Genomic DNA, 71,061 nt, shown 5'->3' with positions numbered 1-71,061 from the left:
AACCGGTTCAGGCTGGCTCAGCAACAATCTACTGCAAGGGACAAAGTGACTTCAGGGTGTGACTCCAGCCAAACCGGAGGACTCAAATAAGCCACACAAGCAGGTGGCTCAGGCCGCGGTGCCTTCCACGCAGGTGCTGCGGGCATCTCTCTCTCGGCTCCCACTTACTCCACCTCTTTCCCTACGGGCCTTCTGGTCACCAGGTACCAGTGGCGTAGTGTGTGAGCAGAGACCCACAAGTGACTTTGCAATACTGCAGCTCCTCTCCTCAGGGGGTGGAACAGGAAGAGCCACAGGGGGTAACCCTTCCCGCAGGCAGCATCTCAAGCCATCCGCTTGCCTGCCTGGCATTAACCGGAAACAGAAGCTGTCTGAGCGATGAGCAGATGGCGCGTTGGTCAGAGGTTGCAAGAAAGCAGCTTGGAGATTGGGACCAGGAAGAAGGCAGAGGAGGCCAGCGGGCTGACCGGCGGGGTGGGCCACCATATGCAGGTTTTCATATCGTATGTCAACGCTCTCCAGGGAACACTGGCAGCAGAAGAGGCACTAAAGAAACACAGTCATCCTCTGTATCCATTGAAGATCAGTCCCAGGGTCCCCCACCACCAGGGACACCAAAAGCCGCAGTGCCCAAGGCCCTCGTATAGCAAGGGGTAGTATTTACACCTAACCTACTCGCTCCTCCCCTGGGCTCCAAGTCATCTCCAGATTGCTTTGCAACGCCTACCACAGTCCCCATGCTGTGGAGACAGTTGTTTAAGGAACAGCGGTGAGAAAAGGAAGTGTTGCAGGTGCAGTCGCCATCACGGTGTGAGTGGGTGTGCTGCAGGAACTCGGCAGCCCAGACCTGCCCTGACCCAGGCTGATCTGACTTCAGTCTACCAACGCCGTGCCTGAGAGGTTCCCAGGCTGACCCTTGGGAACGGGGAGTTACAAAGAGCTTCTTCCGCTTTGGAGGGAGCAGAGGTTCAACCTGATGGCGTTCACACCTATTCCAGGAATGGGTTTTCCTTTCCTGCCCATGGGCCCCCAGCCAGCACGCCGATGGAAGTCTGAGCCAATGTTTCACCAGCCAACACAGGGTCCTACCTCGCACCCCATCAGACAGGGAGACCCTAATGATAGCAAAGGAGAGAAGGCAGGTGCACATGACCACGTCTTATTACTTTTCTTGCTACTTAATACATCTCCCAGCCTCTGCCAGCCTAACAGAGCAATAGGGAAGCCTTTAGAGACAGAGGTGAGATGGACGCCAGTTTGGATCTGATTCTGGCAGAGTGAGGAGTATCCCTACTCTGCCCGAATCAAGGACCATGGTCACACACCGTCACTATCCATATGAACTGCAGGTGGCAGTCGGGGTGGCCCTGCTCACCGTGCCTCCCAGGGACCCTTTGTGCTTCTCCCCACGTGGAAGTCCCCATGGGCAGCAAGCCACAGGTGTCATTCAAACTGATGTCACAGCACCAGGGAAAGAAGTATGTTAATTAACCCCGATGACCAGAAGGCACTAGAGCTGTTGTTTTTCTTTCTTTTCTTTTTAACAAGATGTGGGCAGAGAGAAATATATTTGTAACCCCAGTGATCCAATGCCGTCTTGATAAGGACCTTTTTCCACCCCACAATGTTGGCAGTCAATGGACACGTCCAGCAGCAGCTACGGCTCAAGAAGCTGTGGGTGACCGAGGGTCTGTGCCCCTCCGGAATAAGAATAGGACTCATTCCACTAGGCATGGCCCGCACTCAGCTCACAGCAGGGAAATCTGAAACAGACACCAAGGACGGGGACTCCTCGGGAAATGAGACCAGCCAGAATCGTGGAGAAGCTGTTGACAGGCGGGGGAACTCTAAGAAGACAGAGGTGTGAAGCCGTGCACTCCAGTGGTTGGTTCTGCACCCGGAAACCCTGGCTATGGGAAAGCTGCCTGATGATGGCTCCAAGATGGACACCTTCCCAGGAACTGTCCACGGCTGAAAGCGCAGGGTATCTACTCCCCTCCCTCGAGGCAGCCACTCCCACGCCCACGCCCAAGGACTAACAGCTGTGGGGGGATGAAGACCCCACCCCCTTGCCTTTATCCAGGAGCCTCTTGGGAGGCTGGCCCAGGCCCCTTGCGACCAAGGCGTGGTCTGAATTCTCCCTCTGTCCACTGCTCCAGTCCTCCTCATCTTAGTGTTCATCCAGAGACAGTCCTCCAAGTATCTCCCTTGCACAAACCGTCTCAACATCAGTTTCCAGGAAACTTGACCTAGGACATAGTGTGTTGTTTTGCAGTTGTAACAATCTATCCACTCCTGTGAATATTTTCCTACTGTGCTCACCGCTCAGGTGTAGTAGGCACAGAGAAAGAAGGGGGGCTTCATCATACAAGATTCGAGTTTCCCAAGGTAAATGGGATGGAAAAAAAGTAAGCAGAAGTTGACTTGAAGTGATTTGAAAACGACCAGCTGAAGTGATGTCTTGAGAAAGCGGAGCTGGATAGAATGGAGAGAGAAAACAGGAGGTGAGTGGGGGATGGAAATGGGACTCAGCGAACGGAATGTCTGCAGCTCAGTGTCTGTGCCATGGAGGTGTTTCTGCAATTGAGATAGGACACAGGGCTTTAAGACACGAGTAGATGGTCTTGACTTTGGAGGGGGAGAAGTTCCTGGAGACGACGTGGTCCAGCGTCTCCTCCCAGAGTGAACAGCTCAGCTGCACTGAGGAATGTCATTGCACCCAAGGGCCAGGGGGTCAGGCATCTGAGGGTGTTTTCTGTGCCTAGACAAGGGCCGGAGTTGAAAAGTAGGAACCATGAATTAAGTGCTAAGTGTTAATGAAGGGCGGAAGGCAAGGAGCTCCTCCAGTGACACTTGGAAGAGAGAGATCATGGTTTGGTCATTTGCTTTGAGCCCTAAAGACTGCAGTCACTTACAAAAAGGGGGAGAAATGCTCTGAAAATAGCAATGGAGGGACCAGCGTGGTGGCACAGTGGGTTAAGCTGCTGCGTGCAAAACCCACACCACGTACTGGTGCCAGTTTGAGTCCTGGCAGCTCCGCTTCCAGTCCAGCTCCCTGCTAATGCACCTGGGAAGGCGGCAGAAGATGCCTCTGGCATCCATGTGGTAGTTCCAGGTTCCTGGCTTTGGCCTGGCCCACCCCAGGAGCCAGGAGCTTTGCAGTGTCTCCCATGAAGGTGCAGGGGCCCAAGCACTTGGCCATCTTCTGCTGCTTTCCCAGGCCACAAGCAGAGAGCTGGATTGGAAGTGGAGCAACCAAGACTAGAACTGGCACCCAAATGGGATGCTGGTGCCACAGGCAGAGGCTTAGCCTACTACACCACAGCGCCATCCCCAACACCTGTTTCTTTACATGAGGGAAAGGCTACATTGCATGTAATTTATGTGACAGTTGTACAACATATGATTTAAAAGTCTTTAATGTATATAAAGAATATTTTCTAGTTGAGAAATAAAATGCATTTAACAAATCTGATCTGTTCTTTTTAAACTTAAAACTTTTTAAGATTTCTTAACATTAAAAATTACGATGTATATGTTACGGGCTGGTGCTGTGACAAAGTAGGCTAAGACTCTGCCTGTGGCATCAGCATCCCATGTGGACACCCGTTCATGTCCTGGCTGCTCCTTAGATCCAGCTCTCTGCTATGGCCTGGGAAAGCAGTAGAAGATGGCCCAAACCCTTGGGGCCCTGCACCTGAGTGGGAGACCTGGAAGAAACTCCTGGCTCCTGGCTTTGGATCACTGCAGCTCCCACCACTGCGGCCATTTGGGGAGTGAACCAGCGGATGGAAGACCTCTCTCCTCTCTCTCTCCCCTCTCTCTCTCTCCCTCTCTTTCTCTCTCTGTCTCTCCCTCTGTCTATAATTATACCTTTCAAATAAATAAACAAATAAAAATCTTTTTAAAAATTATTATGTATATGTAAAAAAATGCTGTGGATATTAAGCGATGTTATGAACTAATAAAAGACTAGGAAAAAAATAGAGAGAGAGAGAGGATTGTTTACGTGAGTTCAGGTGTCATCTCATCCAGAGGGACTCGGACAGAGACCACCTGTCTCCTGGCGACAGTGGGGATTTTAGTCCCCACTTAAGAAGAGAGGATTTACGCCTGAGCGGATGAGACATTCCCCGCTGCCTTGGAATCTGGAACATCTCCATCTGCATCTGAGCCCCGCCCTGCCTGTGGCCTCCCCTTGCTGTCACCTCTGTCCCTTAAGATGACAAAAGAGGCCGCCGAGGGCTGCAGGAGTCAGCTTCCAGGTGGAGGCACTTTTGTTGTGTGTTTATTTATGCTCGCGACACAGGCAGAGCCAGGCCCTGTCACGGGGGGAAGCAACCCAAGGTCTGAGCATTCTTACTGCTCTGCCAACCCTTTTGAAGAGCAAAAATGGCCCCAGCACTTCTCAGCGTGTGTCTCCAGCACAGCCAGCCACAGCCTCCACTCAGGGCCAGCGCAGCTGCGGGAGCAGGGCTGTGCAGGGCTGCTGGGGGAATGGATGGGTTGTTAATGCAATGAGACAGATACATTGTTTCCTCCTGACAACGCTGCCATTTGAACATCTTCCTGGGCGGGCACTGTGACCCAGCCAAGCCGCTAATGAGGCCTGGCCCGCCCCGGCTCCGTCTTGCCCTCTGAGTATCAGCTACCTCCAACATCTGCAGGCAGACAAACTCCGCCAGCCCATGGTGCTGGGAGATGGAGGGAACGTGGTGGCTGTTTACAGGTAGAAGTGGGTTCCCCCAGACCCTTTGACCTTGGGGACAGAAATGTGTGCCAGGCATGGGGACAAGGAGGGAGCAGAGAGATGAGGAAGGGACTTGGAAGGGCAATTGTCTTTGCTGCAGAAAGACCATGAAGTCTGGGGGTGTGGAGGTGACCCGGCGTACAAACCGACATTCCCCACTTTGGTTCACCCCAAAGCCCCACTGTGCCCTGGTCCCTGCCTTGGGCGCCCCCACCCTTGCCTGGTTTTTCCCATCTTCACGTTGGTGAGATGCCCAGGCCCACCTGCGGGGTCGCACATGGCTTTGCCTCCCCCTCCAGCGGCTCCAGCGCTTTCTCTGCCAACCACTTGTAGGTTCTGTTTCTGAGAACTTGTGGCCTGCTGGGGTGGGGAGGGTGGGGCTGGTGGTGGCATTTGACACAATGCTTAAGACACCACTTCGGCTGCCCACGTCCCATAGCAGAAGGTCTGAGTTCAAGGTCTGGTTCTGGTTCTGAGTCCACCGAACTCTGCGCTCACCCTGGGAGGCAGCAGCTGACGGCCCAAGTGCTTGGATCTCTGCCACCACATGGGGAGACCCAGATGGAGTTCCCAGCTCCTGGCTTTGGCCTGGCCCAGACCTGGCCTAGCCCTGGCCACTGCGAGTGTTTGGGTTCCCTCTCAATCTGTGTTGCCCCAACACGCCCTCTGCTCTGTGGCTCACTCTCTGATCTCTGCCCTCCGACCTCCAACCTCCGTAGCTCTCATCATCTCCACTGCTCACTTGAGCTTTGCGTGGCTGGGTGTGTGTGTGTGTGTGTGTGTGCAGCTGAATCCTGGGTCTTTTCAAGCAATCTGTAAAATACTTAATGGAAAGAGAGTGTGTCTTTGCTTGGGTCTCCCATAAGGAGGGCTGGGCCGCAGCGGCTGCATACTGGATCCCCACTCAATCAAGTCGTAATTGATTTTGGCTCTGGGCGCTCTTGAAAAGTGGTCCCAACTCCGCAGAAGCACATTTCTAACTCCCAGGGCCGATGATGGGAACCAGGTCCCAATTACCCACAACACAATCCAAAACCCACTTATTTCAAACGATGCGATGGGCGATCAACATGCAAAGAAGAAACCAGACCATCGGGTAGGATTTATCGTAATGGGATTTGATGCATGTGCGGAAAACACCGTGGGTTCAATCTGGGATCCGGTGTCATCAACCTTACATCAATTAGAGCCCAGCCTTGTGTTACATGATGAGCCTCTCTGGCCTTCGGTTTCCTTATCTCCAGGATGTAACAGCAGCTGGCGTTTCAGCAGAGGGCGCGGTGAAGCCCGCCCGCCCGTGTGAAAGGGCTTGGCGGGGACGCCCAGGCTGCAGGAGGTGTTGTCTGCAAGGCTGGCGTTTTCCCTGGTGACTTCGGTCACACAGCAGGAAGCACCAAGGAACAGCCCCGTGTACCTACAGCGGCAGCCGCTGCATATTGTATAGTGGGGACAGGTCTGTCCCTGTGTGGGTGCAGGGGGATACAGAGTTCACTGGACCGGAACCATCTCCACCATCTCCCCTGCGTCTCCCCCTGGCCCCAGCTTTCTAGCCAGCCGCCAGCACCTGCCCCTCAGCTGCAGAGGCTTGGGAGGCAGGGGGGTAGGGGCAGGAGCAGCAGGGCGGGGGGCAGAGGGCAGAGCACTTGACCTTTCTCTGCACCTGTGTTTCTTTGCAATCCAGATTCCATGCCGTCGCTGGATGGGCCCTGGACGCAACGTTCTGTTAATTCACAGAATGGCTTATTACACATTACGCTGGGTGGAGGCAGCTTGGAGCTTCCAGGAAAAAGACCAAACAGGAGCAGCCAGGGATCCTCGTGGGGACCCCTGGGCCCCAGGGTGGAGCCCGCTGCTGGGGCGCTTTCTGAAACAGCGTTTCCCATCCACTCTGTGCCACCGAGGCAGGTATGGCCCGAGCCACACACGTCCAGACCGTTCATGGCCGCCACCCGTGGCACCTTGCACAGATCTCCTTCTTCTTGCAAGTAAGACAGCATTTCCGGGTTGACAGTTTCTCTCTCCAGCTCTGCGCTCACTTTGATAAGTGAGAAAGTCAGGACTCCCCAAGGATAAGCAGCAGCTGCTTGGGATAAATCAGGGAGCTGGAGGGGGGAAGGGATGAGATTAGGGAACCCCTCGACCAGACAAGGAGAGTTACAGGGAACAGGTCCATGTGAGGTCACAGCTTACACCCTGTTTGTCCCCCTATGCCTTCCATGTGAGGTGAGCCCCACGTGGGGAGGGCTGTTCCCTCCTCTGCCTCCCCCCCACAGAGACTGCTGGGGACAGATCACCCACTGTTCTCGAAAGCCCGACTGCCACAGCAGGTGCACGGGCATTGCAACAGCTCCTAGGTATGGGACGACAGGATGCAGACTTCAGCAACACAGAAGGCAAAAATCCTAATGCCACAGAGCTGCCTGGTCACAGAACCGGCTGCCCTGTGAGGCCCTCACCCGGGGCGGATTGCAGCCAAGTGGTTTTTGGGCGTTCTCCAGTGGGCAGAGACCAGTCTCATTCCAGGCATCTGAGCCTTGTCTCCTGGTGGGTGGGTGGGTGGGTGTGTGTGCTGGGGGCAGGGAGCTGGAATAGACTCTGCTCAGTTGCCACACTGCACTCAGTTGTGCCCACAGCGGGCACCGGGCTCTGTCGCCGACGTTCTATGTGGCGCTCCCTCCACGTGGCCTGTCTCCTTCTCTGATCTCCGTTCCAGACCCGATCCTATGTCTCCTATTCTTGGACAGCTACGTTAAATTTTAACATCCCGGCTTCCCCCACTGCCAGCCATGGTGTAACTTGGGCACGTTGTGTCCACTCTCCCAGCTTCTGTTTCCTCATTGTGAGCAGTCAAAGGGGTGTAGGTAGGGATACACCCCGTGGTGGGGGGGCTTTTGTGATTCTCTCGCATCTGTTAAGTGCCCAGCGCATCCTGTGTGTGATCCCAGGGGGGTGTCTCTGTGCTGCGACCTTCCACCCCCTACGTCTGTCTGTCTCCCCACCTTCCCCCATTCTGCCCACTTCCAAGGTCCCAGCCCCAGAAAAGCCGGAATCTGCCCTCGTTTGCGCATTCCAGGCCATTAGTTCCGCCTCTGCCCCTGTGGCATCCCCAGCCCCTCTCATGTTCTACTGAAAGTTCCATCAGCGCTCAAAAATATTGCCGTACTGCTCTCGCTCGCTCTCTCTGCTAAAGAAAATTCTTGTGCTTCTCCACTTCCCTGCCGGCTCCTAACCTAATTCTTTGCTGCCAAACCCTTGGAAGAGTTGTCTCTCCTTGCTGTCCTCAATTTGCTTTTTCCCTTCCTCTCCTAAACTCATGGCAATCAATCCTTGGCCACAGCAGTCGGACGAAACTGCTCTTATCAGGGTCCCCCGGCGACCCGTGCGTTGCTGGATCAATTCTCCGCCCGCCTCCAGATTGGCTCTGGGCGTGGACTCTGACCCGGGAAACGACTCCCAGCTCATCCCTACTTTTTCTCTACTGGAGTCTCAGACATGGTTCTCTCTCTGGCTGCGCCTCCTGGGGCCGTCCCTGCAGCTCTGCCTGCTCGGGGTGGCAGGTTGCAGGCCGCCTCTTCTGTCCCCTGCTCTCACCTCCTGCGACCACACCTACATCCCAAGGGTTCCTGAGGTCACACAGCCGTGCCGCTGGCGGGCTGTCACATCCACCATCACTGGGCTATCAATAGGACTGTAGAAAGGATCGTGTCCAAAACCAAACCCTCATCTTGCCTGCCGAACCTGCTCCACCCAACGCCACCCTTGCTTTTATTCAGCCTGCAAACCTTGGAGGCATCCGAGACCCCCTATCTTCAAACCCTCCACAAATACTGTGCCTTCCCCTTTAAGATTCTTTCCAGAACTGGCCACTCACCATTCCTTACAGCACCTGCTGGGGCTGAGCCCCCTGCTCCTCTCACCTCCAGGCTTGCCCTCAACTCCCAGCTGGCCGCTCCCTCCTGACTCATCCTGACAGAGTGACAGAAGGATCCTTAGAAAGCAGACTGGATCACAGCCCTCCCTGCTCAGCCACCAGCGTCTTACCCAAAGCCCTGTGCTGCCCTACACAGCTGTAGGTGAGCTGGGCCCCTGAGCACACTGTCCTCTCCCTTCCTCCTGCCATGCAATCACCTTGACCTTTCTGTTCCTATACGTGCATTTCTGCCTCAGGACCTTTGCATCTGCTCTGGCTGGAACAGATACACATGTGTCTCAATTCCTTGGCTCCTTTGGGTCTCTGCTCAAATGTCCCTTTTTAGTGAATCTACCTCAACCCTGGTGTTTACAATTGCAGCCCACTTCCGAGCCTCCTTCCTCATGTCCACAATCTCATATTTCTACAGCACTCATGCCTCCCTCACATGCTACACCCTGGAGCTATTTTTACACCTGTTGCTATCCAAACTCCCCTACCTGCTGGTAAACTCCATCAGGGGCCAGCGCTGTGGCGTAGTAAGTAAAGCCTCTGCCTGCAGTGCCAGAATCCCATATGGTTGTTAGTTCGAGTCCTGGCTCTTCCTCTTCCAATTCAGCTCTCTGCTATGGCCTGGGATAGCAGTGGAAGATGACCCAAGTCCTTGGGCCCCTGCACCCGCGTGGGAGACCTGGAAGAAGCTCCTGGCTCCTGGCTTCAGATCGGCGCAGTTCCGGCCATTGCAGTGAACCAGGGAATGAAAGACCTCTCTCTCTCTCTCTCTCTCTCTCTCTCTCTCTCTCTCTCTGCCTCTCAAATAAATAAATAAATCTTAAAAAAAAAAAGACCATTGCTTTCTTTGTGTCTTCCCTAACTTCTTTCCAAAAGGGATTTGGAGTGGCTTCTAGAAATATCAAATACTAGAGAAATAAATGCGCTTTAAAAGACAGGGACAAAGAAACAGCAAAAAGCCGAAGAAAGGCAGAGACAGAATGCGCCACGGCAGAGTTGGTGTCCGCTGTTGAAGAGACGGTTGGAAAAGGAAGGCCTGGCTGGTGGTGCCCTCTACAATGGTCCGGCATCAAACTCAGATCAGGGCCAGTGCTGCAGGTGGAGGATTAGCCTAGTGAGCCGCGGTGCCAGCACCCTGGGTTCTAGTCCCGGTCGGGGCGCTAGATTCTGTCCCGGTTGCCCCTCTTCCAATCCAGCTCTCTGCTGTGGCCTGGGAGTGCAGTGGAGGATGGCTCAGGTCCTTGGGCCCTGCACCCGCATGGGAGACCAGGAGAAGCACCTGGCTCCTGCCTTCGGATCTGCGCAGCGCTGGCCATAGCTGCCATTTGGGGGGTGAACCAATGGAAGGAAGACCTTTCTCTCTGTCTCTCTCTCTCACTGTCTAACTCTGCCTATATAAAAAAAAAAAAAAAAAAAAAAACCCTCAGATCAGCAGGGCTGCGGATTGCGGATTCACTCCCTCACACCCTCCACGCCCTCCCTCCATGCATTCCTGCCCCAGGCCTCAGCGGGCTGGGGGTCCTCTGGCTGCAAGTGCTCCCCTATTTTGTTACTCTTTTTTTAAGATGAATTATTTGAAAGGCAGAGTTACAGAGAGAGAGGAAGTGGGAGAGAGAGAGAGAGAGAGAGAGAGAGAGAGAGAGAGAGAGGATCCTATCTGTCGGTTCTCTCCCCAAATAGAAGCAATGGCCAGGGCTGGACCAGGCAGAAGCCGGGGCCTGGAACGAATTAATGAATTAATGAATTAATGATTCCCATTAGGTACTGGGCCCCTTTCAGCAATGAACAAAGCAGATAGAACATCTTGACTCTCAGCAGAATTCACAATCCGGGCAGAGATGGAAACGAGACAGCGAGATGGCCACAGGTAAGCGACGTGTTCAGTATCTGAGAAGGTACGGCTTGGTATAGAAAACCATGAACACAGGAGGATCGGGGGCGTGTGTGTGTGAGTGTGTAGGCTCACCAGGAAAGTCAGCGTGGAACGTGTGGAGCAGGTGACACTTGCGCAAAGAGTTACAGCAGATGGTGGCGTTAGCCAAGCAGGGATCTGGAGAAGGAATCCTTTAAAAGCCCAGAAGTCAGCTAAGGCTGGAAGGCGGGAGATCATATTTGAGCATTCGCTGATCCAAATAATAATTTACTGGGCCTAGGGCCAGAGACAGCAATGTAGACGTAGGCACAAAGCATTCAAAAAATCCAATGTAGGGGGCCAGCACTGTGGCGTAGTGGGTAAAGCCACCACTTGCAATGCCAGCATCCCATATGGGTGCCGGTTCTAGTCCCGGCTGCTGCACTTCCAATCCAGTCTCTGTTATGGCCTGGGAAAGCAGGAGAAGATGGCCCAAGTCCTTGGGCCCCTGCACCCACGTGGGAGACCCAGAAGAAGCTCCTGGCTCCTGGCTTTGGATCAGTGTAGCTCCAGCCATCTGGGGAGTGAACCAGCAGATGGAAGACCTCTCTCTCTCTCTTTCTCTCTCTCTCTCTCTCTCTCTCTCTCTCTCTCCGCTTCTCCTTCTCTCTATGTGTAACTCTGACTTTCAAATAAATAAATAAGTCTTTAAAAATGTAGGATAATGAAGATTCCTAGACTTGGGGCAGGAATTCCACACGGTGGTTCCAGCCCCACCTGGGATACCTGCATCCCGTATCAGAGGGCCTGAGTTGGAGTTTAGTCCCAGCTTCCTACTAACTTGCTCCTGGGGAGGCGACAGGTGATGGCCTGAGTAGCTGGACCCGGACCACCCACGTGGGCGACCTGGGGAGGGTGTGGGGCTTTCTGATGTGGCCTGGCCCAGCCCTGGCTGTTGCAGGCATTTGGAGAGTGAACCACCAGATGGAAGATCTTTGTCTCTTTGTGTTTTCCAAATGACAAAAATTAAATAAAGAATAAAATATCTACATTCTCAGTAGAAGAAGGGACTGTTTAAAATGTAGAACCGTTCAGGCTGGCGTTGTGGTTTAGGGAGCTAAGTTGCCACGCGCAGTGCCGGCATTCTATATGGGAGCACCAGTTTGAGTTCTGGCTGCTCCACTGCTGATCCACACCCTTGCTAACGTGCCTACGAAGGCAGCAAAACACGGCTCAGTACTTCAGTCCCTGACACCCACATGGGAGACCCAGATGGCTCTCCAGGCTCCTGGCTTCAGATTGGTCCAGCTCCAGGCATTGTGGCCATTTGTCGAGCAAACCATCAAAGGAAGATCTCTCTCTCTCTCTCTCTCTCTCTCTCTGTCTCTCTCTCTCCCCTTTCCCCCGGTCACTGTACTTTCAAATAAACAGATGTAAAATAAATAAATAAAATATAAATTTATATATTTTCTTTTGTTAATGGATTTATTTATTTATTTGAAAGTCAGTTACACAGAAAGAGGAGAGGCAGAGAGGCGGGGGGTGGGTCTTCCATCTGCTGGTTCACCCCCTAATTGGCCACAACGGCCAGAGTTGAACTGATCCATAGCCAGGAGCCAGGAGCTTCTTCTGGGTCTCCCACGTGGGTGCAGGGGCCCAATCCCTTGGGTCATCTTCTGCTGCTTTCCCAGGCGCATCAGCAGGGAGCTGGATTGGAAGTGGAGCAGCCAAGACTTGAACCAGCATTCAAATGGGATGCCGGCTGTAGGCAGGGCTGACCCCACTGCATCAAAACGCTGGCCCAGGAAAAAGCTCTCTACCAGAACGTGGTGGGTAAGGTTGCAGGAGCAGACAGGTCCAGAAACATCAGGGGCTCGCACACAGCGTCTGGGGAGACGCCTCCTTCTCGCAGGGCCAGCGCTCAGCCCACAGCGGCTCGGGCAGCAGGACCTGCCGTGGCACTGTGCCACCTCGAGCGTCACTTTGGGTTGGGTAGAGAGTAAGTCAGATTCTGAGCTTGTGGCACCGTCAGTCTTGCATTCAGATTCCTCTCTGACATGTGTTATGACTGCAATTCTTAGTCAAGATCACCATCACTAACAGTGTCTGGAAAGTTCTATTTTATGCCCCGGATCTTTACAAGTTAATAAAGTGCTGATTAGAGGAAGATTGAGCCCATACTTTGCAACAAGATCTTTGCATACATAACCCTACCATTTATTTAACAGAGTGACGTGAGCCAAGCCAAAATCACTCTACAGGAGATCTCTATGTATCCTGATGTTGGAGGTGTTATGATACAGATGTTTAAATTATTCACCTCTAAGGAACCATAAAAATTTTTCTCAATATGTACCTGAGAGCGAAATTCTACCCTGTAAACTCTTCCCTTCGCTTCTTCTGATGTTTCTGTGTTGTTGTCTTTCGCTGTTTATACCATCTATATTTAATTCTTTTTTATTTTTTGTTTATTTATTTACTTATTTGAAAGGCAGAGTTACAGAGAGGCAGTGGCAGAAAGAGAGAGAGACAGGCAGACAGAGAGAGAGAGAGAGACAGAGAGAGAGAGAGTTCTTCCTTCCGCTGGCTCACTCCCCAGATGGCCGCAACAGCCGGAGCTGGCTGCAGTCTGGCGTAGGTCTGGCCATTGTGCCCATTTGGGGAGTGAACCAGCGGATGGAAGACTGTGTGTGTGTGTGTGTGTGTGTATAACTTTGCCTTTCAAATAAATAAATCTTAAAAAGAGAGAGAGAGAGACAGAGAGAGAGAGAGAAAGAGAGAGAGAAAGGAAGGAGGGAAGGAGGGAAGGAGGGAAGGAGGGAAGGAGGGAAGGAGGGAAGGAGGGAAGGAGGGAAGGAAGGAAGGAAGGAAGGAAGGAAGGAAGGAAGGAAGGAAGGAAAGAAGGAAGGAAGGAAGGAAATGATGGGGCCGGCGCTGTGGCGCAGTGGGTAAAGCCACTGCATACAGCCCTAACATCCCATACAGGCACCAGTTCAAGTCCCGGCTGCTCCACTTCTGATCCAGCTCCCTGCTAATGTGCCTGGGAAAGCAGCAGAAGATGGCCTCATTGCGTGGGTCCCTGCACCCATGTGGGTGATCTGGATGGAGCTCCTGGCTCCTGGCTTCAGCCTGACCCAGCCCTGGCTGTTGCAGCCAACTGAGGAGTGAACCAGCCAATGGAAGCTGTCTCTCCCGCTTTGTGTCACTCCCCCTCTCTCTGTCACTCTGACTTTCAAAATAAATAAATAGATATTTTTAAGAAGAACATGATCTCAATAAGAAGAATCAGGCAGTGGAAGAACGTGGCTCTAGTATACTGAAACAGTCTTTGAAAGTGATTGGAGTTTCTTGCATCTCCTGTCGCTGGGTTGTCTTTCTTTTCTGAGTTGACTTCAGCCAGGGCAGTTTCCTCAGAAGTCGTCCACTTATTGAGACTTTGTAGTTAAATAATATAGATTTGAAGATCCTGTCATTTTTTGAGTCTCAAGACGTAGTCCCAGAAGTTCTTGGTACATGTATCTGGAGGTGCGTTTCCATTTAATCCATTTCTTCCTTGTTCATTATACTTGCCCAATATCTAGCAGGTATTTTTAAAATGGCTCTTGGATTTTTATTTCCAATTTCTGCAGCCTTTTCATTTTATAATGCATTCATTCCTGTCCTATCATTATTATTTCCAACTTCTGGTATTTCTATTGATTCTTTTTTTCTTCTTTTTCTAATTTCTTAACTCTTGAAGCCCTGATTTTTTATTTTTGAATCTGCATTTTTTACAACGGCAATCACGACTTGAATTTTTGAATTTGCTCTCAAGATTTGGCAATTAGAACATAACGCTCGTAAAAAACACCCTTTTGGTAATTCACTATTTTCTTGGTGACCTTGGGTATAATTCATGTTTTATGAACGTAACGTGATTATTTGAAAAAAAAAAAAAAAAACGCATTCCCTCAGGTTACCCGCTGGTGCACGTATGTAAAATTAACCTTGCTTGTTATGTTATTCAATCATCACCGTTTCCATTCATCTGAGTCAATTTGACCTCGCCAAGACGGCGGGTGCTATGCTAATACTCCACTCTCCGTGCAACGCGATTATTCATGTTCTGCAAAGTCATTTTTATGATATTTACAACAGAATCAGTAATGACCATTATAGCTTTATGCTGAGGAACGACCTCATTAAGCTGTTAACTGCTTTTGGTCTTCAATTCTCCTCTGCCCGTTATTAATAACAACTTTCCCCTCATTCATATTCACCTGCAGAAGCCCTGGCCACTTCTCCCTTAAGTTTTATGTGTCGTGGAGTCGTGGTTATATCTCATAAATGCTGTGGAGTCTGCCGCTGCTGTTTGGTGTTTTGGAATGTTTTAAGACACTCAAGAATCTTTGCATTTTGGCACGGATGCTGCTGTGTTGGGAGATATTTTCAGGTTTGCAAACAGTTGCACAGGTGCATTGAGGTCACCTCCCTTCTGCTGTTTTCTCTGCCCCTGGCATCCTCCGTGGTATGTGTGTTACAGGGACTGAACTGACCCTGACGGACCGCTGGCATCGGAAGTCAGGGCTTCGGCTTTGCCTCGTACCCCTTTCTCTGCTGCAGGTCGCACAGAGGGCAACACAGAGTCTGGAGCACTCACGGCTTCTCCGGGCAACTCTTGGCTGGGGCAGGGTCTCACGCTGTCCTGGTTCGCGATGACCTGGACAGTTTTGAGACGGGCATGCTGGCGGGGTGTTCTAGGTAGTGTTCCTCAACTAGGATCTGTTTGCTGGGTTCCGGGAGGAAGCCCACAGCTCCAAGGGGTAATCTCATGACCTCTATCAAGGATGTTGGCCGTCAGGATGTCTCACTGACATTAAACCAGAGCCCCTGGCTCAGCCACTGTTTGCAGTCCTCTCCACGCTTAAGTTTCTTCCTCCCTCCCTCCCTCTCTCCCTCCTCTCTCTCTTTCTCTCTCTTCCTTTTCCTTCCTTCCTTTCTTGATTTCTTTTTTTATGTATTTATTTATCCCAAAGGCAGAGGGAGAGAGAGAAAGATCTCCAACCACTGGTTCACGTCTCAAACGCCTTCAGCAGCAGGAACTGAGCCAGACCCAAACCCAAACCAGGAGCCCAGAACTCCACCCAGGGCTCCCATGTGCGTGGCAGGGACGCAAGCATCTGGGATAATAGCTACAGCTTTCCCAGGCACATTAGGAGGGAATTGGATGGGAAGTGGAGCAGCCGGGACTCAAACCCCGGGCTCTGGTACAAGACTCCACCTTCTTACCCACACTGTGCCTCAACCCCGGCCCCCGGAAGTGCCTCTCCCACCCGTCCATCCACACTGCACTCCTGGGAAGTAACTCTGTCCCTGCAGTGCCCACCTGGGGACTCAGGGGCGGGTGTCGCCTCCTGGAGGGCGGAGCCTCCACATCCTTCGCATGGAATTCTGCTGCACCTGCTCACACCAGTAGAGACACACAGGTGGTTTTACGATCTGTGTCCAGTGCCATATGATCTGGTCCATTTAATTGCGCTAAGGTTTGCAGCTTTTGGTGCACGCCTCTGTCCCGTATCCTATTCATCTGCTAGCTGGCATGCCCTTACGGTCTGACATTAGAAGATGCTCCAACCCCTCTCACATAGTTCCTGCCCCAGTCCTAAACCCAGTCATTTCCTCCCAGGAGCCTGGTTCCTTTGGAAGCTGCTGTTGGAACCCAAGGTCTGAGCACTGGCCACAGTCATTGCTACCAGACTGCCGTGGCTCCTGGATCCCTCAGCTAAAAGAGTAGGGAAACACATGCCATGTGTTTTATCTTTAATTTCAAAAGCTCTGAAGCAATTATAGACTTATAGGAAGTCCCTTGAATTTTTTTAAACCGAATTTGCCCCAGCGGCCACTATTTCTACAGCTGCAGGACACAACCAAACCCAGGAAGTTGGCATTGGTGCAGTACTATCGGTTCAATTACAAACCTTGTCCAAATCGTGCTGGTATTTAGATGCACTGATTTGTGTGTGTGTGTGTGTGTGCTGCACACTGTACACAGTTCAATGCAGTTTGGTGCTATGTAGACTTCTGGGGGCCTGCTCGAGTCCCGGCTGCTCCACTTCTGATCCAGCTCCCTGCTAACACACCTGGGAAAGTAGCAGAAGATGGGCCAGGTCCTTGGGCCCTGCACCCATGTAGGAGACCCAGAGGAAGCTCCTGGCTCCTGGCTTTGGCCTCTCCCAGCCCTGCCTGTTGTGGCCATTTAGGGAGTGAACCAAAGGATGGAAGATCTCTCTCTCGCTGCCTTTGCCTCTCCTCTCTGTAATTCTGACTTTCAAATAAAACAAATAAATCTTAAAAAAAAAAAAAAAAGACTTCCGATGCCACCTCCACAATCAGGACTAGGACAGTCTGGTCACTACTGAGGAATTCTATTATGGTGACACCACGCCCACAGGATGTTACAGTGACAGAAGCATAGACCGCATGACCTTTGGGGGTTGGCTTTTGCACTAAGCAAGATCCCTTTACGATCTGTTCAAGCTGGTGCCTGTGTCACGGCTGTTCCTTTGATGGCCATAGTCACAAGGTACCAGAACTTGTGTTCAGTGGTCCCCCCATTGATGTCTACTCGGGTTATCTCCCATGAGTGGCTATTATAAATAAGGCTGCTACGCACGCTCAGGCACACAGCTTGGTTTCTCTGGGATAAAGAGGGTCGTGGCTGGGTTGTATCCTATGTGCGTGCTTGGTTTTGCAGGAAGCAGCCAAGCTCTGCTGCAGCGTGGCAGCCCCAGCTGATGATCCCACCACACTCACCTGCTTGGCTTTCCTTCCAGTGTTTGCTTTGTATGTATATTTGTCAACTGCAGCCATTCTAATAGGTGGGCAGTGGTGCCTTGCTGTAGTGTCAGCTGGATTTCCCTGGCGACTCATGATGCCAAGGTTTTTGTTACTTATTTATTTGCCATCATTATCCCCTCTTTAGTGATCATGGTTTTACTCCTGAATTTTGAGTCTTTGTGTGTGTTCTACGTATAAGTGCATTTATTGAAGAAAAGTGGTTTGGTGAAATTCCTCTCAGTCCAGAACTTATTTCATCCTTTTTTTTTTTTTTTGACAGGCAGAGTGGACAGTGAGAGAGAGAGACAGAGAGAAAGGTCTTCCTTTTGCCGTTGGTTCACCCTCCAATGGCCGCCATGGCTGGCGCGCTGCAGCCGGTGCACCACGCTGATCCGATGGTAGGAGCCAGGTGCTTCTCCTGGTCTCCCATGGGGTGCAGGGCCCAAGCACCTGGGCCATCCTCCACTGCACTCCCTGGCCACAGCAGAGAGCTGGCCTGGAAGAGGGGCAACCGGGACAGAATCCAGCGCGCTGACCGGGACTAGAACCCGGTGTGCCGGCGCCGCAAGGCAGAGGATTAGCCTAGTGAGCCGCGGCGACGGCCCTATTTCATCCTTTTCATGGGGCATTTCATGGAGCAGAAGTGTTTGATCTGAAAGAATCAGAGCTATCGATTTCTCTGGGTTATTCTTTTGCCATCATATCTACCAACAATGCCATCTCCAAGGACTACTAGGTCCTGACAATTTTCTGCTTTGTTTTATTCTGATGGTTTTTCAGCTTTATGTTCTATATATAAATTCATGTAGCTACAATTATTTTGAAGACACGAATTTCACCCATGCACGGCTACCTTGCTTTACATTTTATTGAATTTATTTCTTTCAAGTTCCCTTGGGTTTTTTTTCTTTTCTTCTCTCTTAATTTGGGCTATATAATTACAACATTTAAGACAACCAAATGAATTTTCCTAATTACCAATATTAGTAATAATAAATCTATTCACTTTGTTCTAGATAAAATTAGTTCAGTCTTTTTTTCTCCCCACTAAACTATTATTCACAGGATGTAGCATCCTTTAAGTGAAAGAATTTTTGATTTTTTATATTTTATAATGGTAGCCATTAATTAGATATTTCTGAATTTACTTAGTTTTGTCTCTCATTGATAATTCTATTTTAATACAACTTTGTTTAATCAATTCAATTATTTTTATTTATTATTAATTTATTTCTCAGTTTTCAAATAACCTTAATTCATAAGAGATAAATTAATGGTAAAGTTTCTCTTGTAAAAAGTTTTGTTTAGGCCGGTGCTGCAGCTCACTAGGCTAATCCTCCACCTAGCGGCACTGGCACGCCGGGTTCTAGTCCCGGTGGGGGTGCTGGATTCTGTCCCGGTTGCCCCTCTTCCAGGCCAGCTCTCTGCTGTGGCCAGGGAGTGCAGTGGAGGATGGCCCTGCACCCCATGGGAGACCAGGAGAAGTACCTGGCTCCTGCCTTCGGATCAGCGCGGTGCGCTGGCCGCAGCACGCCAGCCATGGCGGCCATTGGAGGGTGAACCAAAGGCAAAAGGAAGACCTTTCTCTCTGTCTCTCTCTCTCACTGTCCACTCTGCCTGTCAAAAAAAAAAAAAAAAGTTTTGTTTAAAAGAGAGAGAGAGAGAAATAGAGAGCTCAAATCTCCCATCCTCCTATTCACTCCCCAAATGCCTGCAACAGTTGAGCCTGGGGCAGGACAAAGCCAGGAAAGGAAACACAATCCAGGTGTCCCACGTGGGTGGCAGAGGGCCAGGTATCTGAGCCATTACTTGGTGCGTTAGCAGGAAGCCGGAATTGAAAGTGGAGGCGGGACTTGAACTTACGCGCTCAGATAGGGGATACAGGCATTCCACGCCGTGTGTAACCACCTCACCAAATTGCTCCCCGTACAATTTCTGAGCTACATCTGAAGCAGTTCACATGGGATCGCACACCCGTGGGTGCCTGCCATTCTGAGGTCCCCTTTCCCTCCTGTATTTTGCTCTTGATTTTACTATTCTGTAGGCTGCCTACAATTTTCTGATATTTGGTGATAGGGAAAGAGGGGCAGATAAGGATTCTTCAGCAAGTGAGAAAATCGAGTTCTAGGGAGAGAAGCAAAGGATTTCAAGCAGGAAAAACTAAACCAATAATTAAATACTGCCCCAAAGGTCAAGCACGTGGATCGCGGAGAAAAGTTATTGGATTTCCAATTAGAAAATAATTGTAACTGCTGAAGGAGCAATTTGGGGGAGATGCTGAAGGCAGAAACTGCCTTTCAGACCCCGGGGCAGGCGTCTGAGATATCTGGGTCCTCTCTGTCCCTTCCCTGTCCAGGATGCGAGGGAAGGGGAGTTAAGGACCCCAGCGACAGAGCGACGCTCACAGGGGATGCCACGCACTGTCACGCGGAGAGGAGAGGCACCTGCTCTGACTGTGAGGACGAGGACCGAAAGGGTGAAATTAGGAGGAGCGGAGCTCAGGAGGGGATGAATGAGGCAAGAGAGCGAGTACCATGGAGGGGGCGTAGGGGAGGGGATGGCTGGCCTGGTGGAAGCCGAGCTTGTCTTGTCCACTGCCTTGTGGAGACACGTCTCCAGTGAGCCTACCAGGATTGGAGAGGATCCTACTGTCAAAACAGAACGCAGGGCTGAGGAGGAGGAGGCAGCGAGGAAGCTGAGGACGGCTGGATCCTTGTCCCCTCTGCCTGGCATCCCTGCACCGCAGGTGACGCAGACCCTGAATGCCCCTCCCCCTCCGTCACAGCCGTGCACCTGGACTGCGGATGGCATCCCAGAGGGACCTGGGAAGAAATGGGAGTTCTGCTGGCGGGAGGATGGGGCCAGTTGTTAAATGGTCCCATTTCCTAGCACACTCAGATTTTATGCAACACCTTAAATCCTACTTAAGGTAGCAAAGCTGTGAGCCCGCCCTGCCTCTCACACCCAGCAGAGCGGGCGTCTGGAAGTAAGTCAGAGCAAGGGGCTTGGCCGCTGCAAGGCAGAACCTCTGACAGTGAGGAACCTGGTGCCGTCCCGAGCGCCGCAGAGGGTCTGGGGTCGGCTGCGCTCTCTGCTGGCTCCCCAGCCCCGCTCGGGCTCTGAGCTACCCTCAGCCAGCCGGTAAGCAAACCGAGCCTGCCATCCATTAACATTTTTCAATCCTCCCCAGCGCAGCGTCATCTATCCCTGTCATTTAGACCCAGGCAGTGGTCTTTAGCTTATTCCTGAGATCTTATTACATTTTTTATTCATAGAGAAGTAAGGTTTAGGTATCGAAGATCAATAGCGGCCCCCATCACGCTTACATTATTAATAAGAAAGATGTTGGATGAAGACAGACTGGGCTATTGGATTTGCTCAGCCCACAGCGGGGCTGTGCGCAGGCAGGGAAGATCATGGTTCCATCTCCGTCTGCACTCGTCACGCCGGGCAGTGTGCACGGCTCACAACGTCCAGGAGGCTGGTCCTTGGCCCAGGGCACCATTGCACACCTCGGGCTGATAGTGCAGGACCTGGAAGAGGGGAAGAAGTCCTGAGAAGCAGGACTCTGGTGGCACCTGCGTCCCCGTGGGGGTGCATGCTGTCTGCCGTAACACCAGTGACCCCACCAGGAAGACCACAGCAGTGATGTGCTTTCCCCTTCACGGAAATGCAAGGTCAGCATCTTCCTCTTCCAATCTTTGATTACTGTCTGGCAGCGGCACCTCTAGCTTCATAGCTGTGCCTCTCCTCCCCCAAAGCCATCTCAGTGCATGAATTACTCCAGTGTTCTGTCCCACACAAAGTGAGATTTTTTTTGTATCTTGTCCTCTGTGTTCCCAAATTTGTTTTCTTTTTTAAAGATTTATTTATTTGAAAGACAGAGTTACAGAGAGGCAGAGAGAGAGAGAGAGAGAGGTCTTCCATCTATTGGTTCACTCCCCAGATGGCTGCAATGGCCAGAGCTGGGTCGATCCAAAGGCAGGAGCCAAGAGGTTCCTCTGGGTCTCCCACGTGGGTGCAGGGGCCCAAGCACTTGAGCCATCCTCTGCTGCTTTCCCAGGTGCACTAGCAAAGAGGATGATGGGAAGTAGAGCAGCAGGGACTCGAAAGGGTGCTCATATGGGATGCAGGTGTCACAGGGGACAGCTTAACTTACTGCTTCCCGACACTGGCCCCACGGCACTGCCGTCTAACAGACAGTCCCAGTCCCAGAGAGACTGGGGCAGAACGCAGACGGGGCTCAGGCCTCTCCCCAGCTCCTGCAGGCCCTCCCCTCCCCCCAAGCCCTCATCATTCACGCTGAGCATCAGGTCCGGGACACTAGTCACACAGTTCCCCAACTGCCCCGATGTTTGTCACCTGAAGCCTTTATCTGGTCTTGGCTCCCCGCTGTGCTGACCAGATCCTCCCCCTGGTCGTCGGCTCCTCCCCCCTGTACACCTGGACACACCTGCTCACCTGTGAGAGCCCGCCCCTGGGTCCCCCTTCCAGGAATGCTTTCCTCACTCTGCGTCTTCCTCATCTGCCTCCAGGTGGAATAAGAACTCGTCCTGTGTGAGCCTCGCGTGGCCGATGCAGGTTTCTCTCACAGTGCTCGTAATATTTCCTGACCTATTTTTTGTTTGCAGAATCACATCTTAATTTTCTTTCCATCCCCAAAAACAATGATAGCAATCATAACTGTGTATCAAACGCTCTGTCCCAGGCACTGTTTAGGCCACTTTGTGTGTGTTCATTACTGCTGCTCTGTGAGCCTAGATTTGAGGATGAGGCACTGATGTTTACATGACTCCACCCAAGATCAAGGTCAAGGTCACACACACCTAAGTGGCAGAGACAGTGTAGGGGACTCATCTGGTCTGACGCCAATGCCAGGGAGTTTAACCCCTGCTTCTTAGCACCAAGCCCAGCACGTAGCAGCCACTTGGTAAGAGCTCCCAGGTGGATCCGTGAGATGGGGTGTGGAAATCTGTGTGAGGGCAGCCATGTGGACTGGCCACGGTCAAGGCCCTTCATCTGGGCTGGGCATTGTGACACCCAAAGCCTGCTGGAAGATTCTGGGACCCCGACCCGGGGTGACGGGCAGGACAGTGAAGCTCAACTCTGGACAAGCAAGGAGCCCTGGGGGACTCCCGGCACCCAGAGCCACTGGGCCTCTGACAGCCTCAGGGGCACAGCCGCCACCTGACCGTGGCTCCTAAGACCCTGTCCCATGCCTGTGTAGATCCCAGGACCAGGGCCTGTGAGCCTCCAAGGGCAAGGCGATCCCTTAAGTGACTTGACTCTCTCCAGCCAGGCTGCAGACACCTGGTAGGCACCCATTCAGTGTCTGTCTAATTAATGGAAAGAAAATAGCAAAGCAAATTCCGGACAGAGACGCGGCCACCCTGCCACGTCCCCTGTCGCGGGCGAAGCATGTGTGCAGTGGGCATCTGTACGCGGCCATCCTAAGTACACTCTGCTAGGAACTCTCTTCCTTCGCCGGTGTTTTCTGTGTCTTTGAGATTCCACCTGCTTTGCAAGGACATGGCTGCTGCGAGAAGTCTGCGGAAAACTGGAATTCAAAGATGAGTTCAGGGAGTGAGCGTTTAGCCTCACAGTTAAGAAACTCAAGTCCCACGAAGCGCTTCCCAGGGGGACTTGAGGGGACAGCAGCGAGAGCTCAGGTTCTAGGGTTCCTGCCAGAGACCTGGATTGAGCCCCGACTCCCAGTTGTGATGCCGGCTTAGATGTCCTGGCCACCTGGGGAGTGAGCCAGGAGATGGAACCCCCATCTCCATCTTTCTGCCTCTCCAATTAATTCTAAACATTTTGTAACATAGTTTATTTTGTTAAAAAAAAAAAAAAGAAAACCATGTGCTGTCTTTATAATAAGCATTTTTAATGAACTTTTTAAAGAATCTATGTGGGATGGGCCCGGCGCTGTGGCGCAGCGGGCTAACGTCCTGGCTTAAAGCGCTGGCATCCTATGTGGGTGCCAGTTCGAGACCCGGCTGCTCCACTTCCGATCCAGCTCTCTGCTGTGGCCTGGGGAAGTAGTAAGAAGATGGCCCAAGTCCTTGGGCCCCTGCATCCATGTAGGAGAACCGGAAGAAGCTCCTGGCTCTTGGCTTCAGATCGGCGCAGTTCCAGCCTTTGTGGCTAATTGGGGAGTGAACCAGTAGATGGAAGACCTCTCTCTCTCTCTCTCTCTCTCTCTGTTTCTCCTCTCTCTGGGTAACTCTGACTTTCAAATAAATAAATAAATCTTTTTTTTTAAAAAAAAAAAAGAATCTATGTGGGAATTCAAGACCCCAAAGCGGCAAGAATCCAACAACTTCTTGGTTACCATAGTCCAAGCCCGAGGGGAAACTTCCAGGCCCGACACAGCTTCTGCTCAGCCCCGGGCCACTCTTCTCCCTGGAGGAAGTTGACAGTAACCAACATGGAGGAGATTAGAATTTCCGGGTTTCCTCTCCTTGTTTTTTGAAAAGATTTATTTATGTTTTTATTGGAAAGTACAGAGGAACAGCGAGAGGGAATCTTCCATCACGGCTCAGTTCCCCTGAATGGCTGTAGTGCCTGGGGCAGAAGCCAGGAACCCCTTCTGTGGCTCCCTCGTGGGTGCAGGGGCCCAAGCACTTGGGCCAGCCTCTGTGGCTTTCCAAGGCGCAAGAGCAGGGAGCTGGATCGGAAGTGGAGCATCCGGGACTCAAACCAACGCCCATAGGGGATGCCGGCACTGCAGGCGGCGACTTTACCTACTACGCTACAATGCCAGACCCTGTGAATTTTTTAGCAACAGGGAGAAAACAATTCTCATCGTGTATTGCCCGCATTTCTTGTTTATTCCACCCCTCTCACATCCAGAGCTATCGTCTCTGAAATGTCCTCATACTAAGATCCTGGAATGTGTCTCTGTCAGTCTCCAAGGATTTATTAAGCATTATCTGTGTTCTCGGCACTGAGCAAAATTGGATAAAAGAGACTTTGGATGCAAGCCCGCTCTCAAGTTCACTGGGAGACAATAATATTGTTTCATTTGAGGAGCCTGTCTAAGGTCAAAGTCCCGCAACAGCAAAACCGAGACTCGAAGGCAGGCATTGCCCAACTCTGTGTTTCTAACGATGCAACCCAAATGGGCTAATGACAGGACCCGAAGTAGACAGGGAATAGTTGGGGTTAGAGCAGTCAGGGAGGGCTTCATGGAGGAGCTGTAATCACCGGCTAGACCCTGGAGGCCTTTGGGTTATGGAGCAGAGAAAAAAGCCAGCAGAGAGAATCTCAGGGTGGTGGGCACCGTGAACAGGTGCAGAGACGGGGTCTCCAGGGAAAATGAGGGAGTGAGAGAAAGCAGGGTGGGGGCTGACGCTGACCCCTTGGGGCTCCCTCCGTGCACCCTCCTGGAGCCCGCGCAGCCCTGGCCTCCGAGCTCTGCTCCATTTCTTCTCCACCCTGTGCCCCCCCACCTCGAACACCACACAACTGGCAGCCCCGACACATTTCTCAAAGTCTAATTCGCATCCACGGCAGTCCAAGTTAATCGCTATAATGAGCGCAGACCCAAGGCTGTGACTGGGAGTCCTGTAAACCGGGCGACGCTGAATCTGATGGTGTCTGGGCCAGCCGCTGTTCAGAACAGCTGGAAGGGAGGGAGTCAGCTCGGCCCCGGAGCCTCTCCATTCTCTGGGCTGGGCTTCCCTCTACCTGCCCGGCCCCTCGACAGCACGCACACAAGCAGGGAGGGACCTGCTGCACGGCACGGGCCGTGATCTTGTCCAGAGAGTGACGTCATCAATGATGTCATGACATACCAGACATGATGTACCAGACATAATGATGTCATGATGCTGTGATGTCACCTAACTTTATGATGTCATAACACTGTGATGTCACCAGACTTAATGATGTCATGACACTATGACATCAGCAGACTTAATAATATCATAGTGCAGTGACGTCACCAGACTTAATGATGTCATCATGCTTGCACAGTGGCCTGGGCCCCTCCTTGCCTCCAACAGCCAGGGCTGGGGCCACGACACTGCCTGTCTCCATGTTCTTGATCCCCTCACCCTGACACACCCCTCCTCCTGCCCTCTTTGATGGCTGTCTGTTTCCTGATTTCTCTTTTCCCACCCTGCCCTTATCGTTTGCCACTGCAGAATCTTCCCTCCTTCTCTCTCTCTCTCCCTCTTCCCTCCCCCTCCACCCCCGCTTACCCCACTTCTCCCCAAATCCCACCCCATGCAATGCTCATGGGAAGATCAGGCATTGGGTAAAACCGCAGGCACCTAAACAGGTCTCCAGCCACGCTCTTGTCCAAAAGACTTCTCCCCTCCCTTCCTTCGATGCTTCAATCAGACCTGTATCCCTTTAACAGGGTTCCAGGGACCAGGGAACTAAGCCCAGCATCGGCTGGTGCATGGCGCCGAGGGCTGGGTTTCTGAAAAATCTAACAGGGTGAAACTGGCTCATGTGCAGTGTCAGGGAGCTAAATCAGAGTTGGGTTCTCCCCCTTGTTCTGGAGAAAAATCCAGCAAGGTGTTGTTATAACTCTTTAAAGCTAAATGACACACTTAAAGAAATAAAGATTATTTATTTGAAAGGCAGAGCATCAGACAGAAAGACAAACAGACAGACAGACCAATGGACAGATCGTCCAACTGATGGTTCTCTTCTCAAATGGCTGCAACGGCCGGGGCTTGGCCAGGCTGAAGCCATGAGCCTGACATTCCATCCGGGTCTCCTACACAGGTTCAGGGGCTCAAGCACTTGAGCCATCCTCCACTGCTTTCCCAGGCGCATTAGCAGGGAGCCGCATCGGAAGTGGAGCAGCCAAGACTCAAATCAGCCTGTTTTCTGAGGCCAGTGTTGCGCACGACAACAACTTAAGCGGAAGCACCTCGATCCTGGCTCCTGGGAAATGTGATCTCTCCCGCCATCCTGCAGCCACAGAGACAGCGGACGCTGTCATCCGGCTCCCTCCTGGCACCCACACTCAGCCATGCCCCAAGGATCAGGGCAGAAAGCCGGGAGTACAGTGGGACGGAAAAGTGCTGCCGCAGGTGAGCTTGACTTTTGGAGTCTGGAGGGGCCCCTGCGGAATAGATGATTTATTCTCCCTTTCATGTTCCTATGCAACCCAGGGAATTCATACTACACACGACTGCAGAGAGAGCCTCAGTCGTCTTCCAGCACCACACCTCTGCCAGAGTGTCTGTAAGGGGCAGAATGGAACCGTGACAAGAGGTCAGGGTCTACAACTCAGAGGTGTGGCTACCCAGGCTCCAGATTCCCTCTGTGACATGAAGATTCCAACCACGACGCCGAAACCAGTGTCCCACATTCCTTTGACACTACAGCTTTGTTACAAGGATTGCATCAGAAAATATGTGGCAATTTAGAAAGTTCGTGGGAAATGCATATTATAAGCAATGCATGAACTTCAAACAACCAACAGACACTTCTCTCTCTTTTTTTAAAGATTTATTTGTTTGTTTGAAATTCAGAGAGAGAGAGAGAGAGAGAGAGAGAATCTTCCATCTGCTGGTTCACTCCTCAGTTGACTGCTATAGCTAGGGCTGGTCCAGGCTAAAGCCGGGAGCCAAGAACTCCATCTGGGTCTCCCACACGGGTGCAGGGGCCCAGGCACTTGGGCTGTCTTCTGCTGCTTTCCTAAGAGCATTAGCAGAGAGCTGGATCGGAAGTGGAGCAGCCGGGACTTGAACCTGCGTCCATATAGGATGTCAGCACCACAGGTGGCAACTTAACCTTCTAGGCCACAGCATGGGCCACAAAGTTACTTTTTCATTCCCCTTTTCCACAGACTGGCACTTTGTGGTCGCATCAGGTTGCATCCCCCACCCCTCCCCACCCCAGCCCCCCAGCACTCACTTGGGTGCTTGATACAGTGAGTATATCATCCATCAGTGCAGACTGACTGATCTCTGCTTCCTCAATGTATAAGAGAATATTTAGGGGTTAAGTCACTGCTTTGGGTCCTGTGAGGTTTGCAGCCCATGGAGAGGGATGCAAAGAAACATGGCCCTGAAAAAGATCAGCAGTGAGGGCAAGCATGGGGCTGCAGCTGGGCACAGCTCTGCCCACAGCAGGTGCACCTGTGGCCAGCCCCAGTGAGCCGCAGCAGCCTCCACCCACATCCAAGGAGGCTCCTGCTCCCACGCAGGGAAACCCTGGGCTGCAGCTTGCCTCCAGCTCCGAGAAGGCAGATGGCTTCCTGCGCGCTGTGCTGTGTGTCCGGCTCCATGCTCCGGCTGAAATGTGCACACAGGGAGTCCGGACTGGGGAAGGCTGGGGCAGCCCCTCTGCTGGGGCCTGGCTGATGTACATGAAGATCATCTTGGCTGGGCAGCTCGCTAAGCAATTAAGAAGAGGGTGCAGAACCTGCCCCTCTGCTGTAAGAACTAACTTGGGCCACATGTGGTCCATGCCACGTGTGCTGGGTGCAGCAGGGCTTGGCTCTGGCGTCTGGAGCTTCTGTCTGCAGCCTACATGGGAAGACAGAGGGCTGAGAGCTGCTGCCCCAGAGCCCTTGCTCCAGGCTGTTCTGCCTTCCAGTCCCACCTGATCGGCTGTAGCCCCACCCCAAAGGCCGCTCAGCTTCCAGACAGGAGCCAGAGCCCGGCTACCCTGGGCAGGTGCATCCCTTCCTGGCTCAGAGACAGTGTCTGCCTGCAGGATCCGCCCAGAACTCCTCAGTAGCTCCTTGGCGGAAGAAATTGCCCCTCCATTCATTCCAGAAACGAAGGGAGGGAAGGCAGGACGCAGCAGGGAAGGGCTGAAGGATCGCTGAGGTCCTACATCAGACACCTAGGCGGCCGCTCTGCGACCTCTCAGCCAATGTTCATGGAAAATCTGAGGTGCCTGGTATTCTCCCCATTCTACGGAGGGGAAAACTGAGACCCATGAGCTGGCAAGTGATGGAATCCGGGCTGGAGAGCACCAGAGCCCCTTCTCTTACGCCGTGCCCGTTGACCCTCTCACACAGGGGAAACTGAGTGTGTGTATTGGAGGCAGGGGGACCTGACAGCCTCCTTCTCCCCAGGTCGGGGCCTAGGGCACATGGGGCCCTGTGTGCCTGACCCTCAGATGCTCCCTGCCGATGGATCAGTGCCCACGCTCAGCGCCGGCCGGAGTGAACCTGCAGCGCTCCGTTCCTGCATCCAGGTGGAAGCCACCCCACATCCACCCCAGAGCATCCTCCTGCCAGATCCCCTTCAGTTCTACCTGCCTCTCAGAGCTTAAAATTGCTGCCATATCAGAAATAGACTGAGCTCCTGATGGCAACAAAACAGAACGGAGAGGCGTTAAGTACTCTAAAAAGACACAATTTATTATCCCGTGGATTGTATTTTGTTTCCGAGCCTCTTCTGCCGTTGCGTGGTTTTGGAGAGGGCTGGGTTCCTTTTCTATGTGTTCTCCCCCCCACCCCCGTCCCCGCTGTTCTCCAGGGAGCTGGTAGTACTTAAAACTGTGTTGTATAATAGATAGTATAATCACCGTAAATTAAATGTGCCTCTGTGAGTTGTGTTTTATGTTAATTCCATTGTGTGGTGGCAGCTGCCTGGGAAGGAAGCTATAGATTGGCAGGGACGTGGGTTTCCAGAGCTGTCAGACTTCCAGAGCCACAGGTTCTGCGCGACAAGTGGTGCTGAGGCTGGCAGCCAGACCGGGAAGAACCCAGGGGGAGGCTCCCGTAGGACAGGTGCCCCCTGGTGGGCGGGGCTGGGACTTGACACCCACTTCCCAGGGCGACAAGCCTGGAGAGATCCTCTCTGGGGGATGAAGGCAGGACCTAGGCCCCTGTGACGCTCAGAGCCCTGTCTGCAAGAGCAAAGTGGCCTGCCTAGTGTGGGTCCTGTGGTCGTCCATCTCCAGCTACCCCAGAGCAAGCAGCAGCAAGCCCTTGTTCGCCATGGGAGCCAAGGACGGAGCGCTGCGGCTGTGGCCCTGGAGCGAGCACTGTCCCAGCCCAGAGGCGCCAGGTGAGCCCTGCGGGGGGTCCACAGAACCCTGAAGACACCCGTATGGAGAAGAGATGCTGAAGGGTGTGGAGCTACTTTCAACAACAACAAACTTTCAAACGTTTAAGGGAAAGGGACAGACAGACAGAGAGGTCTCCCACCTGCCGGTTCACCCCCAGATGCCCACAACAGCCGGAGCTGGACCAGGCCAAGGCTGGGAGCTGGAACCTCATCTGGGTTTCCCGTGCAGTGGCGAGGACCAGAAACCAGGACTCAAAGCCAGGCTCTCACACTCAGGTCGCAGGCATCCCAAGCATCTGTATTAACCACTATGCCAAATGTCCACCCCTACTGGTTTTATTTAAGATTTATTTACATATTTGAAAGTCACAGTTACAGAGAGACAGAGCAACACACGTGCACACACACACACACACACACACAGAGAGAGAGAGAGAGAGAGAGAGAGAGAGAGGTCTTCCATCCACTGCTTCACTCCCTGGATGGCTGCAACAGCCAGGGCTGGGCCAGGCTGAACCCAGGAGCCGGAAGCTTCTTTCTGGTCTCCCATGTGGGTGGCAGGGGCTCAAGCATTGAGGCCATCTTCCCTTACTTTTTATTTCAATTGATCATCTCCCATCCAGGCACTATGCTGGTTACTATTGTCCTATTTAATCCTTACCTTATCTATGCAGTGTCAACATTGTTAGCCTGTCCCATAGGCAGAGAAACCAAATTTAACCTGGCAATGTTGCAAAACTAGCAACTGGCTATGCCCGTGTCCTACCGGCCAACCTCAGGTTACCTCCAGCGGGAAGCTAGGTTAGGCGAGAGGGCAGGCTGAAGGAAGCCCTTAACAGAGCAGAGAAACAGGACACTGCGGATGGGAGACCCATGAGCCTGGGAACCATATGGAGAAGCCAGCATCTTCCACGCCATTGCTGGGGCTTGTGTGCTAGAGAGGTGGGCGTGCCCCAAAGCAGCAGACGGGGTCCACATTCTCCAAGTCCCGCGTGGAGCAGACAGCAGTCCACTTGGGCATCACGGCCAAGACATCGCAGACCTCAGGGCTGGAGCTACAGACATCACTTCTCACAGTGCGGTGCGGCAGGCCCCCAAACCCCAGGCCCAGGTGTCTGTGCAACTGGAGAGCGCTCTCTGCCCAGCTGTGTGGACGGCGGCCTTCTTGCTGTGTGAGCGGGAGGAGGCATGAGCCTTCTGGTCCCTTCTTTTAGGGACACTAACCCTAGCAGGTCAGGACCCACAATTAACCCCTTAAAGGGCCCACCTCTAATAACAGTCACCTTGAGAGCTGCAGCTTCGGCATGCTCGCAAACACTCGGTCCAGAGTGTGATTTTATTGTTAGGAAAATAGATTATATTCAAACGAGCGTGCGAGCGTGCGTGTGTGCGTGCGTGCATGTGTGTGTGTGTGTCCTGGGAAGGGTAGAGAAGACAATGTCTCCGGCGGGTGGTGTTTCTCTTCTCTTTGCTTATCAGTTGTATCCAATGTATTGTGGCAGGCATGCTTGAACGGGGGTAGATGGAAGAAAGAAACAGAAAACTGCTTTAGTCCAGTTGCCTCGGGGCCCTGGTGCCTGGCAGAGGCTGTGAGTGAGGATGTCGGGCGGCTGTCTCTACACCCGATCGCTCAGGCCTGCCAGCCGGCTCTTGGCCCCAGCAGAACAATCGGTGATGGGAAGGGAAGAGGAGGATTCGCTGGACAGGTGACACCCCCAGTCCCGCCCGCCCCTGCCTGCTTCCGCAGCCCCTTTCTCCCACCCATCCAGGACCGCTCCCTCCTGGAAGGCCTTTCTGGGACTTTGATGCTATTTGGTGGGGGGAGGGGGGGCAGTTGCTACCCTGAAGGCCAAGACAGAGATAAGCAAGCAACAGGTTGCAGGCAATTGATATGCAAACAAAAGCAGGCAGCCTTGGTACTGGAGGGAGCGCACAGAAGCAATTCTCCGCAGCTGATATAAAAAGGTGTCAGTTCTAGTTTAAGTACTGTATTACCAGCAAAGATTTATCTTCCTCAAAGCCCAGCCCTCACGCCACCGAGGGAATAAACAGCTCTTCCGCTTATCTGGGCACAATATTTCTCCGGTGTTTCTGCCTTTACTTTGGCCTCCCCGCATCCGTCCCCAGCACCTTGGCCGGGTGCCAAACAGAGGGGGAGGCCTCACCCCCTCTCCTTCCTCACCTGCTCCCAGCAAGAGGGTCTTTGCAATCGTGAATGAGTGGGAATATGGGCGCCTGGTGTTGCAAGATCCAGCAGCACGCTGGGCAAGGGAAATCGCTGGAGGAGACCAAGAAGCCTTTAGGGTTGGCTGAGCTCTGTGGCGGCAGTGAACCTGCTCTCCTTATGGAGACCTTTGAGCCTGGCTGCTGGGTGGACCCCAGCTCCCTTTTCTGTAAAAGGAACAAGCTGGGAATACCTCTGGCGTCTCCATCTGGGGCAAGGAGGGTGGGGGATCAGACTTGAGCTGTGGGCGGAGCCAGGCGCAATGCCTTTTGCTGCCGGGGCAGGTTTCCCTGCAAAGCACGCAGGAGGCAGCACCTGCCCTAAGAGCTCAAGGGCCCCCGGTGGCTTGGGGACAAGGAACGTGGAAGGAAAAGCGATCCCTGCGGTTCTTTCCTATATTAGCTGTGAAGGCTGCTGCTGTGTGATTTATGAGTCCAAACAGCCGTGCCACAGTAGCCCCGGCCGGCGCGGCGGGCAGGGACCGCGTGCGAGCTGGAGATAGCCACGCAGGGCAGGGGGGCGCTTCCCAGGGCCCTTAGCCTGCCCTGCAGGAGCGCTCATGAATGCAGGTGACTATGGAAAAGCCACTCCCCGGGGTGCCTGCTGGGACTCTAAGCTATCCCTGGACCCAGCCCCAGGGCGGTAATGAGTCACACGGGTGATGCACACAGCGCACAACTCTGCCCGGAAACCCGGACAGAGCCGTCTCACACCAAGGCAAGGCTTCATCTGAAGCTTTCGGAATTGTGTGATTAATGCTCCTTGGGGGGAAAATTATTGCTGAGATTGACTAAGGATTCTGGTCTCAGAGAATATTGGTGCATGTGATTTTTTTTAAGGTTTATTTATTTGAAAGTCAGAGTTACACACACACACACAGGAGAGAGAGAGGTCTTCCATCCACTGGTCACTCCCCAATTGGCCACAATGGTCAGAGCTGTGCCAATCCAAAGCCAGGAGCCAGGGGCCAGGAGCCTCCTCCGGGTCTCCCATGCAGGTGCAGGGATCCAAGCACTTGGGCCATCTTCTACTGCTTTCCCAGGCCACAGCAGAGCTGGATCAGAGTGGAGCAGCCAGGACTCCAACTGGCGCCCATATGAGATGCCGACACTGCAGGCAGCAGCTTTACCCACTACACCAAAGCAGCGGCCCCATGAGTGTGATCTTAGTGGGAATAACAAATAACCTTGGGAGGTCATCGTCCAGACTCCAGTCTGGAAGTCCTTCCAGTTGCCAGCTGCTCCACACCCTGCCTGGTTCCCGAGACAGGCTTTGGAAAACCGCAGCATCTTCCCCAGGCCCCGTGACCTGAACGGGGTCAGAGGCATCGCTGGACCGCTGGAGAATGCATAACTAACGGGGCGTAGCAGCTATCATCCTCGGAGCTGGCATTCACAGAGAGAAGCCCGTTTAGGTGCCGACACCGGGCTCAGCACTGCATCGAAGTTGATCAAAGAAAACACAGCCCTGGTAGGATGCCACGCCCATGTCAGGACACAAGCCCCGCCCCTGCCTTTCTCCCCAGAGCAAGTCTGATAAGGACCACAGAACACAAGGAAGATCAGCTTCCGGGTTCAAAGGACAGAGAAGCAGGACTGCTGTTGTGAGAAGGAAACAGAAGAGGCGTTGTGAGGCTGGCGTGGAGAAGGTGACAGGTCTGGTTAGGATGGGTGGCGTGGAGCACCCATGGGAGGGGTGGGAAGACTGGGGTGGGGATGGGTGTTCAAGGGGTGGTGATGAGGCCACCCCACAGCCACCCCACTCCTTCTTGTCTTTGTCCCCAGCATCACGGAGCTGCTCGGAGCTTACGCTGGTCTTCCTGGTCCTCTTGGCTGTGCGTGGTGCAGACAGGGCACCGAGCGTGATGGGATCCAGGGGGCCAGCTGGAGGGGCACTTCCTGGCTTTCTGAAGGAGAGGTTCTTGGTGGGTGCTTTTGCATCTTCTCACGTGGTCTGGCAGTGCTGTGCAGGTCTCGGGAGCTGGAAACCTCGGAATGCAGAAATGATCTGATGGGCAAAAAATTGTGTCCAAACCTGGAAATGCTTTCTCCCTACACTTCCAGCCACGTTAAGATAACACAATCTCATTATCGCAGGAGCTATTTTGGGTTCAGCCTTTCATTACCTGCGGGCCAAAAGCACAGTAAGTGACAAACAGAATGAGGCAATGGCCACAGGGGGTGGGGGAGGGGTGCCGAGAGGGAGAGCCGCCCCCCTCCCCCCAACAGCAGGTCAGTGCACAAAGCTGCAGCTCTGGAGGGACGCAGAGCTAAGAGCATCTGCATCCGGGGCTCTTTGGAAGCCCTGGCTGGTGAGGAAGGCGGTGCAGGTAGCGGCTTGTATCGAACGGCACCAGGAGGACAGATCAACAGCCCCGAACGCTGCAGGGGGGCTGAAGGGGGCGGTTGCTGCCATTTGGGGAGCAGCTTTCCTGCAGGATACAGACACCCCAGTGTAACCTTTAAGGGTCTGGAATTGGACAGTAGGGAGGAAGTGGTCCAGAGGAAGCCTACTTTTTTTTTTTTTTTTAAGATTTATTTATTTATTTGAAAGCCAGATTTACACAGAGAGAAAAGAGAGGCAGAGACAGAGAGAGGGGTCTTCCATCCTCTGGTTCACTCCCCAATTGGCCACAACAGCCAGAGCTGTGCTGATCCGAAGCCAGGAGCCAGGAGATTCCTCCGGGTCTCCCATGTAGGTGCAGGGGGCCAAGCACTTGGGCCATCTTCTACTGCTTTCCCAGGCCATAGCAGAGAGCCGGATTGGAAGTGGAGCAGCCGGGACACAAACCTGCACCCATATGGGATGACGGTGCTACAGACGGCGGCTTTACCCGCTATGTACCCCACAGCACTGGCCCCAGGAGACCTGAAGAAGGACCCTGAGATGGAGAGGAGGGCAAGGGGCACAGCCCTTGTTGGCAGCCCAGGCCAGCTGTTGGCCTACGAGACACTACCTACCTGCAGGTGGCTGCTACCTTCACCTCTGCTCCCGAGGTGAGCAGCCTGACTTTGGGAGACAGTGCATGGGAACACAGGCCTGGAACTTGGCTCTGCTGGCTCACCTCCTGCGCCCGGGGTCACAGTGGGGCAAGGCAGGTGACTCCTCTCCTGGGAGCGCAGATGCGGAGGGGAGTGCCCAAGAGAATCCCTGTGCAACTTTGAAGAACACAGAGGGTTAGACCCTTTCCCCTCTGACAATGCAATGCTGTTGGCCTCATAGCACCTTAGACCATTTTCTGTTGTTGCTTTGACAAAATACCCGAGAGGAGGTGATTTATAGAGAATAGACCTGGATTAGGCTCATAGTTCCAGGGTCTCATAAGATCAGGAACTTGGCACTGGTGTCTGCTTGACACCTGCTAAGGGCCATCATGCTGCTTAGGGAGAGACAAAGCAAGGGGGGTAGCCAGGGTCTCTTTTCTCCTCCTCTTTCTCCTCCTCCCCCTCTCCCCTCCTCGCCCCCTTTCCCCCCGGAAGCATTTTCCACATCATGGTTTCTACACACGGTCATTATAACTCATTACCTCCATGCGTCCGTCTACCATGTGAAGTCCTTTTGGAGGCTTTGCCATTGTCAATCTGCTTGTTATCTCCCAGAATTAAATACACGAAGGAAGGAGGGAAAAGAAGAAGGAGGCATTGTGGCACAGCGAGTTGAGCCGCCACTGGGGACACCCACATTTCGTGCCAGAGTGCCAATTCCAGTCCTGGGGCCGGCACTGTGGCATAGTGGGTAAAGCCACCACCTGCAGTGCCAGCATCCCATATGGGTGCCAGTTCAAGTCCCAGCTGCTCCACTTCTGATCCACCTCTCTGCTGTGGCCTGGGAAAGCAGTGGAAGATGGCCCAAGTGCTTGGGCCCCTGCACCCATGGGGAGACCTGGAGGAGGCTCCTGGCTCCTGGCTTCAGATCGGCACAGATCGGACATTGCGTCCAATTGGGGAGTGAACCATAGGATGGAAGACCTTTCTCTCTCTCTCTCTCTTCCCTCTCTGCCTCTCCTCTCTCTGTGTAACTCTGACTTTCAAATAAATAAATAAGTAAATCTTAAGAAAAAAAAAAAAAAAAAAACCTCTGCTTTACTGCCTCCCAGCCCAGAAAGCCAGGGCAGCCAGAGGTTGGCCCTTTGTCTCCTCACGTGACTGCCCAGTCCTGTATATTTCACACGCCTGCAGAACACATTTTTATGAGGCGTACAAAGGCCAGATGGAAATTATCTGCTCCTTCCCTAGTAGGGGCCGTCTCTCTCTGGGGGAGAGAGAACAGAGACCTATTTCATGTTGCTGCCACTGGAAGCCCTACCATCAATTGAGAAAAGAAGCCTCTCTTTGAAAAATGCCTGCTTTGACCCCATCGTCACGGGGGGGAACCGCAGGGAGTGAAATACCGTTCTCAGTAAGATTCTCAGCGTGGACCCGACCCACGGGGGAGCTGTCGCTCTTGTGTGCTCCTCTGTCCTCCCCATCCTCCACTTTTGCTCAGAGCAGGTGACAGGGGAAGGAGTGACGGTCCCTTGCTTAGCGGAGGGTCTGTCAAATGGCCACAACACAGGAAGCCACGTGCTGGCTCCTGTGACACACCCTGACCCTGCCGCCGCCGCCAACACACCCCTACCCCTGCTCCAGGCTGACCGGGGTGCAGCTCCCTGCAGGAATGAATTCTCCTCTGCTCTGCTGTGCTCTCTGTCCACGCTGCGGGCCAGGTACACGTGACCCATTATCAAATATGCACCACCAAGATTTCATTTATCGGCGCCAGTGCAGTCCTGGGCATGCCTCAATGAGCCCAGACATTAAACTGTACTTCCACCTTACAGGATGCTGTCCCCAGCAGGGCTGAAGGGGAGAATGGCCAGGCCACTGGGTTTATTGCATGATGAGTGGGATGGAGAGCAGCAGCCCTGGGCTGGCCGTGGGCGGTGCGTAGCCCACCTCTGCGCAGCTGAACTGGCTCGTGTGTGGAGTCCTGCCCCAGGTGAAACCACAGCATTCCCACGGGTGCTCCTCGGCTCTTCCCATACAATGTGTTTATCTGAACACCCTGCTGTCTCCTCCAGGTGTCTCTGTCGAAGTCCAAGTTCTCTACCCTCCCTCCGCCCTCAGTTATCCGTGGGGTCTCTGGCAACGCAGCGTGGGGGACTTTCCCAAAAGCTTCCCTGTCCAGAGGAAATCCTCCCAAATGCGTCAAGGACCCCGCACCTTCGAAGGACACGCGTGGATGCTAAGAAGGAAAGAACGCAAATGGATACAACGTGAGAGAAATCACACTGAGTTAATCCCAGGGTTGTACTGGAACCACCCGTCACCCTGAGCACCACTCCCCTGCCCAGGGTGGGGGTGGGGGCCACACAGCATGGGGAGGGGAACAGGAGGGCAGAGCTATGGGGCAAAGGGGCTGCTGCCTGCCACGAGCCAGCCAGAGCCAGGGAGGGCTGGGAGGCTGATCATGCTCTCCAAAATGTGATCACAGCACTTCTGTGCCACGTCCCAAGGGCTTTCCATGGTTGAGAGTCCAGTCTGAAGCCCTCTATGGTTTGGTTGCTGGCAACTTCCTGGCCTCATCTCCCCCTGGCCTCCCTTCCCCCACCCCCGGTCGCTGCCCTGCAGCCTCACTGGCCTCGTTGATGTTACTGGACTCCCCCAAGGAACAGCTGCCTAGGCACGGAGGCAGGGCCATGCGATGAGCTTCCCACCCATCTGGCTTTCATCCCTTGGATGCTCATTCCCATTCCGCAGGGGCCGCAGAGGACAGAGGCCACACCAAGAGTCAGATCCTTGGGTCCCAGCCTCAGAGAGAGCCCCAGGCAGAGATGCCCACCTCGCACAGGGTGCTGGTGTGGGTGAGGAACAGGCTTGTGGTGTTCCCAGTGTGCCTCAGGACAAACCCATCCGTGCTCCAGCTCATACCCCACGATGGCGTCCGGGCAAGAAAGATTCATAGGTGTTAAGTACCAGAGCATTCATGAGAATGATGGAGCACGGACGATTCGTTTTAGACCTGTAGGAATCCTGGGACTGCTGTCCGGATCAACACCCTGCAACATGTATTTCTAGAACCTTCTTTCATTCCATATCTGACCGTGATGTCGGATCCCCCGGGAGGACTCCAAGGTGTGTCCACGTGGAAGGCAGGTCAGCTCTCACCTGTGCTGAAATAGTGAGACTTAAACCCAGGAGGCTTTCAGAGAAAAACTCAACAGATGGGATATAGCCCAGAGCAGACAGTGCGCAGTGCGCAGGACCAGCGTGGGATTAAGGGAGATTGCTAACCGGAGCTCATCCAGGATCTCTGGACAGGGTTTAGAGAGGCAGGGAGGCGTCCAGGGTGTTCTTATGAGAGCGGGCAGGTGTTGAGGGTTTCAACCCATTTCTCAGATGGGAAAGTGATATTTAGCTAGACGGAGCCGAGGCTGCTTACGACCTAGACTTTGAGTCTTGGTCCGCCTTCTCTGGAGCAGGGGATTTGGGCCTATCTTGCTTGCTCCTGGAGCTTCCCACACTTCCTGCTGCAGGGCTAAGCGTAGAGTTCTCTCTCCGGCTCTGGGTGATACTGCATTTGCAGTGGTCTCCCAGCTTCTTGGGATTGAGGTGAAGAGACAGCAGAATGGCTGTTCCTGAGAGGTAAGCCCCCATGGCCAGACCAAGTCCCGGCTCGCCCCCCCCCCCCCCATACACCAGAAACAGCACCTCTCATCCCTTGAAGAGGGCTCCGCTGATGTCAAACTCCCGTCGCCATCAGGGTCACCGTCCCCGTTGTGGACAATGGGGGAGAATGTCTGGAATCCTTTACTTTGGGGATGGGACGCTGATGGAAAGCATCAGCCAGCTGACTTCACAGGGCGCTATGGCCTCTCCCTCGCTGCCTCCAGCGACGGCACGACTGCCTCAGGTTGTCACAAGGACAGAAAGACCACCATTCATCGCGACGCTTCCGTGTGATCAGGAAATGTCATGAAATTTTGGTCGTAGAGTCTACATATGATAACAGACAAATGCAGAGTCAGTACAAGTTGATATAAAGACAGAACGACTTGATGGGTGGGTAGGTAGATATGATAGATAGATAGATAGATAGATAGATAGATAAAGATGGTTATAGATGGATGAAATAACTCCTGGCCGTATCTGTGCACTCGGTATCCCAACTCCAGCCCCTAGAAGCCAGTCTGTGCACTCTGAACAATAACCCATCCAGACACAAACCACTGCAGTGCCCCATCGGAATGCAGATAAGGTCTGGAGCCCCAGGAATCCAGCGTCGGCAGCCACAGAGACCGACGACCACTTGGCGTCCTCGGGTGCACAGCTTTTGGTCCAAGATCTGACGATGCTGAGCTTCTGAGAGGCCCCGGCCGCTGGAGGCCAGGATCTCATTAAACAGTTCCCAGCGATGTCTTAAAAGGCAGGGCTCTGTGGCCCGCAGCCCTGGGGGATGCTGTGATCCGGCGTGTTTACCCACAGCAGCCAGGTTTCCCTGCGGACACCTACCCTGGCTTCCTCAGATCTGCTGGCCAGGCTCCACCTGCCCCCGGGGAACCGGCTCAGCTTCCAGCCTCTGAAAAGCCACACGATGTGAGAAAGACCCCAGGCTCTCTCACGGCTGGCTCACCGGTAGCTCTCCCCTCTCTGTCTCCTGCAAAGATCACCAGGACCAGGGAAGCACAAAGGGCAGGAAGGGCAAAGCCCCGAGCCAGCATGAGACCTCGCCTGCTGGCTAGCGAGGGGAGACAAGGCGCTAGAAGCTGGGGATTTATTCAGGGCTACCTGTCAGAGACTGCCATCCCCCTAGCTGAACTATAGTCTGACTTTTACTGGGACATAAATCAATTCCTCCTGGACTTCATAACTCTTCTTTATAGGTTTCTTCCCACTCATAAATAAACCTCATTCCATATGTATATACCGCAAAACCCCTACTTGATTTGCAGTGCTGTTCATCGGGAGAGGGAGGAGCCAGCCCCAGATTACAAAGGGGCGCTTTCTGCGGTCACCCCCCATTTGGGGACAGCAGTGTCCTCTCTCAAGGTGTCCGAGGCGTGCATGTCCACACGCAGAGGAGCTGGAAACAAGACACAGAGGGACTTAGCAGTCTCCTGGCGTGGGCACCATGAGTCTGGCGACTTCAGCTGGCAGATTGATGGGGTGCAGGATCTAAGGAGATGGGCCAGGGAGTTTGGGGGCCTGGGGTGCTGCTGGTCATCTTACGGAGCCTCTTACCTGCTCTTCTCCTCACTCCTCCTCCACAGTCTCTGAAGAGCCAGGATCTTCAGCCCTTTGGACACAACTCCGTTCTCACCTACTGTGGCAAGAGAGCAAAAATCCATTTCTGAAAGGAGACATTTGCAACAGTCTCAGGGTTTTGTGTATTTGCAGAAGGGCCTCCATAAATATTCAAATTCTAATTTTAAAAAATGCAATTGGAAGGGACGTTAGCAACCATCTTGTCCAATATCCCACCCGAGGAAGTGAACGCCCCCACAGCAACCCCGGCAGCAGATGGGCTCTGGGCCCCCTAGTGCTCCTGGAATGAGACTCCTAAAGGGATTCCGCTGCTTTTATTTTATTTTTTTTTTCTTCCAAATGCAGCTCTTCAACTTCAAAATAAATTGCGAATAACTTTGCTTACAAAACCCTGTGAAATCGTATTGTCCTTAGAATCTGTGAACAAGCCACAGGAATTTGAACTTCAAGGAAAAAACAAAATTGATGAAGGATGTAATGACACAGATCAGGAGCCTTGAAATATTCCAAAACGTGGAACAAATGAAGAACCTACGATGACCTCCTAAGACAGGAGCCCTGGAAGTAAAGAAAAATACATGCTACAAAAAGAAGGGAAAATCCAAGTGTTGGCAGGGCTGTGGGATCCTCGGAGGCCTTGTGCATTGGATGCAAAGTGGTTCAGTCTCTGAGGAAGGCTTTAGCAGTCCCTCAGGAAGTTAAACATAGAGTTACCATATGGCTGAACCATTCCACACTGAGCGTGGGCCCAGAGAATTGGAAACAGGGACTCACACGGGGACAGCTACCTGCACCTTCCCAGCCCCGCTGTTTAGAACAGTGAAGAAGTGGGAACAGCCCCATGCCCCTCAACAGGAGAGCGGATACATGAACTGAGGCCTGTGTGCCCACTACAGTAATTTCGGGCATAAAAACAGAATGATGTGGGGGCCAGTGCTGTGGCCAAGCAGCATCCCATGACACTGGAACCCATACAGGCACTGGTTTGAGTCCCAGCTGCTCCATTTCCGATCCAGCTCCCTGCTGATGTGCCCGGGAAAGCAGTGGAGGATGGCCCAAGTGGGAGACCCGGAAGAAGCTCTTGGCTCCTGGCCCATCCCTGGCTGTTGTTGCCATTAGGTGAATGGAGTGGTGATGGAAAATCTCTCTCTCTCTCTCTCTCTCTGTCTCTCCCTTTCTGTCTTTCAAATAAATAAATAAATAAATAAATCTTTATTTGGAAGAGGCGTGATACATGTTGCAGAGTAGATGGGTGCCAAACACGTTGCTCTAAGCTAACCAGAAAAGACCCTGCAGTGCGGAATTCCATTTACACGAAATATGCAGAACACGAAAGCCACAGGAACAGAAAAGCCGGCCAGGAGTCAGCAGGGGAAGGCAGTGGAAGGAGTGTCGGGGATGGGGAATCACTGCTTGATGGCTTCAAGCTTCCTTTTGGGGGCGATGAAGATGCTATTTGAGCTAAATAATTGTGGAGTGTTATGAACACCCAAAATGCCACAGGATGTTCATTTCAATTTATTTGCTGATTGATTGATTGACAGATTGACTCAAAAGGCAGAGAGAAAGAGAAGGACAAGGACAGACTAAACCAAGAGCTAGTGGGTAAGATAATAGGGCAGCCAAAGGACACAGGGAGTGAGCTGGGGAAACAGATTGAGCCGAGGGGCGGGGCATCATCTGTAAGCAATCAGTAAGTTGGGACGCTAAGAACTTAGAGGACTTTTCTGGAAACCAAGAGACTGTTCCAGCAAAATAGCCCAGGTGATGGCTGTCAGTGTAGAGAACCCAAAATTAAATGAGATCAGGTTTTAAAGAAAGAGAGATTCCCCAGGCAAGGGCCACTTTCAAATAACAACTCCTACCCTCACGTGACCTGAGGGGGGCGCTGTTTCACATCCTCTTTGCCTCTGTCTGTATTGTTTTAAAATTCAAACCATTTTCTTTTTTTTTTTTTTTTTAACCAAAAGAAGGGATTGTTTTTTATTTAGAAGGAAGACCCCGGGCAGAACTGTTAAGAAGGCACCCTTTGGGAGTGGCATATGGGAGACAGTCACCTTCTCGCTGTGTGTATTCTTAAATGTCTCTTAAACAACACTTTCAATAATATTTTCATCGATTTCTTAAAATTGCCCACAGGACCTCTCATAAGCAAGACACAAGATCCATGCTTATTAAAACCCATATTGATTTTTTTCTCAGATGTTCTAGGATTGTTCATACTCCTCAGTGACACTGTGTTTCAAATACTGTTGACACACAGTTACTGGCAACTCACTTTGTATTTTATTAATTGTAACATAAATCCAACTAAATCTCTTTGTCATAAAAACAAAAGAGAACACCCTTTACGTGGCACACTGGTGCCTGCAACGTCAGTTCGAGTCCCAGCCGCTCTCCTCCCACCCAGCTCCCTGTTAATGGCCCCAGGGAAGCAGCAGAAGATGGCCCAAGTGCTTGAGTCCCTGCAGGTCCATGTGGGAGACCCAGAGGAAGCTCCTGGCTCCTGCCTGCAGCCTGGCCCCAGCCCTGGCTGCTGTGGCCACTTGGGGAATGAACCAGCAGATGGAAGATCTCTCTCTCTCTCTCCCCCGTCTCTGTGTCTCTTTCTGCTTTTACTTTTTCAAATCTTTTAAACAAATTTTAAAAGCTTGTTTAAATAGCTTTAAGATGCTTCAAAGTTTTGCAATTCAGACAAACTACACTATACTAGTGGTCTCCTTGTGGATTTCACCCCAGTCCCCCTCCCCACGGGAGAGCTGTATCCCCAACCACACTCCCCCAGATCCCCAGTGCTCTCTGATAGTAGCCCAGGTCCTCGGATCCCTCCCCTTCCTTTCTCTGACTTTGCCAGAGCTGTCTGTTTCTTCTCTCTCATGTGAGTGCCACGTTGCCTTCCCTGATGGAAACATCTCGAACTTTCTGGAATTTGCCCATGGGCTTGCTACCAATCGCCTAGATCAGCAGCCGAGGCAGAGGCCAGAGGAGAATGGCAGAGAGTGGGACACGGGCCCAGGGTCTCCTTCTGCTTCAGCTCTCTCTCTCTCTGTGCTCCTCTTAGAGGAGGCGGCAGTTTTTGGGGTCGTTAGGATACAACACAGACATCCCTAATGATGCGTCTGCTCTTCATTCCAGGAAGCGGGTGATGGAGGGAGTGGGCTGCAACGAACAGGGAAGACCACCTGGAGAAGTCAGGGCTTGCTCTCCACCTGCAAAGAAGCTAACTAAGGGGCAGGCGCCGTGGCTCACTTGGTTAATCCTCCGCCTGCAGCGCTGGCATCCCATATGTGTGCCAGGTTCTAGTCCCGGCTGCTCCTCTTCCTGTCCAGCTCTCTGCTGTGGCCCGGGAGTGCAGTGGAGGATGGCCCAAGTGCTTGGGCCCTGCACCCCATGGGAGACCAGGAGGAAGCACCTGGCTCCTGGCTTCAGATCAGCACAGTGCTGGCCGTAGTGGCCATTTGGGGGGTGAACCAACGGAAGGAAAACCCTTCTTTCTATCTCTCTCTCTCTCTCACTGTCTAACTCTATCTGTCAAAAAAAAAAAAAAGAAGAAGAAGAAGAAGCAGCAGCAGCAGCTAACTAAGATTTTCCTTCAATCATGGGAGAGACAGCTGGGGCGTGCCACAGATAGGAAATGCCATCAGCAATGTGCAGAGGCCGATGGGGGCTTGTGAGGCTCTGCATCCCCGGGGAAGCCACAGGCCTGGCAGGGAGAAGGAAAAAGGCACATTGAACCTGGGAGCGTGGCGGGGGCGTGGCGTGAATCCAGGCGCGTAGCCCTGAGTGATGCTTTGATCTGAGTAGACTCAGAAACGCGGGCTAATCGTGCTAATCCCTGGGGCCCTGGCTCCAGCCCTGTCAGCTGCAGGGGGCGTTCTGCAGCCCCTCCTCTCCCTGCAATTAGGGGCTCCACTGGTCCTGGGGCTACTGTGTCAGCCCCTCATCTCCCGTCGTTGGCTCCCCAGGGCCAGGGAGGGCCAGGGCCAGGCATGACACCAGGTGAAGGGGTTGGAGCAGGATGGGTTCTCATCCACGAATGCCTGCCAGTCACAGATGACACCTGCTAGAGCCACGACCTCACACAGAAAGGAGTCGGTGAGGATGCCTGCCCAGTGATGGTCCAGCCTCACACGGCCACCCTGCTGAGTGGCTGCTGTGGCCGAGGGTCCTTATAGTGCGGTTTCTTACGTGACCCTCCTTGGGGCTGCCCTCAGCCCTAAGGTTCCTGAACTCTCTTGGCAGTGCTGGATCTTCCCAAGTGAACATGAGTGTTCTTTCCTATCTGAGGCTCCATAAGAAAATACTGGAGAGGGGCCCGGCACTGTGGTGTAGCGAATAAAGCTGCTGCCGGCAGTGTCGGCATCCCATATGGGCGCCAGTTCGAGTCTTGGCTTCTCCACTTCCGATTCAGCTCTCTGCTATGGCCTGGGAAAGCAGCAGCGGATGTCCCAAGTCCTTGGGCCCCTGCACCCATGTGGGAGACCGGGAAGAAGCTCCTGGCTCCTGGCTTCGGATCGGTGCGGCTCTGGCTGTTGCAGCCAACTGGGGAGTGAACCAGTGGATGGAAGACCTCTCTCTCTCTGCTTCTCTGTAACTCTGCCTTTTTAAATTTTCACATACGTACATTTGAGAGGCCAAAGAACAGAGAGACACAGAGAAAGTTCATTCCTCCACAAGCCCACAACTGCTGGGGGCAGGGCCGAAGCTGGGAACAAGGCACTGAATTCAGGTTCTCCCACAGGAGCTTCAAGGATCCAATTACTGAAGCCACCACCTGCTGCCTCCCCAGCCTCTGCATTAGCAGGGAGCTGGATCTGGGACTCGAACCCAGGCACTCCCATACGGGATGCCCGGCTTCTTATCTCCTAGACCAATGCCTGCCCCTTCCCTTGCATCTTCTCTCTGCGGCTTGGAGCCTCCAGCCATTCCAGGGGCTGTGTGGCCAGCCGGTCAGCCTGCAGGCTCCAGCACCTGCCTCTGGGCACTTCGTGGCACAAGACTGAACATCCGGCTCAGCACGGCCAAAGCAGAGCCTGTCTGTTCCCTTGTCCCCTGCGCCTGCTCCTGAGGTCACCCTGCCCCAGGCTGGGCCCCTCCCTGTCCCCGAAGTTCCACATGCAAGCAGCTGCCGAGTCACAGCAATGCTGGTTCCACCCTGAGATTTTCACTCCCCTCCTCTTCCTGTTCCCCCAGCCTTCAGCCTCTGCCCCACCCCCTTCTTCTCTTACGTGGTGCTGAGGCTGGTGCTGGCTTCCCAGTGCCCCCAGTCCCAGCTTTAAAGACCCCATGGGGCAGAGGGTGAAGCGGCCACTTGTGATGTCAGCATCCCATATCACCCAGTGTGAGTCGCAGCTGCTCCGCTTCCAATCCAGCTCCCTGCCAATGCACCTGGGAGGGCAGCAGATGCTGGCCCAAGGCCTTGGGTCCCTGCCACCCACACAGGAGCCCCCCCATGGATTTCCAAGTTCCAGGTCCTAGTTTTGTCCTTGCTCAGCCCTGGTTCTAGCATCAACTTGGGGACTGAACCAGCGGATGGAAAATTTCTCTCTCTCTCTCTCTTCTCTGCCTTTCAATAAATGAACAAATCTTAAAAAAAAAATCCAGGTTCCCTAGAGCTGGCAGCAAATCTTTCTCTCTCTCTCTCTCTTTTTAAAAATTTATCTTATTTATTTGAAAGACAGAGTTACAGAGAGAGGTAGAGACAGAGAGAGAGGTCTTCCAACAGCCGGCTCACTCCCCAGATGGCTGCAATGGCTGGAGCTGCGCCGATCCGAAGCCAGAAGCCAGGAGTCTCTTCTGGGTCTCCCATGTGGGTGCAGGGGCCCAAAGACTTGGGCCATCTTCCACTACTTTCCCAGGCCACAGCAGAGAGCTGGATCGGAAGAGGAGCAGCCGGGACTCAAACTGGCCCCACATGGGATGCCGGTGCTTCAGGCCAGGGCTTTAACCTGCTGCGCCACAGCGCAGGCCCCGCAAATATCTCAATTCCTCCATCTGCTGTATCGGGTCCTCTGCATTTATTCTATGCACATTTTGGCCTCAGCTCTCACTTCTACCCCTCCCTACCCCATGTAACAGCAGGTGCACCGCCTCCCCTATGCCTTACCCTTCATGGATGCGGCTCCTCCAGCCACAACAGGTGCACCCAACACTTCTCTGTTTCTCTTCCTACTAAAAATGTTGATTTTTCTCCCAGGCTCAGTTCAAACATCTCCCCCTCCTCCTAGAAGCCGAGCTGGGTCACCCTGGCTGGAGTACGCCCGGCTCACAGGGAGCCACAATGCATTTTGGTGAGGGAATGGAGAAAGATTCCGCCCATCCATGAATAAAGAGATGAATAAAAGATGGAATGCTCACCTTTGTGGGATTCTCATGCATCCCAGGCTGGTTCTTCTGCCCAGGCTGAGCCTCCCCTGAGCCCGTCTGCTCCGATCGATCCACACCATCTACTAAAGTATGAATGATGCACCTGTTAAACACAGGATTTGAGTTCTCGTTGCTGGCACCTTGGCACAGGGCATGCTGTAGGTTGGGCTGCGCTCTGAGGCTTCGGTTTGACCCCCAGGTACAAAGAAACACTGGCCAGAAGGCCCACCCTGATTGCAATATTCAGTCGGCTGCTCGGGAGGGAGCTAGCTGGGCTGAGCATACAGAGAAACAAAGAAACTCGGCCCCTGGTTCTCAGTTTAGCAAGCAGGTGCTGGGAGGGGGTGTTAGAAGAACTGGGCTTTGTGGGTCTTTGGGGTTTCTGTCCCCTCCCACCTACCTGACATGTAGGGGCTCTGACCTCAGCGCCCTGCCTGAATCCCCATACTCACAGGTCTTTGCCTTCCGCAGCACCTGCCCCCTGAGTGACAGCTGTGTCATCGCTGCCTTCCTTCCCTCCTCTTGGCTCTGGATGGCTGCAAGGTGTGAGCGGTGGTTGTTGGCATGACCGCCGAGCCCCACTGGCTCCTCCTGATACCATGCTAGACTGTTCAAAATGATGATACGGGATGAGCAGTCTGCCCCAGCAGGGCCACCAAGGGTCCTCTGTCTCGGGCCAGGGCCAGTGTCTCCTTCCCTGGCCCTCCCTCGGACTGGCACAGTTTATTTCTTCGTCACAGCAGCACAGCTCCCTCCACTGCGCGACACCGGGAGCAAGGGACATCTCGTTGGGGTAGATTTAAAGGGAGGCTGGGTCTGGAGGTTGGGAGTGGGTGCGGAGGAGAGAAGGGGGTTGCAGTGGAGTGAGAGCGAGCGAGAAGGCCTTGGTGGGATACTGGGGTGGCCCCAGGCCGGCACGGGGGTAGGGGAAGCTGGGCGTCAGGGAATCCGCGGGCTGCCGGTGCCAGCCCTGCCCCATGGCGCCCAAGTGTTCCTTCTGCCCTTGGCCTTGAGTTTTTGAGGCTTTCGCTCAAGCCCTGGAAACCACTTGGTAACCACTCCCAGGAGTGCCTAGAGTTCTGGGACGGGCACTTAATAATAGTGATCACCAATGACCCACGTTGGGGTTGGAGGGACTCAGCTGAGAGTGCCCCAGCCCCCGCTTGAATGCAGAGAAGGTTCGAGAGTGAGGGAGTAGGGCTGATGAAGGCGGCTCCCAACAACAGCCCTGATTCCCCGGCGGGCAGGGCAGGCGCTCAGCTGCTCAGCCACTCAGCTGCCCACGCTCTGTGGCAGAGCTGGCTGGGGACAGGGCGGAGGCAGGTCCTCACAGCACGCTGCATTTGCTGGGGTCCAGCTGATCCACTTGTCTGTCTCTACTGCAGGATTACTGCAGTTTTTTTTTTTAATTTGTTGAATTTCTTTATTTTTTTGTTGTTAATTAATTTTTTAAGGAATACAAATTTTATAGGTACAACTTTAGGAATATAGCTGTTCTTCCCACCATACCCACCCCTCCTCCTCCTCCCTCTCCCCTTCCCAGTCCCATTCTCCATTAAGATTCATTTTCAATTAATTTTATACACAGAAGACCAACTCTATACTAAGTAAAGATTTCAATAATTTGCACACGAACACACAAAAACTGTTTGAGAACAAGTTTTACAGTTAATTCTCATAACACAACTCTTTGAGGACAGAGGTTCTGCATGGGAAGTTAGTGCACAGTGACTCCTGTTGTTAATTTAATAATTAACACTTTTATGTATGATGTCAGTGATCACCCGGGCCTCCTGGCATGAACTGCCTAGGCTATGGAAGCCTTTTGAATCCACAAACTTCATCAGTATTTATACAAGGCCATAACCAAAGTGGAAGTTCTCTCCTCCAGAGAGAAGTACATCCTTCTTTGATGGCCACTTCTTTCCGCTGGGGTCTCACTCACAGAGATCCTTCATGTAGATCATTTTTTGCCACAGTGTCTCTGCTTTCCAGGCCTGAAATGCTCTCACGGGCTTTTCATCCAGACCAGGAAGCCTTAAGGTTAACCCAGTTTTAAAACAAGTCTTGAATTCAGGTCATGTCAGCCTGCCAACTTTTTCCAAGTTGTTTCGGCTATTTCAGATGGTTTGCATTCCCGTAAGAATCTTAGACTCCACGTTTACATTTCTCCCTCAACAGTTATAGGAATTTTTCCTGGGATTGCAGGGCATCTAACATCGGTATCGACCTGCCAACTTATGCGTGTGGTCTTTCCATCCATATGGACCATATGCAACTCCCCAGCAGTGTGCCCTAGTTTTCAGTACGGGAGAAAATTTTAAAAATTTATGCCTAAGTGTTTTATATTGTTGATAATATTATAAATGCTATTTTTAAAATTTCAATTTCCAATTGTCTGTGATTGTATGTATGTGTGTATATGTAAGTCTTATAGCTTGCAACTTCCTAGACTCACCAACTATTTTGGTAATAATTTGTAATACACACACACACATGTGCACACATACACAAACTCCATAGAACTCTCTGCATGGACAGGTACCTTGACACAGATGTCCGTGTTACCCACATGTAAGGGCAACTTCCCATCCTCCTCTCTCCCTTTCCAATTCTTTTTCTTGCTTTCCTGCACTGGCCAGGATCTCCAGGACAGTGTGGGGCAGAAGTGAGGGCGTGGAGTGGATATATCTCATGTTGAGGGCAGCACTAACTGTGGCATGACTACGGAATCTGGTAGATGCCCATAATTAGGTTGAAAAGTTCCCTTTAGGGGCTGGCGCTGTAGTGCAGCAGGTAAAGCCACCACCTGCAGTGCCGGCATCCCATATGGGTGCCAGTTCGAGTCCCTGCTGCTCCACGTCCGATCCAGCTCTCTGCTGTGGCCTGGGAAAGCAGTAGAAAATGGCCCAAGTTCTTGGGCCCTTGCACCCACGTGGGAAACCCAGAAGAAGCTCCTGGCTCCTGGCTTCAGATCAGCGCAGCTCCGGTTGTAGCAGCCAACTGAGGAGTGAACCAGTGGATAGAAGACCTCTCTCTCTCTCTCTCTCTGCCTCTCCTTCTCTCTCTGTGTAACTCTGACTTTCAAATAAATAAAAAAAACTTTTAAAAAAAAGTTCCCTTTGGTTCTTAGTTTGTGGCACAGTTTTTATCAGAAATGGATGTTAGGTTGTGTTGAATATTTTTCCAAAGCTCAAAAAGAGTGATAAAGATCCCAATCTTAAAGGAGGCTAGGAAAAAAAAATGATGCTTTCTGTACAGAGGAATAAAAATAAAGAGACTAGACGATTTCTCCATCAGAAGCAACGTGTGGAAGAATAAACCCACCACCCTGGCATTCCATAACAAACTTTGCAAAAATTAATGCCGATTAATTTGTTAATAACACCAAGTAATCAATTATAATGGCCACTATGTGGGTAAGTATGTGGGTGCGGGTTCCTTCTGTTTCAATCACATGGTAAGACACCTGTTTAAAGAGAAGATTTAAGTAGTGTCCTAAGACATACTGTCACGGATAGCTAAGACAAACGTCTGGGAGCTATGGGACAGGGTGGGAAGAAGTGGCCATGAACTCCAGGGGACATTCTTAAATGGCGTGTGCACTGGTGTGCTGCACCTGAAGGCAGACTGTGATGAGCTACAGATGTGTCCTGTAAACCCTAAAGCCACCGCTAAAATGACACAACAAAGAGCGCTAATAAAGCCCACACTGGAGATTAAAATTAGTTCACACGAAAGGAGATCTGAAAAGAACAGATGGAGCATGTAGTAAAAAGCCAGAATGATGACATTTAAATCCAGCCGTATCAAGGGCTGCGTGCCTTTTATGTTCCGACAAGGCAGGAGTGTCACGCCGCACGTCCCCACAGCCCCTGGGGCAGGGGAGACATCAGGCATGGGCTACATACGCACACTTCCTGAATACTGCCCGTTACCTGGGCTACCTCACCTGGGCCTCACGGCGACACACAGGTCACGCTCACTCTATGGAAGCCAGTGGCCACGTCTGAGCTGTATCTGTGCACCCAAACCTGGCCCATACTGAGAGCAGCAGGAGGGCCTGGGATGCAGGGTGGGGGAGAAGCGCACACAGATCTCCAACAGCCGATGGCGCAGGGTGGGAAGCCGTGTCTCTCATCAGTCTGGCCGCTCCGCTCCCTGGAGCAGGCATTGCTTTCTCACATCCGGCTCCTGGCCTTCCCCTCTGTGCTTCGGATGCTCCTGCAGGCTCCCTGTGGGCTCCTGGCTGAGGGAACCCACCACGTCCTGGGACAGGATGGCATGCATCAAGGGGAGACATCCCCTAAAAACGCAGAAGCGTTCTCTGGGTGCGCAGTGGCTGCTCCCTTTCTCCCGGCCCATCACTGGCCTGAGAAGCCCTTGAATGCAAGTAGCAGTCACATGACTGTCCTGTGCACCCTCACCGAAGATTCTCACTCGAGGCCCCGCTTTGGGGGAGCGGTGATGCTTGTTGAATGGCACGTACTTTATCCTAGCTGGTGAAGGAGTCTGGCTGGTCTTCCGCCACCTCCTGCGAGAGCCCCTGACATCTCTGGGACTCATCACTCGCTGGCTTCCCGGTCCTTGGACCTCCCCCTCCCCCAGAGGGGAGACAGATGCATCCGGCTTCCCGATCTCACACCTCGAAGGGCAATCAGTGTTCCACCAGACGAGGCTTCCCACATCCTCGACTTTGTCTTAATAAATAATCTGGCGTATTTAGCCGAAATCATCGCATCTTTGTTTAGGGATTAGGACTGGAGATATTATTAAAACGGCACTGAGCACTGGTAATCCTGCAAGGGCTGAAGCAATGCTGATAGCGCCACACGGGCCCCAGCAGTGAGTGCCCCCGCTCAGCTGCGGATGCTATTAAAGCAGCTGTCTGTGCACAGCGCGGAGCGGACGAGCGCGGATCAGTATGCATGTGCACGGGTGTGCACTGGCCGGCTCCACGCGGGGAAACACGCACGCCTGCACCCGCCAAACATGGGCGCTCGTGGAATTACACCTGCAAACCCCTGAGTTCCCCCACGCCCACGCACGGGCATATATAAAATGTGTGAGCTCATCTGCATGGTTTTTGCAAATAAATAAATATGGAAACGTGTCACCACCATCCCCGACCCTTTCGGTGGTGCAAATCTGCAGCCCGCCAGCTGCTCTGAAGCCCTCCATACAGGGTGTATATCTGAGCCCGGGAGCCCTGAGTGCCGGAGACAGAATTTGCAGGTAGCTCTGGGCGACTTGTGGATTTCTTCCTGCTTTTGTGCACAGCCGCTCCTACATGCCGCTGTTTCCAGCAGAGCCTTCCCTGGCTACCTCGTGAGGTCAGGAATTACTTGGAAACCCTACCGGAGTGCGATCCGCCAGGCTGCCCATTCCTTCCCCAGGAGCTAGCACACTGCTACGACATCAAAGCACATCAGGCACCTGCCCACAGTCTGCCACTGCCCCAAGCACCCGGGGGGGCCTTCATATTTCTTTCATTCATTCATTCTCTTGACAGGGATGTCTCCAGTCCCTGCTGGCTGTCTGGGCTTGTGCAAGGAGTTGAATAGGCTACCAGTGATTGTAAGGAGGATCTGTCTTTCGGGATCTTGTGGGAATTCAGTGCCAGAATCTGATCTAATATTGAAAAGGACAGGCGCGGGGTGGGACAAAGATGCCGAGAGCCCAGAGGAGCATGTGTCAGGATCCCAGAGATCTCATTTGGACATTCACTGGAAGCCCCTATGGTTTTCAGCACCCGGCTGGCGACGACCATGCTACAGCACATGTAGGGTATTGCCACGCCGGGCAGCCCTGATGAGCCAATGCCAAAGGCTGTGTTGGGATTGCTCACAGAGGCACAGCCTGCACGTTCCAGAACTCCAGGCTCTCAGCTGGGAGGCAGGTGCTCAGTGCGGGCACCATCCAGGCACAGAGGAGCCAGCCTCTCTTGGAGGGAGTGCATCAGGTGGGGGCCGAGGGTTCCGATGTTGGGCAAGGGCAACCTTGCCAGCAGGCCACCCTGGGGAGCCGTGGACAGGCCTGCTGTGTCACAGAGTGCAGGGGCACAGGTGGGCAGTTCCAGGAAGAGCAGGACTGGAGATATTATTAAAACGGGCAGCTTGGGGACAGGAGCCCTGCAGTTGGGTCTTGAAGAATGGTTAGGGACCAAGCAGGTGGATGGCAGTCCCTGAGCAGGTGGGAGTGCGTCTAGCTAACCCCTGAGGGACTGAGTGAGGAGCTTACCTTGCAGAGGCGGAAGAGACAAGAACAATGCTGGCCACTGTACCCTGTGCTGGGGGTGGGGAGAGACCCTGGGGAGCCCAGCAGTCTGTACTACTTCGTTGTTCCTGGGCAAACCAGAGAAACGGGGCTGTGCTTACTGCTTGCTTGTTCTGTTTTGTTGCTAAAATGAGGGCAGGTTCACACTCAGCTATGGAGCTGTCCACCCAATAGACGAGTGTGGTATAAGGACGCCCTCCGGGATCGCGAGAGTTGAGGGACTTTCTCGTGGTTACCCTTGAGTCTTTGTCTCTCGACCTCACACCTGGCGTGTCAGTGGTCAGCGCACCTCCAACCTTCTCCTCACTGGTTTCTCTGCAGTAATAAGAGCTTCAATGTCAGTCAGTCATCCACTGAGTTAAACCCTGTCCCTGAATCCCACCGAGCTCCTTCCTGCCCCAGGGCCTTTGCACTTGCTGGCCCCGCTGCCTGGATCTCTCTTCCCCCAGGTCGGATGGTGGGGGTCCCTGGCAGAGTACCACCTCCTTGGAGAGAGCTCAAGTCTCCCTTCTACCTGCACCCCACCTCAGCAACTCAGCATTTGGTCTTCTAGTCTTCTTTGCTGTACGTTACCATCACTAGCTAGATTGTTATTTCTTCCTGCTTTGGACCTTGCCTGTCTCCCGTCAAGGGCACAGTAAGTTTCTGGTGGCACGTGTCTTGTCCAGCAGGCTCAGGCAGCCTGGCTCAACAAATGTGTGTTGAAAGAATGGAGTGTTGGAGCCGGCTCTGTAGCGCAGTAGGTTAATCCTCTGCCTGCGGCGCTGGCATCCCATATGGGCACCGGTTCGAGTCCCGGCCGCTCCTCTTCCAGTCCCGCTCTCTGCCTGAGAAAGCAGTAGAAAATAGCCCAAGTCCTTGGGCCCCTGCACCCATATGGGAGACCCAGAAGAAGCTCCTGGCTCCTGGCTTCGGATCAGCACAGCTCTGGCCATTGCAGCCATCTGGGGAGTGAAACAACGAAAGAAAGACCTTTCTCTCTGTCTTTCCCTCTCACTGTCTGTAATTCTACCTCTCAAAAAAAAAAAAAAAAAAAAGAATGGAGTGTCGGTGTGTAAGTGGCTGGGCCTGGGGCATCAACAGAGAGACCTGGGCAGCCAGTGAACAGAAGGGCTCCAAAGAAGCTGGGGGCAGACTCCCCGGGGCAGGGCGGGGCTCCGTGATCCGTCCACCTGCACCCAGCGCCAGGGAGCCGGATGGACAAGCTGACCCAGAGCAGGCAGAGGACGGAGACAGGTGATCAGATGGATGCCCTGGGCTCACAGAGGGCTCCTGTGATGGGGTCAGGTGTGGTAGCCGGCCACCAGCTGCTTGAGTGCATTGGGGGCCCAAGCTTTCTCCTGTGGGAACACTGACAAGAGTCCAAATGCCAGAAGAAGGGAGGCACCTATCACGGCGGTGACTTGAAAATCCCCCATCCGCATGGGGTGCAGTTGGCGGGATGATGGGCATAGCCAGAGATGGGGAGTTTGAGCTGGGCATGAGGGCAGAGTGTGAACAGTGAAGGGGATATGAGCTGGGGCCACTCCCTTCTCCCCCCCACCCCCACCCCTACCCCCTCCGCGGAGGGTGAAGCCCAGACTCGGCTCCGTGGCCAGGCAGGCAGCAGCCGGCCCGTCAAGCTCAAGTGGCCACAGCTGTCATTGTCAGGAAGCGGGATCCCGGGGAAGGGGGTGGGCCAAGCCAGGGAGCCGCGTTGACACATCTGCCGGGGCCCAGCCATGACTGAAGTGCCCTGGAAACAGGCAGCGCAGAGGCCTTATCGGGCTTTGGAAGCAGCTCCTGGCTGGTGGCTGAGGGAGACGGAGCCCTGCCAGCACCCCACCCGCCAACATGCGGCCAAGGCGGCCTCATTGAGTGGGGAGCTCAGGGCCTGTGCAGCGGCGTCCAGGGAGATCTGCTCTGTGCTCTGTCTGCAGCAGCTAAGGGGCCAACAGCGGGCATGTGGGGAGGGCTTCCATGAACACGGTCCCGCCCCAGGGCACCCCGACAGACCACCACGGAGCTCTGCCCATTGGCACCTCTGGGGCTGGGCAGGCGGAGGACCGCCCATCGTCCTCTCTGCCGGCTGGGAACAGCTCCAGGTCTGTTTGTGTGGCTGCAACTCCCCAGCAGATGGGGAGGCAGACCTCGATGGCTCTCTGTGTGCTTTGTACATTCTACTTGTTGGTAATGAATTTACAAATCCTGTACGGACGGAAAACAGCCTTCTCACGAGCGGAGCAGATGGGAGAGAAAGACTTCTAAGGCCTTGCAAAGTGGCCCTGGTTCCACCCCCTCCTGGCTTAGCATCTCGAGCTGGAAATTCTTTATTAGCTGCGACAGGGGAGATTCTCACCGCTTTCCTTTCCTGGCTGCCTGGGAAACAACAGGGCATGCCTGTCCCTGCCTGGAGTCCACCAGGAAGATGGCCCTGGGCCCCAGCAAAGAACCTTCTTCAATGGGGGTGGAGTGGGGTCTGTGTTGTGGTGCAGCGGGCTAGCCAGCTGCCTGCTGTGCCGGCATTCCATATGAGAAAGAGCCGGCAGTTCAAGTCCCGGCTGCTCCACTTCCGATCCAACTCCCTGCTAATGCGCCCAGGGAAGAAGCAGAGGGGAAGATAGCCCAAGTGCCTGGGCTCCTACCACCCACATGGGAGTTGTGGATGGATTTCATGGCTCCTGGTTTCTGCCTGGCTCATGTCCAGCCATTCAGCCGTTTGGGGAATGACCCAGTGAATGGAAGACCTCTCTCAATGTCCTACCTGCCGGGATGTGTCATAACTCCTAGAGGAAGCAAGGGAGGGGACATCAGCCTTCCCTCATTTCCCTGGCACAGTGAGAGACTCAGAGGGAGCTCTCTGAGCTGTCATGCAAACCCATGGTGGTTGGCATTAATGGCAATCCATTCAACCCTTCCTTGAACCCCACCCTCTGCCCTCACTTGGCTGTGTGCCCCCACCTCGGAAGGGGTCCCAGGCCCTGCCCCTTGAATCTGGATTCAGTCCCATGATGAGCTCTGGCCAAGGGGGTGTCTGCAGACCCCAGGGAAAGGAAGGCTTTGTCATGGTTGATTTTATGGGTCAACTTGACCAGGCTAAAGGCTGCCCAGCCTTCAAGTGACACGTGACTCCCGGTTGTGTCTGCAGAGGGGATTTCCAGAGCACATGGAAATTTCTCTGGGTAGATGGAGTGAAGCCGACGGCCCTGTGCAATGCAGGTGGGCGTCTCCAGTCCACCAAGGGCCTGGACAGAGCACAAAGACAGAAGAGGGGTGCATTTGCCACCGGCTTGAGTCAGCACCCCGCCCCCCTCTTCTCCTGCATCAGACTTTGGAACCCCTGGCTCTCTGGTCTTTGCATTTGGAATAGATGTCTACCAGGGGCTTCACTGGGTCTCCAGCCTTGGTGGTGGGGGTGGGGGTGGTCTCAGCCCCCATAATCATATAAGACAAGTGCTCAAAGTTCATCTCTTTCTGGGTACGTATCTATGTCCTGTTGGTTCTGGGTCTCGTGAGAATCCTGACTCGTACAAGCTGTCAAAACTTTGCTGATTGGAGCTTTGGGTTCTTGTTCTGTGAACAGGACAAAGCATCAGGTGCCTGGAAGAAGAGGGGGGAAGAGAAAGGAGGAAGAGCAGCAGGGGAGGAGGACAAAGAGGAAGAGGAGAAGGAGGCATTGGAGACCCCTGGAGCAGGACCAGGCCCCTGTCAACCAGACGTGGACACGGATGGGGTCCAGACAGGCACACTGGGTGCCTGCAGACTCCAGTCTGGAGAACCAGCCTCCTCTTGTACTCAGCATCTCTACCACAAAGCACCCCTTCCCCCATCCCCAGCCAATGAAACAAGAAGCACAAAAGTAGCTGTGACTTTCAGAATTTACAATAAACAAAGAAGTCATTGTTATAAGGAAAGGTAAGCTAGACAGGAAACAAAGCATTTAGTGTAGTCTTTGGCCCAGGGCAAGCCCCCAATAAATGCCGATGGTTGCATTATGCACATGCCTCATTTTATTTATTTATTTTTTAAACATTTATTTATGTATTTGGGAGGCAGAGTTACAAGGAGAAATCTTCCATCTGCTGGTCCACTCCCCAAATGGCCACAATGGCTGGAGCTGGGCTGATCCAAAGCCAGGAGCCAGGAGCTTCTTCTGGGTCTCCCACCCGGGTGCAGGGACCCAAGGACTTGGGCCATCATCTACTGTTTTCCCAGGTGCATTAGCAGAGAGCTGGATAGGAAGTGGGGCAGCCAGGACTTGAACCTGCACCCATATGGGATGCCAGAGTAGCAGGCAGAGCCCTTAACCAACTACACCACAGTGCCACATCATTTTAATCATGAGAGCGATCTTCCAGTTAAGCAGACTCATAGAATGGCAGATGTCCTAAATAGCACTCTGGCCTCAGAATCAGCCCTAAAGGCACTCGGATCTGGCTGAAAAGCCCATGAGAGTATTTCAGGCATGGAAAGCCAAGACACTCTGGCAAAAAGATCTCTGTGAGTGAGATCCCAGTGGAAAGAACAGGTCTTCAAAGAGGGAGGTGCCTTTCTCTGAAGGGAGGAGAGAACCTCCACTTTGACTATGACCTTGTCTAAACAAGATAAGAGTCGGAGAACTCAAGGGGCTTCCATAGCCTTGGAAACTCATGACTGGTGCATAGGGAGATTACTGATGCCATAAACAGGAGTGTCAATTTGTAAAGTCAACAACAGGAGTCACTGTGCACTTACTCCTCATGTAGGATCTCTGTCCTTAATGTGCTGTACACTGAGGCTTAATGCTATAACGAGTACTCAAACAGTATATTTCACTTTGTGTTTCTATGGGGGTGCAAACTGTTGAAATCTTTACTTAATGTACACTAAACTGATCTTCTGTTAAAAAAAAAAAAAAAGAAAGAAAAGAAACTATCAATTCCCAACTTGACTCTCACTGGGATTAAACATGACAATAGGTCTGATCTGATTTCATCATCATTTAAAAAAATCATCCATTATTTTTCACTTTATGTTTCTGTGTGGGAACAAACTGTTGAAATCCTTACTTAAGGTATACTAAGCTGATCTTCTGTATACTAAGATAATCGAAAATGAATCTTGATGTGAATGGAAGGGGAGAGGGAGTGGGAAAGGGGAGGGTTGTGGGTGGGAGGGACGGTATGGGGGGGAAAGCCATTGTAACCCATGAGACGTACTTTGGAAATTTATATTCATTAAATAAAAGATAAAAAAAAAAAAAAAAAAAAAAAAAAAAAAAAAAAAACACTGTCTCATTTACAGACAGGGATACACTTCAGTGACTCGGCCAGAGTTACACGGCTCGATCTATGGAAGAGCAGGGCTTGGGACTCCCGGAACACCGCGAGGTGAGATGTGGGACAGGCACACAGGCCGAATCAGAGCCAGGGGACACCGGCACCACCACGAAGGAGGACACCCTGGTTGGCCTGGGGACGCCGGTGACGCCTGGGGCCATGTAAGTCTCCCCGTGGGGGAGATTGTCCCGCATGTCCCAGGGTGCTTAGGGGCATCCCTGGCCTCCTCACACTCCACACCAGGAGTGCCTCCTCGCCCAGAGGTGACCACCCAAACCTGTCTCACACGGTGCCAAATGTCCCCAGAGGGGACAAACTGGCGTGCAGAGTTTGCCACCGAGGAAGGCTTCAGGCAGGGAGCAGGCTGTGAGATGCCACACTTGGCTGTGAATTTGAAGGATCAATAAAAACTTTTCAATTAAACATACATTTGAGGGGCAGGGACTGGGCCTAGCAGCTAGGATACTGCGTAAGACACACACAGTCCATCTCGGGGCCTCTGGATTCCAGTCCCAGCTCTGGCTCCTTCTGCCCACTTCCCACCAACGCAGAGCCTAAGTGGCATGGCTGCCGGCCAGAGCCTGGGTAGCCTGCCACCCACGGTGGGCCTGGGCTGAGTTCTGGGCTCCTGGCTTTAGCTGGTCCAGCCATGTGGGCATTTGAGGAGGGGCCCAACAGACAGAAGGTATCTCTCTCTCTCTCTCTCTCTCTCTCTCTCTCCCTATCCTTCTCTCTCTCTCCCTATCCTTCTCTCTCTCTCTATCCTTCTCGCTCTCTCTCCCCTCTCTCTCTCTCTCCCTATCCTTCTCTCTCTCTCCCTATCCTTCTCTCTCTCTCTATCCTTCTCGCTCTCTCTCCCCTCTCTCTCCTCTCTCTCCCTATCCTTCTCTCTCTCTCTATCCTTCTCTCTCTCTCTCTTTCTCCCCTCCTCCTACTTTCTTTTTCTTCTCAAACAAATCTTAAAAATACATAAGAGCATTTCAGAGTGAAACGCAATCTTTACCAGAAACGTGTAGTTGGCAATCTTATACCGACGTTCTAAAAAAAAGAAGCCATCACGTATGTTATTTAAATTTCAAAGATGGAAAATGTATAGAATACAGGGGGTTGTACATTCCACCGGCGGAGTTGGCCTTCCTGTTTCTCAGGCATGCGCTTCCACTTGCCAACACAGGGGGCAGTGGTGTCTCGCGGGTCCAGGGACAATCCCCTCTATGGCCCTTTTTCCTCCTTTGCATTGTATTTTCCTCAAGACAGGGACAGAAGCAGAAGGAGAAGCCACAGAGGTAACCACCGCTTTGCTTTGTTGCTGTCTCTGGCTCCTCTCTCCTCGCCTCCTACTTCCGGATCCCCTTAACATTGACATTAAAAAAAAAGCCACGTTGATGGCACAAAGGTCTCCTCTCCCTTTGATGACTGTGGGTCGCTGAGGCTGGCCACAGCCTGGAACACCAAGCTTCCTCTCACACACTTCTGTAGGCTGCAAGCCCCGGATGAGCAGGGCTGCTTCCTGTGAGGAGCCCCACGGAGGAGGCGGTTGCGCTCTCTCCTGGCTGCCGGCAGGTGGAGGCACCCCACCCGCACATCCCTGGGCCCCCGGGCTCTTCATGAACCTGTCACGGCTCTGTGTTTCCGTCTCCCCTGTCCTCATGAGGTCCCGGTCTGGTGGAGTGACGGCCACCTGGTTCGATCATGGTCTTAGAAGAACGGATGCCATCTGCAGTGACCCTATTCCAAATAAGTTCCCTTTTGGAGGTCCCGAGAGCCCACAGCAGTCACCTATGTGTGCGTATCTCCAGCAACTGGGCCCACAGCGTCCCCTACAGGTGAGTTCTAGCGGGATCTCCAGCATGATCTCCACCAGAGAGCCAAGAGGCACCGTGCGGGCTGGAGAGAGGTAGCAGGACCAGGGAGGAAAGCCAGGCTCACGGCGGGAGGGCACGCCCCTCACTCAGCTCCACTTCCCTCTACAAATGCTTTCCTCACTCCATGGAAAACGGATACTCAAGCACAGAGGACAGGAAAGAGTATAAATACAAGGGGGGAGGGCGGCGCCAGGCGGGAGGAATGCACAGAGGATGGATAGAGCCGGCGTGAGGAGGCGCTCACTCCGTGGGAGGCGCATGCTCAGAGGCCAGCTCCTCTACCCACCAAGCTTCTCATGCCTTCATCACTCTCGGGTTCTTCACCTGCCAAGACGTGTCCCAGCCTGCATGGGGCTGTCCAAAATGCTGGCCACTGCAGTGGCGTCCCCAAGGGCTGCCCTCTGAGCCACACCTGACTCTCTCCCGTTCTCTTCTTTAAACAGCAGATGTCCCCACGTAGAGTAATTCTTAGCGTCTCAGCAGCTCCAGCAACTATGAAGTTACAAGGCTGTAAAATGTGTGTGTGGGTGCACGTACATCTATTTGTTACACTGTATTAAATGCACAGAATCCTCCAAATCTACAGGCAATGAGATTCAACATGGATACATGAGTATACAAGTAAGGATGTCACTTCTTAGGAGCTCCTGTCCATTTTATATACAGATGAAAGGAAGAACGTATGCTCAATGGAGACCCGAACCTACTGAATATAGATTTATCTCAAAATACTCCAGCAGATCCATCCCTGGAGAACAAGAAGTCATCTACCCAGCTGTGAACCATGGCTCTTCCCTGGGGGAGGGTGATTGTAGGTGGGGGGAGGGGGGACTGACGCTTCTGCTTCCACACCTGCTGCTTTGGTTGGAGACCCGGGTGGCTGTGTTGTGGGTTGGTCCCTGGTTAGACCTGGCCAGCTTCTTGTCTCCATTCAAGGAGGAGATGTGGGGTAAAGGTGAGTGGAGAATCCAGGTTAGTTAAAGTGGAATCATCCCTGGAATGAGTGTAGGCAGGAGAGAGAGAGAGAGAGAGAGAGAGAGAGAGAGAGAGAGATGCAAATAGCAACATTTAGGGCTGTCCTCTAATATGATCTGGGGCCATAGGGAGTGCTATCTGGGGAGAGGCTAAATTGAATATTCAAAGGGGGTGGGGCTTCACCTCTCTGGAAATCTTGGGGGCTGGTGCTGTGGCACAGTAGGCAATGCCAGCATCCCGTATCTAAGCACCAATTCAAGTCCCGGCTGCTCCATTCCCTTTCTGCCTCCCTGCTAATGTGCCTTGGGAAGCAGCAGGTGATGGCCCAACACTTGGGCCCCTGTCACTCAGTGGGAGACCCAGACGGAGTTCCAGGCTCCTGGCTTTGGTATGAACCAGCCATGGCCATTGCAGGCAATTTGGGGAGTGAACCAGATGATGGAAATCTTGGAATTGTCATGGTGTCAGGAACATCATGGGAGCAGGAGTGTCAGTCACGGCCATTTTATTAAAATGACTTAAAGGTCCTTGCAGGGAACAGCCAGCAGCTGCATTGGGTATTGTTAGCCATTGTGTATTGTGTATTGTTAGCCATTGTGTATCGTTAGCCATTGTGTATTGTTAGCCATTGTGTATTGTACATTGTTAGTGTAAGTTTTTAAGCAACAAAACGCTGGCAGCTCCGATCTGCACGGAAGGAGGTGATGTTTCCTCGGTTTGCGTGGGGCCATGGACAGGCTCTGGCCATCCTCAGCTTCCTCCCTGCCCATACCAGCTCCACGGTGAGCCTGGATGATATAGAGAGGAGGTATGACCAGCTGAGAGCACCAGCTTTCTTTCTTTCTTTTTTTTTCTTTCTTTCTTTTTTTTTTTTTTTTTTTGACAGGCAGAGTGGACAGTGAGAGAGAGAAAAAGAGAGAAAGGTCTTCCTTTTCCGTTGGTTCACCCTCCAATGGCTGCCGCGGCTGGCACGCTGTGGCTGGCGCACTGCGCTGATCCGAAACCAGGAGCCAGGCCCAAGAGGAGGCATGACTAGCCGTGAGCACCAGCTTTCAAGGAGAGAAGGCCCTTGGCCAAGGGTTGAGGTTCGGGGAATCTTTCTAGAGATCTGTTCATATCGGCTGAAGTGGGTCTTTTGCAGGCCTCCTGTCTCCCCCTAGCCATTGTCCGTAAAAGGCAATGCCTCTGCTTGCACTCCCATCTTAAAAGCCTGCTTCCAGGCCGGTACCGCGGCTCACTAGGCTAATCCTCTGCCTTGCGGCGCCGGCACACCGGGTTCTAGTCCCGGTCAGGGCGCCAGATTCTGTCCCGGTTGCCCCTCTTCCAGGCCAGCTCTCTGCTGTGGCCAGGGAGTGCAGTGGAGGATGGCCCAAGTCCTTGGGCCCTGCACCCCATGGGAGACCAGGATAAGTACCTGGCTCCTGGCTTTGGATCAGCACGGTGCGCCGGCCGTGGCGGCCATTGGGGGGTGAACCAACGGCAAAAGGAAGACCTTTCTCTCTGTCTCTCTCACTGTCTACTCTGCCTGAAAAAAAAAAAAAAAAAAAAAAAAAAAAGCCTGCTTCCAAAGCCAGGTTACTCTGCAGAAATGACTTATACCCCCACACATCCGCATGTGTGCTGGTGCTCAGCGTGTCATTTCCCCAAGCACCCCCGTCCCCATCCACACCCGCTGCTCCTCCAGGGAACAGCACGCTGGTTCTCTGGCTGGACATCTCTCATCAGCCGGGCAGGCCCCAGTCTGGTTCCCTCGCCTCCACCTGTCTTCCCAAGGGTCCCTTGGCCAGTGGAAGAGAGCCAGCTTGGCCTCAGTGGTAGAATGCAGGACCTTCCATGGGCTGTGGGGGCCCAGGATGACCCCACGCTATCCAGCAACACAGCCCCGTAGGGCTCAAAGGACAGAACATGTTAGAACCTTCTTATCGAGCTCAAGGAATGAAGTGGCTGACCAGCAGGTAGCCATGCATCCCAGCCTCAGCTCTTGTCTTTTTTTTTTTTTTTTTGGGGGGGGGTGAGTTCTCATCTGAAAGAACAGCTTCAATCAGCTCTAAAAGAAAAGCCAAGGAGGTATGCCCAGAGCTTGGAGGCAAAGAGGCAGGAGAATGTCGAAGTAATTAAACTGCTGTTGCTCTTCTGATTTACAAATTGGAGTCCGGGGTGGGCCTGGCTCCCTGCATTCCTCCCTCCGCAGCCTGATTAAGGAATCCAGGCAACCAGCTAGGGCCCCCAGATGCGTCTAAGCTCCCTGATCTGCAGGGTGATTCACATGGCAGCCTCCCTAATAAAGCATGAGGTGAAGCTACCCGGGCACATCTGTTCTATGCCGGCAAATCCTGGAAATGTAGGCAAGGCAGAGGCCACCCTGGCCCGAAGGAACCCGCCATATTTCTGTGGGTGGATTCAAGGCTTCAGGGGTGGCCCCGATGGCTCAGTGTTCAGGGCACAGCTGGGTTTCCATGCAGAATTAATAGTGAAATGGTTTCATTCGTTTCCTAAGCAAATGCTCATGGAGTTGTCCACTGTGCACCAAGCACTGGTTGGGCCCAAGGGCATGGGGGATGAGAGAGCTGTGCAAATGGGTTAATTACTAGCAGGTGGCAGGTGCCACCTTGGAGGTGGTCGCTGCTGGCTGCAGGAGCTAGAGAAAGGGCATGACCGTCTCTAGCCAGGAAGGGATGCAGGAATGAGAGGATGGCCCCCACAGCAGAGCAGCCTTGAGAGATGGAGACAGCGCAACACTGTCACGGGCTGCTCCCATGAACCCCTAGCCTGGCGTGGTGCCAGTGCACACGCACTTCTCCCAGCTGCCCATGGGGCTGGAGCCGTCTTGTGCCCTTCCTGACGATGTCACTGGCCAGCACTTCAGACTCTGTCCCAGACTCCTCAGGGGCTATAGGAACCATTCTGCTTCACTCAATGAGGATGGGGCCAATCTGAAGACACGGAAGGGATGCCCAGCGTGGCCTGGGCACGAGGCGCACCTCCGCACCTCCACGGGGTGCCTCAAGCTGGGAGCCACCTCTCCTGTCCTGAACAACTTCTGCTGGCTAATTGTGGTTCCTTCCTAAATGGAGATGGTGATTTATTCAAACCTCTTCGGCTCCAATGTAAAAAAGAAGTTGCTCATCAGCCACCGTGGAAGAAGGACTCAATATCTGTTGATTAAAATTATGAATCAAAGGGGCCGGTGCTGTGGCGCAGCAAGTAAAGCCAACCCCTGCAGTGCTGGCATCCCATATGGGCACTAGTTTGAGTCTCGGCTGCTCCACTTCTGATCCAGCTCTCTGCTATGGCCTGGGAAAGCAGTGGAAGATGGCCTGGGTCGTTGGGCCCCGATACCCATGTGGGAGACCCGGAAGAAGCTCCTGGCTCTTGGCTTCAGATCGGCACAGCTCTGGTCATTGCGGCCACCTGGAGAGTGAACCATCAGATGGAAGACCTCTCTCTCTGTCTCTACCTCTCTCTGTAACTCTGTCTTTCAAATAAATAAAATAAATCTTTTTTTAAAAAATAAAATAAAATTATGTGTCATGAAAATAAGATCATGGCTTACAATTCAGAGGGGTGCACATTTCCCTGGGAACTGTCACCTCTTTCTCTCTCTTTCCCTTTCTCTCTCTCTCTCACACATACACACACACACACACACACACACACTATGTACACACAGGACCGTCCAGATGTTGGACTATGTACAGTGACTTTCAACTCACTCTGGGAAGGCACACAGATAAAACTCCTGACCCACTTTCTCCCTGGGAGCCACTGAATTCTGGATGGCACCATCTGTGTCTTTCCTGCCAGGGAAGGCGAGGCATCCCCATCCTAACTCAGTGCATCAAGTGCCAAGCCTCAGCTGAGTGTCGGAGAATCAGGTCCCCCCGCATGTCGCGTGTCTCTCCCCTGGGAGGGGGCTGGCTGGGAGTCCTTGGATACAGACCCGGCAGGACCCTGTGGAGCCACGGGTAACCGTGGGGAGGAAACGGCCGCCAGACAAGGGGACCTCCCGTAGCCACTGCCAAGTGCAGGTGGGTTTGAGGGACTGGACCTGCTCAGCCTGAGCTGGTGGAGCCCCAGCTGAGGTCTAGCCTGGAGGAGGAGGTCTGGGTCAGGGGGATGGACCGAGACCCCTGAGCGGGTTCCCGGACTGTCTGCAGAACAGGGAGGAAGCCCACAGCACCATGGGGCTTCTCTGGCCCGCCCCTGACCTTTGACCCTGAAGTCCTGGGGATTCCTAGAAGTGGCCTGGGGTCAGCCCCCCTGTGGCTCCCTTTGTAATTGCAGGCTGGGCCATTTCCAAATACCTCCATTCTGATTCGCACCCCTTTTACACAAATGCCTCCTTAGGTTACTTTTATTGAAAACCTACCAAACTGGTACAGAAGAAGCTAAAGAATTGCATAATTTTGTTCAGTTATAGATGTATAGATTTGAAAGCCTGAGAGAAAGGGCTGATTGATTTTCTAGGGAAAATGGAAGTGACCACAACTGATCACGGAGATGAACAGCTTGAACAAATCAATTACCAAAGGAGAAATTTGATTTTTTTTTTTAAGAACAAAAAACTCTTGTAAGGAAAAATCAAAGCCAAAGAATTTCACAAAATAATTCTGTCTAATGCATAAGTAACATGTCTTAGGTACTATTTTAAATTGCTCTAGATCATAGTGGGGAAAAAAGATCACTTCCAAATTACTCTTACAAATTTAGAATAGCGTTAATAATAAGACCTGACAAATAAAGCACACAATAAACCTGCAGGCTGATTTCACTGATGAATATCAGTGCATATATCCTGAATGAAATATTAGCATGAAAGAATCAGGCAAGAGATTAAAAGAATAATTCACTGTGACTAAACGGTGATTACTCTAAGAATGCAAGGATAGTTCGACTCTGTTAACATAATTGTCCATATAATTGGATCAAAAGCACTTTAGCTCTATTAATATAATTGTCCATATAATTGGATCAAAGGACAACCTATCTAACTGCTGAAAAAGCTTTTGAAAAAAAAAATCAACACTTTTCTGGACTTAAAAAGTTTTAGACATACACACTTCCTCTTGACGATAAGAACTTCATTCAACTCAAATCAGTTTCATACGCTAAATGGAAAACATAACAGAAGGATCCATATTCATGTCAGAAACTAAATAGCATTCACATTTGCTACCATCACATAATATTATTTTAGGTACTATTCAATGCAACATAAAATGAGAGTATACATAGGAAAGAGAGAGAGAAATTTTACGTTGCTTATTGATGATGTAATTAAATAAAATCAGCTGAGAATCTGCTCTGGAAGATAAACTAATTCAAAGATAACATAAAAAATCTGCAGTTGAGAACTGTAGTGGACAAAGAGGTCTTATTTAATAGTACTCCAAAAGCAAACTCACCCAAGGAGAGATTTACCAAAGGCACCAAATCCATGAGCTACAAGGGAACCAAACACCACGTGTGAAATTAGAGGCACAAGAAGAAATGGATAAACTCAGTTTTCTCTGTGGAAGACAGCCTGGTGAAGGCAGCATTTGCCTCTGAATCATTCTGTAACTGTAAAGTTCTCACCCCAAGTACACCGACTTTTGATCAAGCTAGGATTGATTAAGTGTGGTAAATCAAACACATTGTAAGAAATGCCAGAAAAATTCTACAGAAAACAAAAGCTGTGAAGGGCTATGAATGGATATCAGATGCTGGTATCAACACGAGACAAGGTGACGGCGGTCAACACAGAACGGTACTGGATCCAGAATCAGTGCATCGGGGAAGCAGAGAAGGGGACCCAAAGATATTCTCAAATACACTTAGAACTGTACACTGTGTGTGATGAATATGGCTTGTAATTAGTTCAGGAAAGATGGATTGCTCAGTAAATTTTGTTGATAGCGTACCCATCCCACAGACATTAAAGTTGGAACTTTACCTTAAGTTATATATTAATCAACAGCTTAAGCCTAAAATATAGAACCCTAGAGGCACCAAAGAAACAGAACACGAGATGGGATTTTAAGCGAATAATCTCAATTTCACAAAGCCATCAGAAAAAAAGACATATCTACAATTATGATTTTTCATGATAAATTTTGCTACATCGGTTTCAAATTTTTCTCAGGGACAAAAGTGCTGTAAAAACCACTTCGGTTCAACATAGTCCTGGGAATCTAGATAAAGCAACTCATCAAGAGGAAGTCACGCAAATCAGAGAAGAGAAAGTAAAATTCCTTTTTTTAAAAATATTTATTTATTTATTTATTTGAAAGGCAGAGTTACAGAGAGAGGTAGAGGCAGAGAGAGAGAGAGAGAGAGAGAGGTCTTCCATCTGCTGGTTCATTCCCTAAATGGCTGCAATAGCCATGGCTGTGCCGATCAGAAGCCAGGAGCCAAGAGCTTCTTCCAGGTCTTCCACATGGGTGCAGTGGCCCAAGGATTTGGGCCATCTTCTACTGCTTTCCCAGGCCATAACAGAGAGCTGGGTCAGAAGTGGAGCAGCCAGGACTCGAACGGGTGCCCATATGGGATGCTGGCACTGCAGGCAGAAACTTTACCTGCTATGCCACAGCGCTGTCCCCAAGAAAGTAAAATTCTTACTCTTTGCAGACAACATGATTTTGTATACAGAAAACCCTAAAGACCATCAAAAAAAAAAAAAAAAAAAAAAAAACCTGTCCAAGTGAACAAATGCATTCAATAAAGTTGCAGGATACAAAAATCAATATTATTTCTATATGCTCATAGTGAACTATCTGAAAAGGCAATCATGAAAACACTCTTATTTACAATAGTAATAATAATAATATTTACAATAGTAATAATTATAATAATAATAAAAGCCTAGGTACAAGTTTAACCAAATTTGTGAAAGATCTCTACACTGGAAACTATAAAAAATTGAAAGAAATTGAAGAAGAGACAAATATATGGAAAAATACCCATGTTCATAGATTGGAAGAATTAATATTGTTAAAATATTCATACTAACCAAAGCAATCTACAGATTCAATATAATCCCTCTCAAAATACCAGCAACCTGTTTCACAATAATAGAAAAAAAATGTAAAATTTGTACTGTGTAGCCAAAACATTTTAGAGCAAAAAGAACAAAACTGGAGGCGTCACCCCGCCTACCATCAAAATACACTACAAGGCTACGGAACCAAAAGAGCACCGTATTTGTATAGACACGGACACACAGACCCGTGGGACAGAATGCAGAGCCCGGAAGTGAGCCCCAGGATCCACAGCAAACTGACGTTGGACGATAAGGCCAGGTGCACCTGCTGTGATGGCTTGGACAGAACGTGGCTCTCCAGACTCGTGAAGGCAACAGCAGATGGGTTACAGGTGGGGACCTGAGCTAACCATGGCGTCTCAGAAGTGGGCCTGGTGGGAGGTCCCTACAATAGTGGGGGCTCGCCCTCGTCAGCAGGTCTTGTGAGAGGGTTGACTGGAGAAGCCGAGTGAGCGTCCTGCCTCAGCACCCAGCCCACCACTGCCAGGCTTGGCCTGCTGGGTGTTGAGCTGTGAACTCGGTACCGTAAGGCAAAACAAACCTTTTGTTTCCCAGGAAGTCCTCTTAGGTGTACTCATTAAAGGAAGGAAAAGCTGACCCATATGTGGTCCTGGGGGAATCTCCTTGGTAAGAGGTGCTAGAATTGTCTATCCACTTCCCAAAGGATGAAACCAGACCCCTGTTTCTCACCACGTACAAAAATCAAAGCCAAATGGATTAGCAACTTAAATATGTAAGACATAAAGCTGTGAGTAATTTGGCGACAACACAGGGAAAACAAGAGGTTGCTCTCGACTAAACCTTTTTGGATCACATCTCAACCAAGCACAAACCACAGAAGCAAAAAGACACGAATGGGAGTGTGTCAGACCGAAAAGCTTCCGAGCAGACAGGAAGCCGTGGGTAAGGAGACATTCTGTGGAGTGGGAGAAAATATTTGAAAACTAGATGTCTGATAAGGGGCTAAGATCCAGGGGAGACAGGCGACTCCAGCAACTCAGCAACCAAAAACAAATCATAGGATTGCAAAAGGGCAAAAGACCTCAATCGACGTCTCTCCAAAGGAATCAAATAGCCAGCAAATACCCGAAAAAGTGCTCCACATCACTAATCCTGGGGGCAGCGCGAATCAAAACCACATTGAAATATCCCTCGCTTCAGTTAGAATGGACAGGGGGCCGGCGCCGCGGCTCACTAGGCTAATCCTCCGCCTAGCGGCGCCGGCACACCGGGTTCTAGTCCCGGTCGGGGCGCCGGATTCTATCCCGGTTGCCCCTCTTCCAGGCCAGCCCTCTGCTGTGGCCAGGGAGTGCAGTGGAGGATGGCCCAGGTGCTTGGGCCCTGCACCCCATGGGAGACCAGGAGAAGCACCTGGCTCCTGGCTCCTGCCATCGGATCAGCGCGGTGCGCCGGCCGCAGCGCGCCGGCCGCGGCGGCCATTGGAGGGTGAACCAACAGCAAAGGAAGACCTTTCTCTCTGTCTCTCTCTCTCACTGTCCACTCTGCCTGTCAAAAAAAAAAAAAAAAAAAGAATGGACAGGGTCAAAATCACAGGTCTCAGGTGTGGTGAGTGCCTAGAGCAAACAGAATGCTTCCCCTCTGTTAGTGGCATGCAGATGAGGGCAGCCACCATGCAAAACAGTAGGAAGTCTCCTCCATACATCACAGAGAACTGCCCGCATCCCACTGCCAGGAATCCTCCTAAAGAAAATGAAATCCATATGTCAAAGAGACATCGGCAGTCCCGTGTCGGTCGGAGCACTGCTCACGGTAGCCACCGTGTCCGTCTGTCTCTGCACCATCATTGGCAGACAAATGAGTCAGGACAACGTGGTTATACATACACAATGGAATACCACTTAGGCATTTAGAAGGATGAAATACTGTCATTGGTGCCAAAGGGATGACCCGAGGGGACATTACGTGAAATAAGTCAGGACCAGAAAAGACAAATACTCTGATTTCACGCACGTGTGAGTTGACCTACAGAGTTGGTTGACCTACAACCTACAGAGTTGACCTCCTAGAAGTAGGCAGTTTAATGGTAGTTACCATAGGCCGGGGAGGGTGGTCAGGAAGGAGGAAAGCAAACAGATTGGTGGAAAGATATGGAGTGACCATGAGATAGGAGTAAGCTTGGATCATCCGCGTCACAATATGGTGAGTATAGTTAATGATGCGTATTTCCAAATGGCTAGAAGAGAGGATTGTGAACATTCTCATCACAAAGAAAGCCGCGTATTCAAGATAATAGAGGTGTTAACCACTCAGCTACACCGTGGACAGTTGTATCAGAATATCATAGTGTGCTCCATAAGGATGCACAACTAGTACATGTCGATTAAAAATGAACTAAAAATCAAAAGGAAAAATGGCAACATAAAACATTTGCATCATTTATCCAAACAAGTCTATGAAGAACTCTTACAAATCAGTGAGAAAAATACCAAAAACTCAATATAAAAATGAGAAGTCATGAGCAATCCTGTATTTCCTAAACGTATTTTAAGATCCCTCACTTCAGGCCGGCACCACGGCTCAATAGGCTAATCCTCCACCTTGCGGTGCCAGCACACCGGGTTCTAGTCCCGGTTGGGGCGCCGGATTCTGTCCCGGTTGCCCCTCTTCCAGGCCAGCTCTCTGCTGTGGCCCGGGAGTGCAGTGGAGGATGGCCCAAGTGCTTGGGCCCTGCACCCCATGGGAGACCAGGATAAGTACCTGGCTCCTGGCTTTGGATCAGCGTGATGCACCGGCTGGATTGCGCCGGCCGCGGCGGCCATTGGAGGGTGAACCAACGGCAAAAGGAAGACCTTTCTCTCTGTCTCTCTCTCTCTCACTGTCCACTCTGCCTGTCAAAAATAAAAAAAAAAAATCCCTCATTTCCAATAAAGACATTATAATACAACCTCAGTAATGTACAAATTTTTCCAAGCCATTTTATTGGGAACAAATAAAATAAGTAATAAAATGATCTGAAAGGTTATGAGAAATCAATTCTTTTCTCACGCTGTAGGCTGTTAAAATTAGTACAATATTTTGAGGGGAATCTTCATGTTTAAGGCCAAAATGTATATATCTTTTGATCGAATGATTCCATTGCTAAGAATATTTTGTAAATTAATTTGCTTATATGTGACCAATGTGTATATAGGGTTATTAATTGCAGCTCTTGTTGTAATTAGGAAAAGAGTGGGAAAAAAAGTTTCAATGTCCATCAAGGGGAAATGGTGAAATACTTTATGGTCCATACTTGAAATGGAATAATATGCAGTATGAAAAAATAAGGCAGCTTTATATGTACTTGTACTTAAAAAACTTCAAGATACATTTTAGTTTAAAAAAGCAAGATAATTCCTTTTCAACATTGTACTAGAAGTCCTAGCTGATGCAATAAGACAAGAAGAAAAAGATATAAAAGATATACAGATGGGGAAAAGAAAGAAAAATCTGTCTTTGTTCACAAA

The 71,061-nt window shown here is 52.1% G+C and overlaps 1 long non-coding RNA gene across 1 annotated transcript; it reads right to left on the bottom strand.

Annotated features, from left to right (window-relative positions):
• Window positions 1-32,369: 32,369 nt before the first annotated feature.
• LOC127486093 (uncharacterized) lies at window positions 32,370-46,594 on the bottom strand. The gene is made up of 4 exons (XR_016211813.1): window positions 46,155-46,594; window positions 39,774-39,855; window positions 36,489-38,528; window positions 32,370-33,679 (listed from the first exon to the last, which is right to left on the bottom strand). It is a non-coding gene; the product is annotated as an uncharacterized LOC127486093 (long non-coding RNA).
• Between the last annotated feature and the right edge of the window lie 24,467 nt (window positions 46,595-71,061).

This window comes from Oryctolagus cuniculus, chromosome 8 (genome assembly GCF_051225735.1).
Source record: "Oryctolagus cuniculus isolate XC-2025 breed Fujian yellow rabbit chromosome 8, ASM5122573v1, whole genome shotgun sequence".
NCBI lineage: Eukaryota > Metazoa > Chordata > Mammalia > Lagomorpha > Leporidae > Oryctolagus > Oryctolagus cuniculus.
The sequence above is the reverse complement of the archived record's forward strand: the minus strand, read 5'-3'. Positions and strand labels throughout refer to the sequence as shown.